Source organism: Dendronephthya gigantea, unplaced genomic scaffold, assembly GCF_004324835.1.
Source record: "Dendronephthya gigantea isolate DGI-Jeju-01 unplaced genomic scaffold, DenGig_1.0 000003F, whole genome shotgun sequence".
In the NCBI taxonomy this organism is placed as follows: Eukaryota; Metazoa; Cnidaria; class Anthozoa; order Malacalcyonacea; family Nephtheidae; genus Dendronephthya; species Dendronephthya gigantea.
Genome location: NW_021163013.1, coordinates 2,520,214 through 2,592,302, shown reverse-complemented (window position 1 = coordinate 2,592,302; position 72,089 = coordinate 2,520,214). Strand labels below are relative to the sequence as shown.

The following is a 72,089-nucleotide window of genomic DNA, read 5'->3' as shown; positions in this document are numbered from 1 at the left end:
ATGCTTAAAGTCCCTATATTGACCTACAGTACAGCTGCGAGTAAAGCGGCTCATATAATAATTATATCCATACACGACTCTAAAATGAAATAATAGACAACTAATCACTAATATACAGTTTAAAAGTAGAGCTTCATAATCCTTGCAGTGAGCAGTCCCGTGGACTAAAAATAGTTATAAGACTTTGATCTGGCGCCATATATGCCGATATGTGCAAGAGACTCATTCTGCGCAGATGTTTCATTTCTCACAGGTGTACTGCATGTGAATGCGAAATTGCGCGTCATTTTGTTAATATGAGTGTAACGAAACAAAAATACAGCGATAAACGTTTAGCACTACAGAACTCTACGAAACCTGAAAACAATTGAGTTGATCCACAGATTATTGCTTTGCATGCAGTGGAGTACACTATACATGCATATTTATAAAAATTCAATTCGATCAAGTTCTACAAAATAAGACAAATAGGTAAAAATTAGCGTTGCATGCTCTTTCATGATTCCATCTGCCACGGGCTTCCGTCAAATTTTGTGTAAAATTAGTGTATCATAATTATTCTCTACTTCGAAATCCTCGCCGAGAATAATACTCGAGAATTGCACTCATTTTTATCAAAATGAGAGTAGATAATTGCACTCATTTTCATGGTTTGTTACAAACCCAATAGACGTAAAATGTAGTTCCTAGCGGCTTTCCTGAACTTTATATGTCTCATTCCGTAGATGAACGCATTCGTGATTGAATTAATCCCAAGCAACTCGTAGTGAAAAACAACAAACCAAAGTTGGCAACACAATTTGCTGCAAGACAACTTAACTGGCGGCCCAATCAAGGAAGGTATAAAGACAAAGAAAGCAAAAACTGCCGTCACAATGGAGAATGTATTTGCTGTTTTGAATTTAAGGCGAAGATAATTTATTGCGTTGCGTCGTTTTATCGATATTTCAATAGTATTGTTTTGAAATGCAACTTTTTCATTCAATACTCGTTTTCTTTGCTTCTTGGAAACATGTAGGATTAGAAAATTGAGGACGCATATTGATGCAAAAGGGACATAGACAAACGCGACAAGAACCCACACAATGGTGTCAGGTATGTCGCAGAAACTCCTTAATCTTGTGTTTGACCCCTTAAAAAAGACCAGCAATGCTATGAGACTGCAACAGACGGTAAACCAAATCCCAGATATGACAAGAAACACTCGTTGACGTGTCACAATTAGGGGATATTTCAGAGGTTTCACGATGTATAAATAACGATCAACTGTGATAGCAAGAAGTGTTGCCACTGAAGCAAACAGAAATGAACAGCTGGTAGAACGACTTAACGTGCAAAACAAGTCTTGATCGCTGTCGATGTTCAATATTGTCTTAATAAATTTGATGATCCATATCGGATAAAATGTTAGGCACACGAGAAGGTCCGCCAATGCCAAGTTTCCAATTAAGTACGACGCAACTGTCTTTTCCCATGTCGAAAAAATTGTAAACATTATAACTGTGCCATTACCTAATACCCCAACAATCATCGCAAAGAATTTGAAAACAACAGAAAAGATGAGAATGTCTCTTGGAACAGTTGTCATGTTGAAATTGCTTGTGGATATGTTTTGTTCTCCCGCCATTTTTCTGTCTGAATTTACAGGAATAAGATAAGGAATTGAAGTAGTATTTTTAAAAATTCTTATTTAGTTTTGAATTTGCATATAACCTCTTCTAAATGTAGGACCCGGCGAAGGGGCAGAATAAATTACTACACTCATCGTACAACAGAAGAAATTTAAAAGGAAACACTGCGCATGCAGGTGTTTTAATAAATAATTCGAAAGATCGTTGCTATGGTTTCGAGGATGTAGTTTTCTCTTTCGTAATCGACTGATCGGTCTTGGCCATGCACTCCCTGTTTGAGTTGCATCTCAGGAGCTCCCGTGTTCTTTCCATGCCGCAGAGTTTGCATTTCGCGAGGCCGAGAAAGTTTAGAGTATTTGTCCTCAAAGTTTGCTTTTAAATGTGTTATGTTAATCAAGTATCGAAATTAACATACACGTAATTGTTTAGCGATTATACAACATTTAACATCGCTTTTTCGGCATGATAAGTTTATTACGAAATATAGTCATACTGCATGTGAATAGAATCTTTATATAGTATTAAACTGTGTTGTATGTAAACTAATATAATTTATTGAGTTGTTTCATTTTCGAAACATGAGCAGATAGTGCTTAACTGTCATCATGTCATCGCTCATAAACAATACTCTTCGCTTTCACTTTGCTTTACATTGGCAGACGGCTTCGATAATTATAAAAGATAACATTACTTAAAAAAAAACCTTTAAAAAGTTGCAAAACGGGAAGCTGCGTAAAGAGTCAAACTGCATGCAATTTGAATAACCTACGAGCCGTACGTAGTGTAGTCGAGAGTGACAGGTTTGATTAGTATTGACATTAGCGTTTTTTTTGGTGTCAATGAAAGAATACAAGAAGAATCATTTGGCCGATTATCACAGCAACAACGGAATAACCTGCATAGATTCTTTCGTACGCATGGAGATGGAGTAGATTTTAGGCTAGAATTTAACTTTCGCGTATTTAATTTAGAGCAGTTAATTATTTCAAAGATAAGCAAGAAAGCCATCGAATTCATAATGAAAATATTCCTTATAACGCGTCCTAGAAAAATAAACTGAGCATCAATACTTTTTAATTGGGTTGATCATTTAAAAAATATATAGCGAACGCTCAATTGTAAAGGCCCTCATGCAGGGGATCGAGGGATGCTCGAGGCCGAAGGCGGTGTATCGCATCCAGAGTATAAGGGAATTGTTTTAAGCACGGACCTTCTCAAACGGTGACCATCTTTTGAACCCTGAATCCTTGATTAAGTTAGCCTTCAGGGAAACCTTCACTAGTTTTCACTAGTGTAAAAAATGCAGGTCCCGGTGAATGGAATATAGTTTGTAACTTTCGTTAGTGTAGTAAATAGCAGACTAGGAGTGAGCTACATGTCTGCACCTTTGATTAGTGTGGCGGACATATTCATACAGTAATGTTCATATGACATCCGTAACTAGGGGAGTAACTAGAACGATAATTGGAGGGGGGGGGGGTATTGTTTGTATTCAGTTCTGCCCGACAGATTTCTACTGTAAGCTATTGCATTTACAAAAGAAATCCGTAGAACAGAACTGGATATCTGAATATTCATTCCCCTTCCCGGCTAATTATCGTTCTTGTTACGCCACTGATCCGGAAAGTTTTTACAAGAAGTTAATATTTGGCCGCTAATAATTTGTTTTAACTTTTAAGAGAAAACAGATTGTTTAAATTGTAAGATTTTCTAAAACATGCACAATATTCATCTTTCGCACTTTTTTCACACCTGCGACGTCTAGCTCAGTGCATGGCCTGACTAAACAAACAATTCCACATTACGAAAATTATAGATCAAATATGTAATTGTTTAATGGTTATAATAGAAAATTAACGTCACAGTAACATCGCCTTTCATACATGCACAGTTATTAGAATATACATGGTTTGGAGACTAGATGGAAGTACAATACTACTTATTATCTATGTTATTGTCCAGGTTTATGCAAAAAATGGTTCCTTATCCGTCACATGTCTATTGTATTTTTGCCCAACTGACCAATAGGAATGGCTTGGCTTAGCTTTTCAACCGTGTCGTGACTTGAACAAAATGTTGATTCAGACCTTACTATTAGTTTATTTGTTCAAAATACAATAGACACGTGACGAATAAAGAACAATTTTTTGCATAAATGTTTCCCGACATAGTTAATGAGTTCTATTTTACTTTTATGTAGTCTCCAAACCATGTATATTCTATTAACTGTGCTGCATGATTGGTCAGATTATTATAATTACTAAGAAACTATGTTTTACCTATAATATCATATTATATCATATCCTACGTGTTATTACTTATAGAAAAGAAGATTTAACAAATTAATTGAGTTGTTTTATTTCCGGTGTAGAAAATATTTCTTGAAACTGCCATCACTTATTACTCTTCGCCATCTCTTGCTTTACATTGATATATGATTTCTATAAAAAAGATAACATGAATTCTTTAAAAGAAACAGGTAAACATAAAAAAATGGAAAACGATGAAGGAGCATGAAAGGTCAGATTGCAATTCGAATTACTTACGAGCTGGCGTTGACAAGTTTGCGGATTTTGTGGATTTTAGGAACAATACATAACCTTAGAACTTTCTTTCGGCCACGCTTACTTAGGTGCGAATAGATTTTTGGTGTCATTTTAGACTAGAGTTTATTAACTTTCGTGTTTCGAACAGGGAATCATTGACCAAGATAAGCAAAAAAGTCATCGAGGTCATAGTGGAAATATTTCTTACAATGAGTAATGGCAAAAAAATCCGATCTTAATATTTCACTTTTTATTGATCGTTTATGAAATATTGCAAACGCTCAATTTAAAAGCGCCAACTACCACCCCCCCCCCCCTATAACTATGAATATCAACAGATATTCCCGCCTTCTTAAAGTGACAATCTGAATAAGAACGTGACTTTGTATTTCGTCTTCTCTCTATACGTAGTAAAAAAAACTGGCATAGGCAGGTGCATATATATGTACCTGTTCATCAGTCATCATATCTCGTAAATTTTGCCACATCTCTGAGAATTTTGGTCCCTCTTTTGCATCATGCTTCCAACATTTTGCCATTATCTCATACCTGCGTTGAATAGAATTTTGCTTAGAAAAAGGTGGGTAGAATTTTAATTATACCAATAATTATACATCAATTTTTTATTAATAAGATTTAGCTATTTCTATATAATTGTTATCAAGTAGATATATTTAAACAAATCCTATAACATATTCATAAATATTTGCCAAAGACCCATATTATAATTTTTAGCTTTTTGTCTTTTTCCTCAGGTTTTCGATGAAGATTGACCCAAAAAACAGAAGAGGAAAAACGGTAATTCAAATTCCATTCACATTGATGCATTATATTGCATTCATTCACGGCCATAGCTGGCACGCAGGTCCAACTTAGCTAAGTTTCTCCCACTCGTGCAGGCTCATATTGTCAGCGGACAACTTACACAAAATTGAGAGCAAGGCGTAAAACGAAAAGCTTCTAATTTTTCATGCGAAGACCGCTGGAAAACTGAGCCCTCTTTACCGGGAGAAAATTTGCCGAATATGACCAACGTGTGGAGGCTTAATTGGGGGGAGGGGGTGTTTTTTCATATATCCGTCCTATCCGCGACAAATTTATTTTATACGTTATTGTTCCAATATGATATGTAAACATTAATATTAGGGGGGGGGGAAAGCACATATTCATATATTCATGTTGTGCAAGACTAATTTCTTTTCAAATCCATTGTCTTCACAGGTTTGTTAACATGAGTATATGAATATGTGCGCCCCCAATTATCGTCACCCGTACGCCACTGTTCGTAATTCGTTTACTTACAATTGATTAGAACAGTGAGATGGTTTCTCCAATCGATTCCCTTGACCAATAAAAAGTACAGTTTCCAACGCTGATTTGCCTTTGTACGGTTCCTTACCTAAATAATTAAAGTAAATTTATAGAGAATGTTCATGTTTAGAGAATAGGAAAACTCTAAATCTAAGGATGTTCCCTCTAGACGCCAGGCACTGGGAAAATATTTTCTCTCGCTGAGATTTTTACATTTCACTGATTAGCTAAGAAACATGTTTATATACAAGAAACACAAAAATATTTGGCCGTTTTTAAAGCTTTATACTTCCTATCTCTTTTCTCTTGTATTATGAACACGTTTGGAAAAACGCATTGCATGAGAGGATAATTTCGACTCAATTAATTTATGTTTTGGCAAAATCATTTATCTCGTTAATTATAAAATCACCACTCTTCCCAAATAATTATTTTGAAATTCCGTTGTATTGCCTTTAAGTTTTATGCCTAGATAGCTCCTTACCCAAGGTCACAATTTCATAGAGAAGAATGCCAAAACTCCATCTGATAAAACAAAAATTTTATTATTCTTATTCATACATGAGTACATCGAGGCGGCTATTCATAGCAAAAAGTGTATTCATAGCAAAAAGTGTATTTTCTAATTAGGTTCTTTTTAACATAATCCCATCCCCTTAAAAATTTTCCAAAACATTCATCTCCCTCATGCGGGCTCCGACGTTGACTTTTTCTCAGGAATACTCATTTACAGAACTTTGCTACTTCGCGTTAACTGTTAGCGTTAACCGGCTTTTGAACAACCGGCCCCTGTAATATATTCTGTCTTATAGTATTTATCCTGTCATACACACTGGATCTGCATCGTACAACAGAAGAAATTTAAAAGGAAACACTGCAGGTGTTTTTATAAATAAATCGAAAGACCGTTGCTATCGTTTCGAGGATGCAGTTTTCTCTTTCGTAATCGACTAATCGGTCTCGGCAATCCCTGTTGGAGTTTCATTTCAGGAGCTCGCGTGTTCTTTCCATGCGGGAGAGTGACAGGTTTGCGGATTTTGTGGTTTTTAGGAACAACCTACGTACTTTCTTTCGGCCACGCTTACTTAGGTGCGAATAGATTTTTAGCTTCATTTTAGACTAGAGTTTATTAACTTTCGTATTTCGAATAGGGAATCATTGCCCAAGATAAGCAAAAAAGCCATCGAGGTCATAGTAAAAATATTCCTTACAATGCGTAATAGAAAAAAACCCGGATCTTAATATTATTATTGATCATTGATGAAATATTGCATGCGCTCAATTTAAAAGCGCCAACTCCCCCCGCCCACTATGAATATTAACAGAGATTCCCACCTTCTGAAAGGGCACGTGAAAATCTGAATAAGAACGTGACTTTGTATTTTTTCCTCACTCTATAGTAATTACGCTATCATAAAAAAACTAGTATAGGCAGGTAAAGGTATAATGTACCTGTTCATCAGTCATCATATCTCGTAAATTTTGCCACATCTCTGAGAATGTTGGCCGCTCTTTTGCATCATTCTTCCAACACTTTGCCATTATCTCATACCTGCGTTGAATAGAATTTTGTTTAGAAAAAGGTGAGTAGAATTTTAATAATACCAATAATTATATATTAATTTTATATTAATAAGATTTAGCTATTTCTACATAATTATTATCAAGTAGATATATTAAAACAAATCCTATAACATATTCATAAATATTTGCCAAAGGCACATATTATAATTTTTAGCTTTTTGTCTTTTTCCTCTGGCGTCGATGAAGATTGACCCAAAAAACAGAAGAGGAAAAACTGTAATTCAAATTCCAGTCACATTGATGCATTATATCACATTCATTCACGGCCGTAGCTGGAGGCCTAATTGGGGGGGGGGGGTGTTTTTTCATATATCTGTCCTATCCGCGAAAGATTAATTTTATACGTTTTTGTTCCTATATGATATGTAAACATTAATATTGGGGCGGAAAGCACATATTCATATATTCATGTTGTGCAAGACTAATTTCTTTTCAAATCCATTGTCTTTACAGGTTTGTTAACACGAATATATGAATATGTGCGCCCCCGATTATCGTCACCCGTACGCCACTGCTCGTAATTCGTTTACTTACAATTGACTAGAACAGTGAGATGGTTTCTCCAATCGATTCCCTTGACCAATAAAAAGTACAGTTTCCAACGCTGATTTGCCTTTGTACGGTTCCTTACCTAAAAATTAAAGTAAATTTATAGAGAATGTTCATATTTAGAGAGTAGGAAAACTCTAAATCTAAGGATGTTCCCCCTAGACGCCAGGCACAGGGAAAATATTTTCTCTCGCTGAGATTTTTACATTTCACGAAATACAAAAATATTTGTTTGTTTTTAAGGCTTTATACTTTGTATCTCTTTTCTCTTGCATTATGAGGGCGTTTGAAAAAACGCATTGCCTGAGAGGATAATTTCGACTGAATTAATTTAGGTTTTGGAAAAATCATTTATCTTATAAAATCACCACTCTTCCCAAATAATTATTTTGAAATTCGGTTGTATTGCCTTTACGTTTTATGCCTAGATAGCTCCTTACCCAAAGTCACAATTTCATAGAGAAGAATGCCAAAACTCCATCTGATAAAACAAAAATTTTATTATTGTTATTCATCGAGGCGGCTATTCATAGCGAAAAGTGTATTTTCTAAAAAAAATTAGGGTTTTTTTAACATAATCCCATCCCTTTAAAAATTTTCCAAAACATTTATCTGCCTCATGCAGGCTCCGATGACGACTTTTTCTCAGCAGTACTTATTTACAGAACTTCGCTACTTCGCCTTCGGCAAATAATTCTTTTAAACATAACACATTAGCTGATGGCGAGGAGAAAACACAGGTCAACAGAAAAACGGGATATATTAATTAAAATAGGCTTGTTTTCTAACGGTAAAACTGAGTCGCAGCGTTGAATGTCAACTTACACATCGCTGGCAGTTGTGAAGAGACCTTTTTCTAAACTTTCAAGAGCCATCCACTTTATTGGAAGAAAGTCCTAAAAATAGTTTCCAATGTTATACAAACCATGCAAATACAATTTTGGCTTCAGCAAAGCATGAAAAAATTCTAAGCATCAATGGTACGAGCAACAGTGATTTTTTTTATAATTCAAACTGAAAGCTTGTTCTGAAAAAAGGAAATTAATTTGTTAAGAAGCACAAAATCTACGACTGGGATATATTTCACAGGTCGAGGAAGTAATCTCGAAATAATCTCGAGTAATATCAATAAGTAATCAATTTAGCTTCGAAATAGCGGCCGAGTAATCGTCATCGTTCTTTTAGTTATGTAGTTATTGCATGAAATTAATTTCGGTTTAAAGAGCTATATCTGCATGTAGGCAAAAAGATCGAAATTCTGCTTTGAAATTAATTATTTTTTAATTAATTTTGGAGCAAGACATGCGCGAGCAGAATGGAACGAGGCAGCGTTTACGTTATAATATTTATAATAATTTTTATATACTTTTTATATAGAATATACAATAGAAGGATTTTTATATAGAATATACAATAGAAGGTTTTTAATATACCTCAGGATTATTTCGTATATATTCTTGAGCATTTCCGACATCTTTCGCCAAACCAAAGTCACCAATTTTTACAATGTTACCTTCACCAGCAAGAAGAACGTTCCTGGCAGCCAAATCACGATGAACAAGCTTAAAATGTTTTGAGTGTATACTCAATACTTATCAAATGTTTTCAAATTTTTCATTTTTAATTATATGCATGCATGTATGCATGCATGATATGTATTATTTCCTTAATTATTCTGTACTACAATAAATTATATACCTTCTGTTTTGCAAGATGCGCCATCCCACTTGACACTTCAACGGCAAATTTAAGCAATTGGCGTTCGTTTAAAGTCGAATGTATCTTGAGATTCTGCGTCTGAGAGGTATCAGATTTATCAGCGACTTTGCTTTTCCTTAGAAACTCTAGCAAATTTCCAACTGAGCAGTATTCTGTTACCAACATTTGTTTTCCTTAATAGAAAAATACTCTGTTAACATTCGAATCAGCGTAGTGTCCATGGGTACTAGCGGTGCTCGAGTACTTGTTGCTTCACAAAACGCGAATTTAAAGTTCCAGTCAACAAGGAGGAATTTCGTTTTGAACTAATCACCATAATTGTTTACATTTTGTAGGAAAAGCCAATCGGAATGCCTAAATTTTAAATTGCCTATATTGTACTTTTTATCAAAATTTATGCATTTATTATTACTATTATTATAAATCTTTATTCAGAAATCGTTAGGCACAACAGACGTGTGTCTTTACATGATTGAGTTATTTCAAATACAATATACATGATTTAATTACTATATTTACAAAAATAATTTAAGGCAATATATACAGTATAGTATTTACGATTTTAATAAAGTAATTTAAAATAGTACATATTAAAAATAGTCAAATAGACATCTATTTATAAAAGAACGCTTAAATCTTTCAGTTCTGACCTTTGGTAAAATGAATGGATGATCGCGTTTTCTTAAAATTCTATGTCTTTCTTCAGGCAATAGTTCATATAAAATATGTTCAGGGTCATCTAAAATCCTATTAAATAAAATTTTGTCTTTCACTTCGATTAGCTCAGACATTTTATACTCTTTCAGTACATAACCATACCGATACGCTCGCTTGAAGAACTTATCAATGCGTTCTAAATATTTCTTTTGGAGGGCTGATCCCCAAATTTCAATGCCGTATAGAAATAACGACAATATAATTGACTCAAAGAGATAGCTGAGATGTTCCTTTCGATATCCAAACCTTCTGCATACTCTTAGAATATACATTCGGCTTCCAGCCTTCGACAGCAAGCCATCAACGTGCAGGACCCAGTAGCACACATCGTCCTCGAAGGTAACACAAAGCAGCTTGAACCATTTTTTACGTTCATTTCCTTCTATTGGCCCTGGCGGCGTCTTAGAAGTTCCACCACTCAAGAGCATTCTGTTTCTCCTTGCCCAGTTCTCGATGTTTCTTACTTCCATTGTTGCAGAATCACTATTTGTTTTTACTGGTGCACTGACTGTCATATCATCAGCAAATTTAACCAACACGGTAGTTTCAGGTTTTTCGGATTTGATATCATCAACCATAAGAGAAAATAGAAAAGAGCCAATGACGGTTCCCTGCGGCACTCCTTTGTTGATATCTACATATTCTGTAGTTATTCCATCAACCACCACTCTTTGTTTTCGATTCGTCAAGAAACTTATAATATTAATCCAATTGATGATATAAGGATTTAAGTTTGTTCGTTTAAGTTTTTCAGTTACGATATCATGCGGGACCGAATCAAAGGCTTTGCTAAAATCGAACGATAACACTCGAACAAACTCAGCATCTTCGTCCAACCATTTCAACCAATGATGCTGGCATTTAATAAGGGCAAATGTAGTATTCGTCCCTTTTTTATAGGCAAACTGATCATGCATGGCCAATGATTGCCTTAGAGTGTCCCAAAATTTCTTTCCTGAAAACAATTTTCTCAAAGAGTCTCATAATGATGTTGGTCAGTGAAATGGGTCTTAACTGGCTACAGTCAGATAGCGTTAACTCTTTTTTGGTCTGATATTTGCGATTTTTCATAGCAAAGGGAACATGTTGTTCATTTAAAGAAAGATAGACCACTTTAGTAAGAACAGGTGCAAGATGATGAGCATAGTCTTTCCACAGCCAGTATGGAAGTCCATCTGGACCTGGTGACGTTCGCTTCTGCTTCATCATAAACGCTTCAACTGTTTGTGTGTCAATCTTTGGAATTCGAGTTTCTTGGGAAATTGTTAAGAGTTATGGAGGTGTATAATGAGTGTCCGTATTTACGTTTTGAAAATAGGTGTTGATAATATTTGGATCAATGGAGGAGCTAATATTATGAGATGTTGTACTTCTGCCCGTGATTTTGTTTACGTTATTCCACCAACCTTTTGTTCCTTGATTATATTTCTTATTTTCATTCGACACTGCACGAATTTGGTTTTCACGAATGAGTTTATTAATTCTTTCCTGAAGTTCAGTGTTAGCTCCTTTACTGATTTGTTTATTTCGTAGTTTGCAAAAATGTTTTACTAATGGGGACATATATGGTGGGTCACGCGAGGAAGTTTTAATCTTGATTACGGGAAAACTCTCATTAAACATTAAAACAATTTCTTGATTCAGGAGTAAGACTGCTTCCTCTGCATCCTTCGCACTATAAACTTTACGCCAGTCGAAAAGTTTTAAAGTTTATTCTCCATATCAATCTTTCGGTGGTGTCTAACGTCTCTGAAATAAACATGTTTGCGTTTGGGTCTAGCTTGGAGTCTTGGGGTAACCATAACCGCCAAATGGTCAGATCTAACTAGGCCTTTAAATACAGTGGGTTGTTTCCACAAGTGTGGGCAATTTGTCAAAAACACGTCTAATATTCTTGGACCCCTAGTAGACTTTTTAACCAGTTGTTCTAGGTTATGCTGGTTGCAGAGGTCTTGTATCTTCAGTTGATTTATATCACCAGCAATGATTAACCTATAGCATTAGGTTCAGAACACAGAATCTGCTCGCAACTGTCTGTCAAATAATCTTGAAATTCAGATTCAGAGTACTCTGGGTCAGGTGGGTAATAAACTGCGCCAACGTAATCCCCGAGCCGGCGCGAAGCGCCGTGCGAGGGTACTAATTCCGCTGGGAGATTTATTACACCCGGGTATTCTGACAGAACATAGCGGAATCCAAAGTTGCTCAAATTCTATGTCGTGGACCGTGGACCGTGGACGTTCAATGGTCATGGTACTTGTGCGCATGCGTGAAATGCGAACGAGTGTAGACAGGTAATCAACGAACGTTCTGATTGGCTAAGACAGAAAGTTTGTAATTCAATGAGAACGTCAGCAATTTAACTGTCATTTCGTAAACATTTTTGTAAAAGCGTTTCATAAACTTTGTGCAAAGAAAGTAAAACGAGAAGAAACAAGATATATGAAGCATGACAGATAGCAAAGATGAACGTGGATACAGTCAAAACAAAGCCGTGTAAGAGGAATAATTCATAATCTGCAAGCTTATAAATGTTTTCAAAGACAAAGGGTACGTGTTTATTTTGTTTATCTCGTACTTGTTTCGCGGTAAGAATGAGCCGTATTTGTATACTTTTCAGCTTTGTATGCCGTTCATTTGTTAAATTTCAGTTTTTCTGCAAACGCATAAACCTGTGAAGGGCTATTACACCTTTGCTTTAACTTCAAAAATTGTTTTTGAAAGTGTAATTTGAATTTTGGTATCAAAAATACACACTATATTTATAAAGTATACTGAAACTTTTAGCCGCCGGCGTTGACTGCAATTACAGAATAAAATAACATTTGAAGTTTTTTCTTTGTCTGTGAAGATTTTGTACTGTTTTAATCGTTTGAAACTTCGATTTTAAACCGTTACTTAATTGCTGGCATGGTATAATGCAGCAAAATTGAACAGGCAATGTTTACACTAGCTTTGTGATTATTTTTGTATTGAATGATGGAAACTTTAAGACTGATTTGAGTTTTGTGTCATTTCATAATATAAGTTTAGATCAGGTTAACTCAGGAAATAGTGTACTTGGTTTGAAATAGCGAGGGGTTGCTGCATGCATGTATTTCTAGTATTTACTATTATTTTCTGGATTTCGCACCACAAGCATTCAAAGTTGTTTTGTAAGGCAAGTTTTTTAACTTTCCAATCACTTTGGCAAACGATTGCAACACCACCACCATGTCGTCTCGCACAGCGATCTTTCTTCACAAAGGTATAACCGCTAGGGCAAATTAGACTGGACTGTATTTTCTCTGTAAGCCACGTTTCGGATATTATACAAATATCGACATTACTTGTACTCAATTCCACATTAAGTGCTGAAGCAGCGTCTGGTTTGGCTAAGGATCTAGCGTTAATTACCAAACATTTAGGTATAATTTTGGAGACGGGTGGACCAGATTTTGAAATTTTTACTTGTATCAAGTTGGTCAAACTAAATTGTCGATTCCAGCGTTTATATGGCTTTGAACGCATGGCTTTATTACTCTCTCTAGTTGTTAGTCGCACTGGTATTGTTGTTATTCGCACTGGTATTGGATTAGCCATTATACATACTGTTAAAATTTTCCCGCTTTTTAAAAAATTTTGATTGGGTTACTGAAAATGTAAAAAAACTTGCTGATTGGTACAAAAAGATATTTCCGCTTGTTGTTCCAGTCACGTTTTTGAATGTTTTATACCGCGTCAAATAAATAATTATAGTAAGTGTATAATTGTCAGTCTCGTGTTTTTTATATAAAGTGCTTCTATACTAACTCTGATTATACTTAGTTGCAGCCACAACTCCCTGGCAACATTAGTACACGCTGGCATACGTTATACATGGATGCACTTACCTTCTTTCAAACAGCCACCAATAAATTTTAGGACGTTTTCGTGCGGTTCTTTGTTACTTTCTTTTAACATTTTCAATTCAGCCAAAAAATCTAATTTGTTTGATTCCGTCGCTATATCTGAATTTAGGTGGAAATTCAGAATTAAAGACAATTAAAACTTAAGATGACACAGGCAAACTGTCTAAATATAATAAAATCCAATTTATTGAGCTGTAACTGAAACAAGAAAGCTGACAGATATCTTAGACTGTTAAACAGTACACATGCATCAACGCGCACACATATCCGCTGATTCAAATAACGTAAAAATTGGGTTAGCAACAAAGTATATGTTCAGGAAGCGAATATAATAACAGCGTAAGGTTTGTAGTCTGAAATATATCAGGCAGCCTGGGTTCTAATAAAATTGTCTGCGCGCGAGTATCAAATTTGACAGAAGTGTAGAAGCTGCTTTTGTTAAAATCTTCTTCGATTTTCCATTTTCCCAAAAAAATAGCAAAATAAGTATCTAATTATATATACATAAAGCTAGGTCATGATGTGATCATGTGATATCTCTATTTCAACCAATTTCATACTTATTATTTTTGAAGATCAATAAAACTTTTACAGGCGAGACTTTCCATGTAAATTAAGCCATTCCTTTCGTGTACACTGTTATTTTCAGGGAGTTATTTTAACTCTCCCATTATCCTTTTTTAGCGGAGTTAAAAATTTAACTATAGTTTTGGAGTAAAAATAACTCTCTTTGAGGGGTTAATAATTTTTAGACCTTATTAACTATGCAGAATTAACTCCTTTTGGGGGAGTTAAGCAATCTAACCCTCTTTTATGAGTTATTTTGACTCACCTATTACCCTTTTTTGGGGGTGATAAAAATTCAACTCTCTTTTTGGAGTTAAATAAAATTCAAAATGGCGTGCACAAGAGGAGCGGGTTAATAGTTTATTATAAATTTTAGTCTTATAAACGTGAATTGATTTAACTCTGGAGTGAAAAAGGCGGAAAAGGCTTGTAAAAATTACGAATGTTTGTGCCACTAATATAATTTGACTTCTAAACCCTATATTTTAACTTATATCGCTTTCTTCATCCCGATGTATAAAGTTTCTTCCTACGGCATTTAACTTTTAAGTTCAAGTTTATAAGGCTGTTCTGTTCATCTGTATATCAAAGCCATTCCCCCCATAAAATAGGGAAAAATGGCAGGGCTGACGATGATCTATTGTTATATATGTTATTTCTGGCTGTGAGGTCGTTATTTCCGTTTTCGAGACCGTCGGCACAGTTTTTTGTATCCGGGCCGAAGCTGCCGGTAAAATATAATGTGTTTATTTTTTAACCTTTGCCGTAGGCCGAGGGAAGTTTTCGAGACCGAGAGCACAGATTTTTGCCTCCGGGCTGAAGCTGCGGTATATAACGTGTTTATTTTTTTACCTTTACATTATTGACTTCATGAAACACAAAAAAAGCAAAAAAATTAGCAAATAACTATATAAAAACTATAATTTCTGCAATCTACAAGGCTACAAGCCATTTCAGAATTTTAATACGTCAACAACTCCTTAAAAGGATATCCTAGTCGGGAAACAGCCAATGAAATGGCAGATATTGTTACCATAGCAACTAAATCACGGCAAATTCGGGCAAATCGACTAGAAAAACAACGTAAAATGCAGCGAAAAAAGGAGTAAAAAATCCAAACTAAGACGTTTTTCGGGTATGTTTTTTATTTCTAACATACTTTTAGCCTTTTCCGGAAAGGTTTTTACACATTTTAGCCTTACGTTGCTTTGTTTGGCCGTTTTATTCACATTTCACACCGGGCCGAATGCATTTCAAGCGGGCCGGATGCAAAAATCAATATTAAATAGGTCATTTTATCACTTTAAAATTTACAGTAATCAAAGTCTTTTAGAAGTAATTCATAATTTAGGGTATAGGAAGAGTATTATTGAGGTTAAAAGCAACAACTGATGTTAGAATTATTTAAAAGTGGGCTATGAAAAGGTGATCCTTTCAGACAATTAACATAGCAATTCAGAGTTTTGTATTGATCTGTCTTTTCAAATATACAACTCACAATATTATACAAATGCATGTGAATTGATAATAAGAAATTTTGTGAGATAAATTTACCAATATGACACTACGAGAACCTTTGGCTTTAATGTTTTTAGTTTAATAATCCAATACACAAACACAATTTGCATCAGAACTCTGAAAGTAGAAATAATATAACTCCGATAGTGGAGTTACCACTGCTTAACTCCTTTTTAAGAGTTACATTTTAACCCCTAAATGATAGTTATTCTGACTGCAAAAACGGAGTTAATATTTTACTCCAAATCTGGAGTTACTTTTAACTCCAAAAAGTGAGTTGTTCTGTACCTTTTTCCGTAACTCCTATTTTAGGAGTTAAAATAACTCCCTCAAAATAACAGTGTATACAGTGGCGGATTATAAATTACGGGGCCTGTAGGCTAAGAAGAAATTGCGGGCCTCGGAGTCAGATAATCTATTCTCACTGGTACTAAATTTAGTTACCAGTTGCGTGGCACGGCTAAGAAACAACGAATAATTCGTCGCTTCAAGGAGGATTCAAACTCGCATCTTTGGGTTTCTAGAAATAGAAAGCAACAAATACTACAATCACTAATTTCAGCTGGCGTATTTATTGAATCAAAAGTTTGCAAGTTCATATGTTCTGCAACTTCTTTTGCCGGAGATGATAATGATTGTGTATTTTGAGTACATACAGATGGTGCAGCTGGGGTGAAAAATTTCTGAATCTTTGAAATTCGACCAAGTTCAGCCTCTTGTCGACGTTTGCGTTCCTCGCGCTCCTTTGCTTTAACATTACCTGGCTTGTGGTGGTAATTCATACTAGTGATAGTGATAGTGATAGTGATTTATTATTAACACATCCCAAAAGGGCTTTTCAGTGATAATTTACAAGTACAAGTACTAAGATGTCTAATACAAGTGAGATACTAATAAAATACGTCTCTATATAAATCTATAAAATTAGCGTGATAAAACAACATAACTAAGCTAAAATGAATTTTTGAACTAACACGTTCTTAAGTTTATTTTTAAAAGTACTACGGAAAAACTACGGAAAAATACTGTATAAAGAATTACAAACTTAATTTGAATTTTAAAGTACGAAATTTAAATTTCGAAAATTATTGAGATGGTCGGCGGACTTGATAAAACGCATTACTTCATGAGTTCTGAGTATCGCGCAAAGAAATTAAACAATGTGTTGTGCGATAACGGTTAAATAGTCAAAATTCACCGCTCGTAGTTCCTACGGTTTTCAAGAGCATTAATGGTCTGGATTAAGAAAATTGTCATCTCATAAAACAAAAGTAGTAAACACTGAAAACTAATAAGCTCTAGAAATCACGGGCCTCTCGAAAGCCCGGGCCTGTAGGCTCCAGCCTACGTAGCCTATTGGGTAATCCGCCACTGCGTGTATAATACAAGAAAATGAACCATTACTTTACTTTTACCTTTCAACATTTTCACAGCAACATATTCGGGAGCACTGCCGGCAGAAGGCGTATATAGACCTTGTTTCACAATGCCGAATTGTCCACTTCCAAGCGGTTTGGACAGTATATTCAGGCAGCTTGGTGAGATCTGCCAGTCTTTCAATATAGAAACGTACGATATTTCTAGCGGCAGTGCTTCTAAAAACAAATATGAAATTTTGGTCATTTCTTTTTTGACATGCGGATAACGGATTTGCATGGTTATGTTGACGAGTGTTGTTTTATAACAATTTTATGTTATGTTATGTATGGTACCAAAATATTCAATATCGATCAAGAGCTCGTTCAAAAAGTGCCGAGATTTTAGGGTGGGAGCGATTTAGGTTTGAAGCAGTTAATTGAAGACCGTATTGTGCATGTAGGTGACAAGATAGCTATATAATATAATTTATACAAGCATCGGCAGTCTTTGGTGTGCATGTCACTATTTTCTGGTAATGGGTGAGCAGTCATCTAGTATATCGTCTCGTAGTAGATACTTTGGCGCTTGAGATGTATGCACTATCAGTAATGAGGGCACTATACATTACCTTTACCGTTAGAGAGAATGCGGTGTATACGCACAATTTTTGTTCGCCAGCACTAAAACATTTGCTCCTTTTGACTTTAAATAACTCCATACAAGCAGTTAAATTTTATTCTGATCCCTGCATGTCTGCTTATGCATAACAACGAACATATGTCATGACAACGAATACTCACCGTTTGTTTCTTGCGATATCGGGTTTGTTTCTTGCAATAGCGGTTTGTTTCCGGCAACCGAAGTGTTCGCCATTTTATCCACACTTGACGGGTGCCATTGTGCGAATATCTACAGGAAGAAAAAAAATTCGATGCAAATTTTTCTTCCCTTTGGTAATTTGATTTAGCCAATAGGCATCCTATCAACAACATAAAATATTAAAAAATGGCGCGTGGACTCACAGTACATATATTATAAAATGGTGCTGGCTAATTTTCAATTAAAGTTTATAGAAGAAATATTTTACTAAAATTAATAACTGAGTGGTTTTCCCCCGTTTTCAGATCACGGCAATTGCATGTTGCCGTTTCTTAAATTAATTGATTATTTGTTTATCATCAAATTGTTTTATGAATTGCGCGAGTATACAATATTTGAATAGTGGTAATGATTGTGATATATATCCAATCATTGTTGATAATGTAGTAACATTGATTGCATTATAATTAGGTATTATGTGTTTCAGCAGTAAATAGGTTAAAAAATCCAGCTAGGTATAGTGTCCATTTTTTATTTACTACATTTTATTTACATTATTTTAGTAAAGTCTTTGTCATGAAATATTCTACAACTCTATACTAAAAAGTGATAAAATGAGATTACTTAAATCATAATTATGTGAACTGCTAAACTACATGAGAAGAAGACAGGCGTACTTCTCTTGATTGCATTCGCCGTTTCTTCCTTATTATTCGTATCAAGAAAACACAGATAAACACAGCAGAGCAAAGGAATATAACAGCTCCAAATACTCCTGCAGCAATTACACCAGGTAGGATATCTTTAGTGGAAGTAACTCTTACTGTTGGATTACTAGGTTTTGTCACTTTGTAAGTATTAACAGTCACATAAGAAGAGAATACAAGAAGGTTAAGTGAATCTATTGTAAACAATTGCAATCATAAGGGTTATATACAGCGTTTCGATTTCAAATTGAAATCATACACATCCCAAATTGAATCCAGGAAGAGTAATCTTCGAATCTTCGTCTTTAGGATGCCGGTGGAACTCCCCTGCATGCACTAAGCTGAAGAGACATCTCACATCTGCATGACTGTGTATTTATATAGGTCGTAATGCCCGCAAGGGCATTTCTATGAGGTGTGAATGTTCCCAATTTCATGCTAAAATATTATTCTTTGTTTTGAAAAAGAATGAGCCGTAACTCACCTTGAATTTTGTCAAAATGTAAACCAAATCCACCTGGATAGGCGAATGAAGCTTTATCATTCCATCCAAATACAAGAAGACCAAACTTAACAACAGATGAAGTATGATACACTTTAACATTACTTGGATCGGGTAAACTGATTACCGACCAAACGTATCTTGTACCAGTGATAGTTTTCCATTGTAGTCCATTCAATTTCAAACCATCTCTATACAACCCATCGACATTTTCTTTCTCTATAACTATTGTTATTGAATAGGAATATTCCGCACCACGAGCGAGTGCTACGTAATAAAACGATAGAAACTGGCTTACTGATGGAAGAACTGTCATTGAAGATCCCCTGAATGTCAAATATTTTGATTCGCCCCTGATATATTGCACAACTTGACATGGCTTATTACAGTTAACATATGACGCCAAATCCCTCCCTAGTGTCAAGTTTTCATACATCCCAGAAGACAAAACTTTTGTCCAGTATGCACTTTCAACAACGGTATTGTTATAGAATACAAAGACTCGAAAGATATCTCCCTGTGTCCTTTCCATTATTCTTACTGCGGTGAAGATGTATCTATATCCCCAAAACGAAACTGGAAGCAAGTTCGCTTCCAGGAAACTATTGAATCCCAGTGTTTTATCAGTACGATCTACGCCAGATATTACAGTAACTGGTTTGTCCGCCGTAACGAGAGTTCCAGATAAATCTGATCTACCCCAGACATATAGCGCGTCACGTTTTGCAAGGACTTAGATTATTCGAGTTTGAGATATTTTAACACCATACCAGATACCGCGGTAGTTTATTTTCGCATTGTTGTTAGGAACAACAGTAATCCTATTGTTGTTTTCTGCTGATATTATACCAATGCTTGCTCTAAAATTCGAGTTATACGGCTGATATGATGCTACAATATAAACTAAACCCGGTCCGAGAGAGCTAGACGGTAATGCCAGGTTTCCATCCACTTGGAAAATGTTACCAGCAAAATTAAAACTAACAACTGAAATATTTCCTGTTGATAAAATCTCAATACCCTTTTGAAGAAATTTATCCTTTTGCATTCGCAGAGCAGTTGGCAGTTGTAACTCAAAAACTGTTCCATTTTTAAGATTTACGGTATAACTCCATGCCTGTCCACTCTGTTCACTATTCATCTTTACATTTATTTCGTCAAGAGCAACAATAGACACTCCTATGCTGTCGTTTTGTCGATTAGAAGATGGAGGTGTAAATCCAATGATGAAATGCTTCCCAAAATTGGTACCTAACGGAATATAAATGAAATACCAGGAGTTACTTCGTGTAGTTTATTATGTTGCGAATGTACTGTGTATGCATGTGCATCGTCATCGTGTTAGACAGAATTCAGTACATCTCAAAGGATTCCGTAGAAAATTCAAAGCTCGGTCGCATATGTTCCGATATTTCCATTTACAAAATCTTCCAGAAATATTCAGAAATTATTTCTTTACTAATAGGGAAATTCATAATCACAACACACGAAACTCGAGATTACTACATAAAAGCTAGTTCAGTAGAACCAACTACGCAAAACATACTCTTGCTAGTAGAGGCATAGAAATTTGGAATAATCTCACTGAGCAATGTAAAAAACCAAGGTCTTATGACTCCTTTAAAAAGATAATCAAAAAACACTTTCAGGCTTAGATAAATATTAACATACTCCTTATTACCTATATCACCATACTCCTTACTATTTTTATTCTTTTTTTCCTTTATATATATATATATATATATATATATATATATATATATATATATATATATATATATATATATATATATATATACATATTAATATACCTTTGACTTTGTATCTTTTTATTATAAAAAAATAACATTCGAACTGACATTATATTAAGAGGAGATTTTTCAGAAAGTCGCGTATTTTTGCACAAAATCGCTCAAAACCTAGCAACCAGGCCTTCGCCACAGAATACCTAACAGAAGTAGAACTCTATACTATTTTTTCGCAAGTGTGATTCGTCATGATTCGTCACTTAGCAAGTGCATTTTTTGAGGTAGTCACCCCCCTGCCAATACTAAAAATTAGTTGATTTTAGACATTAGCAGGGGGGTGACTACCTCAAAAAAATGCACTTGCTAAGTGACGAATCATGACGAATCACACTTACGAAAAAAGTACAGGAGTTCCACTTCTGTTAGGTATTCTGTGCCTTCGCTAAAATATGCTTTGCAGCCATTTTGAATTTACAAGTTTGGTCAAGTTTTCGTGTTGAGTGACAGCTGTTTTACTAACTTTTGGGGAATTTCAAAAGACGAAAAGCTCCTTGAAACAAAGAAGAACAACAGGTGAGTGTTCGTTCAATTTTTTTTGTATTTTGAATGATATAATTTTCATGCGTACATTTTTATTAGTGCGAGTGACACACAGTCACAGTCACACAGTGACACACTAATGTGTAAACATATTGAAATATACTGATTTTAGTGGTCTAGAATTAATCTTGTGATAAAATAAAAATCTCAAATGTCAACGTTTTTATTTCTAGGTATCCAACACATCTTGGAAAATATGAACAATAGTTTCAGATACGGACATGCCAGTAAACTCGCATTTGCGTTGGAGATGGTGGATAGTTATGTGTAGTAGCTTGAAGATCAGTTTATCTTTATCACAACAATAATAAAAAAGACCGTAAATAATTTATTCAAGAAACAACACAAAGAAAGGGAAGGTCAAACTATTTTGACTTATTTCAAAAACAACTGCCCTCTCTACTTTATTAACAATGAATTCCTTGTGTGGTGGGTACATAATATGGGACATGTAGGTGGGACAATCATGGGACAATTCATTCCAAAATTATACAGCTGTAAGTATAGGTAATATAAAATTGTAATGTCACTTTGTTGTTAAAATATTATATCATTAATTGCAATAAATAGTGTTTTTGCAATCTTGTGTTGTTTTCACTGTTTTTTAAAGAAAGCCTGCAATAAAAAGTAATAGATATGTCAAATATGTGGCAATGGCAAATTCCTCTATAAGAGATTTATCAAGACAAGTCTGGAGTTAACAAGAAAGGGCTTAAGGGCATGTAGGATGTAGCATCCAGGGCCTGATTTGCACAAACTTCCAGATCTGCAACATGTGTTCAACCAGGATAAATAAAACCCTATACAATCACCATAGAAATATAAAATGGGCTGAAAGCCAATTGTTTGCACAGCTTACAGTATACATTTCATTTTATATCCAAAAATCAGATAGCAACACTGGGCTATTCAAGTAAATACACGTTGTGTATACAGCAAATCTGTTTCGTGTTGAAACAAATTGTAATTTTGTCAGACAAACTCATGATACAAACCAATTTTTGCAATATTTTGCCTCCTCATTGAATATAGGCTAGTAATCACCTTGCCTTTAGTCAGTAATTTTTAGGATTTTACCATTTGTAATAGTATTTAAGTGAATAATATTTGTCAAAATATTGGGCAATTGGAGAAAGATAAATTGTAAAGATACATGCTGGATTGTACAATAAATATAGGTAGAGAATACACAAATCTGGTTGATTTTAAAAAGTCGTAAAATGCTCCACGGCGTACCACTCCAATTTTAATTAAATGATGGTTTTGGTAAACTAGCATACCTAGGGCAAATCATGAAATACGCCTTAGGTTGATCGGAAATGGTTCTCAGTTGATATTTAATCATTTAACTTAAGGTGAAGGTTCCCTCCATATTGGCCAAATCATAGCTTATAGAAAACCTGTGGATTTTGGGAACAAAACATGTTCAAACCATCTAAATCATCATAGAAGTGTAAAATAGGTCGAGAGCCGTGTTTGCACAGCTTGTAATATGGCGCTTCGCGTTATATTCAATAAACAGATAGTAATGCTGGACTGTACAAAAAATACAGGTTGAGAATACAAAAATCTGGTTCATTTTAGAAAGTCGAAAAATGCTCCACGGCGTACCACTCCAATTTTAATTAAATGATGCTTTTTGTAAACTAGCATACCCAGGGCAAATCATGAAATATGCCTTAGGTTGATTGGAAACAGTTCTATAGTAATTTACAAGCGGTGAACAACAGTTTTACAACAGACTTATGTATTCATTTTATACTTAATTACACAAAAATATTAATAACTTTTTAGATAAATTTCATGCCTAGATTTTGGGACCAGGGCAATTGTTGTAACAAAATACATCTTAGTTAAACATTAGACGTTATAAATTATAATATGAACACTTAGCTTGAAAGATAAGAGCAAAATACGGATTATAGTGACTGCATTTTGTGAAAATTTAAAATTTGAATCACTTCTAAATTTAAGCAAGCTTTACTCCGAAATAACCAAGCTAAGTTTATATAAGATGCCTTAAATTAAAACTAGAATGTCAAAGGAATGTTGCAAGGTATGATTTATTGTTATCGATGGCAGTAAAATATGAAAAATCCGCAACAATGCACGCCTACCTTCCATGCTTCTGTGAGAGTCGAATCCTTCCAACCCCTCTGTGTAACATTGCGTTGCTTTTGACTCTTCAATTACTGTTGAATTAATCTTGTTTATCATTTTACACATCATTCGAATAGTATATTGACGATATTTAACAAAATTAAACGAAAGTCAACAGTTGACTATTCACAATGCTCCCGGTAGATGCGAAGAAGGAAATAAGGTTATTAAATGCAACAGGAAGTAGAATTAGCATGAAGGAAGTGATGTAACAGTGAGTAGGTATAAAAAGAGTGGTTTAGCGGCTGTTGATAGAGCTAAAAGTCAAGTTCCTCGAGAAAGAAGAGTTGAGGTTTAAGAAGAAACAGGGAAACCACACGAATTTACTCGTTTTATGGATCAAGTCCAATATCCTGCTGAAGACGATGTCGTTCAACCACCACCAGTTGATGTACAACCCGCACCTTTGCCGCCGCCGCCAGCTCAAGCAGATCCCGTGGTTGTGCCTCCAGTCCAAGCGCCGCCACCACATAACTATGATCTAGAGGTAATTTTACTTTCTGCTTGTCAACGTTGTGATTATTCTTCGCCTTATACTATGTTCTGCATAAATCATATCTTAACTTATACTTGGTTTCTTCAATTCTTGGTGAACGTATTACTGACCCGCTTGGTGTTTCTTGTGAGATTTTCGCTTACAGTTCCTTATTAACATGTTCATTCATGTTGATCCCAATATTAATGTATCGTTCACAATTAGAAGATTGTTTATTCGGTAATTCGGTTTCTCTTGTCCTTCGACTATTTGCTTGCCATGTTCAAATATTGAGCATGAATCCTACTTAGAAGATGGTTTGTTCGCTTTATCTTGTACTAATTTTTCGCCTGCCGTGTTGTTTGGGTATTTTGGGCATTTATTCGGCTTCTCTTGAATTGAAAATATTATTTCGCTTACCATGGTATTTTGTTCGTCAAGTATTGTTCGCAATGACGAGATTGTTTATTCGGTTAATTCCCTTGCATGATTATTATTCGTTTACTGTGTTTGTCCTTATATAGTGTTTATAATTAGAATATTGTTTATTCGGTTTAATTGTCTTAAATTGATTATTCCCTAGCCGTGCTTGATTTTCCCGTATTGTTTACAATTGCAAGATTGCTTATTCGGTTATTATGTTTCTCTGTGGAATGATTGCTCGGCGTGTTGTTCGAGTATTGACCACGGACGATTATTTAACGTGTTTCCCTGTGAAGTGATTGCTCGGCGGGTTGTTCAAGTATTGACCACGGAAGATTATTTAACGTATTTCTCTGTGACGTGATTGCTTGGCGTGTGGTTCAAGTTTTGATCACAGGAGATTGTGTTTCTCTGTGAGATGATTGCTTGGCGGGTTGTTCAAGTATTGACCACGGAAGATTATGTAACGGGTTTCCCTGTGTAGTGATTGCTTGGCGTGTGGTTCAAGTTTTGATCACGTACAGGAGATTGTGTTTCTCTGTGGAATGATTGCTTGGCAGGTTGTTCAAGTATTGACCACAGAAGATTATTTAACGGGTTTCCCTGTGAAGTGATTGCTTGGCGTGTGGTTCAAGTTTGATCACAGGAGATTGTGTTTCTCTGTGAAGTGATTGCTTGATCTGTTGTTCAAGTATTGTCCACCGAAGATTACTTGATGTGTTTCTCGGAAGTGACTGCATGCTGGGTGTGGGGTTCAGGTATTGATCACAGAAGATGATTGCCTTGTCGATGTGTTTCTTCCTATCCTCAATGTTTGCATGGTTGTGCCAATACCGATCACGAAAAAGAAAAAAAAAACAAAACAAAAAACGAGAGGGCTATTATTGTATGTTGTTGCACTGCTTGGGGCGCATGTTGATATTCATTTTTCGCCCACTTGTAGAGCCTCCGCAAGAAATACGATGAATTAAAGCACACCATGGATGGACTAACAGAGACATCTGTTCAGGCAACTTTTACACGTCTCATTCGTTTAGCTTCTCGCCCGCTCACACAATTCAACAAACACGAGGCTCTCGAATTAGTCGAATCAATAAAACATGCTGCTCATGATACGAAACACGAAAAAGCACATTACTTCGCTTTGGTCTACGAAACTCTGCGTGGTAAGCTGGATCAGTCCGACCAGCAATTTCGTGACTTACTCCTCCCATTACTTGGCGATAAGGATCAGGAGAAGGTTCTTGATGTTGTTGCTAAAGTTGAGAAACGGAACGCACGCCTTCTCCTCCAAGAAAGCCAGAAAACTCCTGGACGTCGATTTGTTGCCTCTCCTAGACCTTCCTACCGACCTCCCATCCGGTGTTTCTATTGCGGCATTCCGGGCCATCTTCAAGCTCATTGCCGCAAACGCAAACGGGAACTGGACGACTCTGGGCCATCACCGCCGTCTACATCTAAGCAGCCTCGTTCCCCTCGGGATACGGCCATCTTCTCCTCACTGTGGAGAGCCGCAGGTATTTTGGCATCCAATGGGGCGGTTGGTTGTTCAGTTACAACACATTGCCTTTTGGGTGGAAGACGTCCCCATATGTCTATCACACAACCGGATTGGTTGCTTCTCATTTTTTCCGCTCCAAGGGCATCCCGTGCTCACTTTATATTGACGACCGCCATACTAGCCAACTACAAGTCGTTATCCCAAGGGGTCTTTTCGGCCTTACCAGACACTGCTTCTCGTTCTTTCGCTGCTGCACAGTCTGCCATCTTTATTGTCGCCTATTATCTGGTTACTTTGGGATATTTCTTGGCTCTAACGATATCCATCGTTGTTCCTCAGCAAATAGTCCCCTACCTCGGCTTCCTTGTAGATTCTACTCGGGAGGTCTTCCGTTTGTTACCTCACAAGAAAGAAAAATTACTCCTTTGGGTTAGAGACATCCTATCATCCTCAACTGTATCCGTGAAAACCCTTCAACGCCTCGTTGGAAAATGCGCCTCATTTTCACTAGCTGTGCCAGCAGCCCTACTTTTTACCAGAGAAATGAACGCTGCCATTCGTCTCGGCCTCTGCGGTAACCGCCCAGTTTATCTTAACCAAATGCTGAATTAAGAGATTGCTCATTGGCTGTTCCTGGAGGACTGGGATTCCCCGCTCCCGTGGCGTGACGAACGACACGTACAAATTAAACTTGCCTCAGATGCTTCTGGTTCTGGGTGGGGTGGATCCATGATTTCCATGGATGCCCCAACAGTTTCCGATTATTGGACGCCGGGGGAACTGACATGGGACATTTGTGTTCGAGAAGCTGCCGCGTTAGATAAGGTTTTGCTTTCTTATCAGTCGCACCTCCTCAATGCACGTGTCGACGTTTTGGTTGACAATCAAGCCGTGGTACATGCTTGGAATAACCAAGGAGGAAGAAGTGTGGCATTGTCTCGCGCTATTAAACGCCTCTTCTTTACAACTGCTAAGTTGAACATTGCCTTACACGTCTCGTATGTTCCGAGTGAAAGCAATATGGCAGACATGCCCTCACGGCGGCTATCCGCCATCGATAGCCACCCCCACCCAGAGGTTTGGGCTATTGTCCAGCGTGAATTTGGTGGTCCAGCGGGACACACGTGCGACCTTATGTCACTGGACTCTAATGTGATGACTGACATCCACGGACATCGCCTACCACACTTCACACCGGCCTCCTCTCCGCATTTCATGAGGGTGAACCTCTTTGCTCAAGACCTATCTAGCAGCTCATCGTCTTTGGCGAGACCTTACGTTTTTTCCCCCTCAAAGTTTAGTGGGCGCAGTGCTTCGTTTTCTACGCAGCCATTCGATTTCGTGCACATTGGTTATGATGGATACATACCCGCGCCAATATTGGTGGCCCCTCTTGCTCCGACACTCCGTTAAACGTCTACGCTTGGACTGCGAAGGTAGCCGTTCTGCATTGCTCGTCCCAACCAAAAGTGGGTGGCAACCTCATCCAGGTCTTCCAGGTGATCTCTGGGCCTTCGCTCTCAAGTTCAACTGAAACCTTCACAACCGATTTCTGTTATTTTTCGTGACAATACTTTGTGTGCTTTTAGGATCTTCCTCCCGTTGCCAAACTTTTCACTCTGTCTGTACGCTGTCGGACTTGTAGTCACGCCAATGATCATGATTTTCGTTTTTGCCAAATGTGTGGCTACCAGCGCAAGTGTTCTGGTACACCTCGTATCCCACGCGGTGAACCTATTGATTTTTCGAAAATTGATGCCCGTCTCCAGCAGCTTAAAGTTTTTGATCTTACTACACGTTACTCTCGCCAAAAGGACGCCTTACGGAACGAACTCGAAAACTTCTTAGCATCTCTCCCAGGCCATCCTACATTGACAACGGTAACACCACGCGATTTATGTCGCTTCCTGGTATTAAAAGATCGTCATGGTATAACACAGGTACATAAAGCGGCTTGTGAATTTTTGGGACAGCGTGGCGTTCACCCATGTGATTGCCCCTTTCACCTTTCGCATAAAACAGTCGATTCGTACGTTGGGAAACTTCGCTCCATTTTTCGTTCTATAGGCCGTGATGGTGAATGGGACCCACGTTTGTGTTTGGGAAATCCTGCTGCAGACCAGTCTCTCAAAGCTTACATTCGGCTGATGGCCACGGAACAACTCCAAGCTAGAGTCACGGCCAAACAAGCTACTCCATTCTTTTTGGATAAGTTGATGCAGCTGGCCCAGCACATTGATATTTCTTTAACTCATCCCGGTATCTCTTCTATTCAAAAATTCATCCTCGCCCGGGATCAAGCGTACTTCAAGGCCGTTTTCTTTAGCGGTGACCGACCTGCAGATATGGGCCAGGTTCAGGTGCCTGGTCTTCTTCGTTTTCCCAACGACGATGGGTTTTTGTTCAACCATGTGTGGGGCAAAACACTGAGGGATGAGGATTCTAATGTTTTTGGTATAAGGCGTAGTCCTAATACTACCATTTGCCCAATTGTTGCAATCGAACGGTACGTGGAAATCGCGAGGCAGCTAAACATAGATTTAACGCATGGTTATTTATTTCGCCCGACAACATCGAAGGGTGGAGTGGCTAATTCCCCGTTTAACTCCTCTACGGCTGAGGCTCGTTTAAAGGTCTATCTTAGTGAAATGCAGGCGGATGATGGAGAAAACCTACACGGATTCAGGTCAGGTTGTGCTATAACGTTGGCGTTATCTGGTGCTGACCTATCTGACATTATGGATCATGTGGGATGGACTCGCCGACACACTGCCTTGTACTATATTAAACTCGCTAAGGTCTTACGCCCAGGTGTACTTGCATCGCAAGACCTCTCCGAAGGAACTGCTGCGTGGAAAGAACTGAACGAAATTAAACGCTTCTGCTGTGCATTCCCTACGTCCGAATCAACGAAACGTTTCGAAAACGAAGAAGTCAACGAAACCCGAGACATAGTTTTCATATTGTTATTTAAAAAAAAAAAGGAATGGGGATGAGGTTTGGGAATAATGAGTATAATAAGGAGGATCTACTCGACACGTTATTGATTTATAAAGAGTGCGACGCAGTGACGTAGACAGCGGTCTTTTCGTAGAATATATCCATATACGTATGCACATATTTGCCGGCACCACCGCGGAATTAATTAGTTGCGTTATTGTGGTACATACTATGTGGGGCTGGCTACGTCACTGCAATAGCGTCTACGCCAGAGAAGGGGGACGGATCAATAATTTCACCCACACCTTATTCTGCTGAGCTTACAAGGGGAGTATTGGGAAATAGAATACTATTCACAATGCTCCCAGTAGATGCGAAGCAGGAAATAAGGTTATTAAATGCAACAGGAAGTAGAATTAGCATGAAGGAAGTGATGTAACAGTGAGTAGGTATAAAAAGAGTACTTTAGCGGCTGTTGATAGAGCTAAAAGTCAAGTTCCTCGAGAATGAAGAGTTGAGGTTTGCCCTCCCACCCTCCCGGTAAATTCGTGTGGTTTCCCTGGCCGGACCAACACGCTCTCTCCTTGTTTGTTCGGCGGATCAATAATTTCACCCACACCTTATTCTGCTGAGCTTACAAGGGGAGTATTGGGAAATAGAATACTATGTGAAAACACGCAGTAAAGTACTCACACGATATAAGAACCAGCCGCCATGTTACCACCCGATTCATTCGATTAAATCTTAATTTAGTTTTGAGCGCCCAATACGCGATTTTCTAATAAAACTCCTCTTAATCAGAAACTATTTTAGTTCAGTAAACTAGGGGCCTAAAATAAAAGCCATAATTATGGTTTCTGGTAGGCTCCTAGCCCACATTTGTAAATAAGAAAATTTTATATCATCTTTATATCATGTAAATATTGGGCGCACTTATTATTTCACAAACTTCTTTTCTTAAAACGACCTTTTTTTTATCAATATTTTGCTATTGTATTTTTATCTAATATTTCTAATATCGTTCTTTTCAAGTAAAAGAAGAAATATATATGATGTTGCTACTCTGAGTCACCAACCGGGCAAGCTGGAGAGTTAGCTTGACCACGGTGGGAATCGAACCCGCGACCTTTGGTTTGCTGGTCGAATGCTCTTCCAACTGAGCTACAAGGTCAAGACGGTTCGAATGTTTGATATTTCGGACCTGATTCTAGTCCCTTCCATATCTGTGTGTCTTAAATTGATCATAACATCATATATATAACATCATATATACATTTAATATACACACCTGAGTCTTTGCATTATAACTATCAATAGGAGAAATATAATTTGAAGCAATTAAGTTGACTTTAGTTGAGTATTTAGCTATAACTCACCTACGATCCTGGACTTGTACGATGGAACTGCAGACAACAATGAACTAATATCTGAACAAAATATTGAAAACATGGCGAATAAATAATTGTTCCCTTTGCCAATTCGAATAAAAATTGAGAAAATATTGAATGTCTATTATACTGTAACGGGGGAGAAATTGATATGGAGGGCTGGATTTTCTGGACAAATACAGAAAGTTGCATGAATGGCATGCGCGTCTCCGCGTCAATTACAGTACCCACTGTCTTGAAAGTAGAACGATCAGCAAATCAACAATTAATTTTTTTATATCAATTGAGATTTTTCTAATATAAACAATTTGACGCAATCATATAAAGTTGCTGAGTAGCAGAACATGTTCAAATTTCACGCATGCGTAAACGATTAATGACCGTTGAACATCTAACGTGCATCGTATATATGCATGGACGATGAATTAACTTTCATAATTTACGTAATTAATGCATTGATGGTAAACCTTGCAGCTTTTTTCAGAAAGGCAAAAACATTTAACTTACCATTTGATTTATTATGTAAGCTAAAGCCACCAGGATAACTGTATGAAGCCCTATCTTTCCACCCATATATAAGGAGACCAAACTTTACAGAGGAAGAAGCATGATACACTGTTATGATGTTTGGATCTAGTAGATCTATCACCGTCCAAACATAATTTGTTCCAGTGATAGTCTTCCATCTTAAGCTTTTTAATTTCAGTCCATCCCAATATAAACCATCGACGTTTCTTTTCTCTATAACTATTGTGATTGAATCATGATGATATTCTTCACCTTTTGGTACTGGCACGTGATAATAAGAAAGAAACTGACTTACTGATGGAAGAACTAACATCGAAGGTACTGCACGTTTTCTGTTAATTGTTCCGCCTCGGATATACTGCACAACTTGGCAAGGCTTATTACACTTAACATACGACGCCAAATCTTTATTTAATGATACGTTTTCATATGTCCCAGATGATAAAACTTTTGTCCAGTATGCACTTTGAACAACAGTATTATTTTCGTAGGCAAAGACTCGAAAAACATCTCCCTGCGATTTTTCCATGGTTGCAAGTGTTGTTAAGATATATTCATATCCCCAGATTGAAACAGGCAACAAGGTTGCTTCCATGAAATTACACCATTTCCCAATTTTAGCCTGTTCTACACCAGATATCACAGTGACTGGTTTGCTTGCAATGACGAGTGTTCCAGATAAATCTGATATACCTGAGACATATAGCGTGTCAAGTTTCTGGAGTATTTGGGTTATTTGTATTTGTGATGATTTGCTATCATACCAGTTACCTCGATAATTTATAATCGCGTTTCGGCTGGGAAGAATGATAACCTTGTTGTTATTATGTGCTGATATTACGGCTATATTTGCTCTCAAATTCTTAAAATGCGGCCAGTATGATGCTATAACATAAACTAAACCCTGAGTGTTTGTGGGCAAGGCCAAGTTTCCATCCGTTTTGTAAGAACTGCCACCGACATTTAAGCACAACACTGAAATATCTGCCGATGAAAGGATTTCGATACCTTTCTGAAGCCATCCTCGTTTCCATCGAAAAGAATTAGGCAGTATCACCCGAAAAATTCCTGCATTTCTAATATTTTCAGTCAAACTCAATAGCCTGTCTGTTTGATTACTATAAATTCTCACATTCGTTTTATTTTGTGCAAGAATAGATACTTCAATGTAATTTTTTTGACCAGTTGCATATTGGGAGGTAAATCCAACGACGAAATGTCTTCCATAATTTCCCTGAGTACCTTGACAAAGAGAAAATACATATTTTTACATTGCTGTAAGAAAAATCGATTATTAACGAAGCCTATAGTGATCATGGTTTTAACGTAAATACACTGAAAAACAATTGATTTAAAAAGAAATTGATCATTCCATTTTAATGCTTCCTCCTTCCTATCATGATTAAAATGATCATAATTAAAATTAAGAGTAATGACACGTCCATAAAATGGTCATATGACTCATATCGTCTTTTATACGTCCCACACCTCAAGCTAAGTATGTTTAAAGCAAGTTGGAAGAAAGTTGAAAGACCACGAAAAGTGCTTCTAAACTTGAGCATTGCTGAGCCAACATTCATTCCAGTGCACCATTAATACGCCATAAGGGGAAAAAAAATTTTTTTCTTCTTTTACGGAATACAGAATAAATTCAACCTTTAAATGGACGACTAGCGCTTTAGACTAATAATTATTTTTATAATTATTTTTGATCGAAGTAACTAGAAGAAAATAAATCATCACAGCTAGAAAGATCTTACTTAAATTAGTGAAAAACTTCATTTACTTTGAATAAACTTCAGTTATGGACTAAATTGAAGAAAGAATAATCATTTTTATATTTACCTATCATCCTAGATTTGTACGACGGAATTTGTAACAAAGCCTTTGATGACTTTCCATCTAGAGAAAGGTATTGGAAATATAATAATTTGTCTGCCGGAAATCAGGCGTTTGCAAATAATAAGGTTTCACTTTTTTCTTCGCACACTGCGCGTTGTTAATATTAATTTTCCAAATGGGTATAAAGACTTGGACAATTTTACACAGGTTGTATAAAAAAATGTCCTAAATGTAAAATTTTCGTTTTTCAGGATATTTCCCTACTTTTAGACAGCTATATAATATCTCAATTTCAGCTTCACATTTTCGCGCGCAAGCCCTCTCAATATCAGTGGAAAGGAACCACCCCCCCCCGGTAACATAATTTTGTTTATGAAAAACCAAACGTGGCCTAGGTATACCAGGTAAGTCTTAACTATCTCTAGGAACACAAAAATTTGCCAAAATCTGCAAAATATCCTGAAAAAACGAAAATTTTACATTTGGGACATTTTTTTGATACACCCTGTATAATAACTGTATAATAATATGGAGAGCTCACTCTTGCTGAAATAGTGAATCGAAAATTAAAATGCCTTCCACGCCCACGCAATCATCCATGAATTTGCAATTCTGCAAGTGAAAGTTTTTACTCTTATTCCATTTTTTCTTTAAAAACACACCCATGTAACCTCACCATTGTATTAGTCGACAGTGACGTAGCCGGCTTCGATAATTGGGGGTACACATTCATATATTCATATTAACAGACTGTAGATAATCGATTTGAAAATATATTAATTATGCAACATGAAATATATGAATATGGACCCTCCCAATTACCGTGCTTGCTACGACAAACTTGACGGCCATTTTACTCGCAGTAAATAATATTTAACAATGATTGAAAAGGTAGGTTCTGCAGGTTCTGCAGTTTTGAGTTCATTAATTTATATCAGTGTCTAAAAGAATATAATGGCTATAGAAATCACTCTACTAAATTGATGTATTCCATCGTGTTGGCGAACTTTTTAAAGAGTTTCGTGCAAATCTGCATTGACATCATTTCCTTTTTGTCACCTTAATTGACGAAAGCTCTGAGCTACACTAGCATAACTTCTAAGTAATATGTAATAACTTCTTTAAAAAGCTTTCGATACACTGCTGATAAGCTATAGGGTAGTATTTCTACTGATATCAATCGTAACAGAAAGTCAATTTACGCTTTGAAGGAAGCTCCATACAGTTTCCCGGTATAAACACCTAATTATTACTATCAATTTTAAGTATTTATTTACCAAGTGTTTCACAGAAAATTTTGTGATATTCTTTAATTTTACATTATATTGTTTTCATGGTCTTCAGATTTTTTAAGTTTTAATACTCTATTGGTTTAAAGGAATATTGTTATTTTGCAAATTTTCATAGAATGCTCGCCAATAGCACGGCCAAGAGTTTTCAACCCTTGCAAAATATAATCAATTAATTGCCATGCGTGTGCATTCGTAAGCAGCGCCGGCGCATGTTACCAAAGGCGCGCTTTTAGGCGTTCGAGCTTCTTAGCTCGTAAATGAATAGCGCGCGATGTTTAATCCTCGGACCTAGTCCTCTATGCTTGTAAAGGGTATGGAACCTCCTTAAAAACCACTGGAAACCAAAATTCCTAAAAGAATTCCATGCAATTGCTTAGAAAAAGATTTTGTGAAAATTTAATTTAGCAATATATTTTTATTTCCCTCTTTAAATTCCACTCTTTGACACCGGTACCACTTTTCAGCGATTCGACCAATTTTTAGGACGTGTGCAAGATACATGCCATAAAATTCACATTTTTATCGTATAAAGAAATAACTTGTGACTTACCATTTGAGCTATTATTTAAATCAAAACCACCAGGGTACGCATAGGAAGCTCCATTATTCCATCCATATACAAGAAGACCAAATTTTACTAAGGAAGATGTATGATATACGGTGACAGCACTGACATTAAATAAATCTATAATCGTCCAAACATATTTTGTCCCACTGATGCTTTTCCATCGTAAGCCATCCAATTTCAATCCATCCCTATATAAACCATCCATCTTTTCCTTCTCAATAATTATTGTCAATGAATCATTAAAACCCGCTCTTCGAGGAAGTGCCACGTGGTAATACGAGAGAAATTGTGTCACTGAAGGAAGAATTAACATCGAAGGCCCTGCATGTTTCCCATTAATCACCCCGCCTCTGATATATTGCACAACTTGACAAGGCTTATTGCATTTGATATAAGATGCTAGGTCGCTGTTTAATTTCAGCTCTACGTACGCCCCTGATGACAAAACTCTTGTCCAGTAAGCACTTTTAACCTCAGTGTTACTTTCAAAGCTAGAGATACGGAAAATATCCCCCTGTAATTTGTTCAACGTTCCCACTGCTGCCAAGATGTATTCAAACCCCGCAACGAAACAGGCAACAACGTCACTTCAAAGAAAGCAGTATATGCGGATCCCAATGTTTTTTCAGTACGATCTACGCTAGAAATCACAGTAACCGGTTTCTTGCAAAAACGAGTGTTCCGGTTAAATCTGATTTCGCCGAGAAGTAAAGCGCTTCGTTTTTTTCAAGGACTTCGGTTAAGTGTATCTGTGATGTTTTTCTTTCGTACGAGTTACCGCGATAGTATATAATCGCATTTTTATTTGGAAGAATTATGATCTTGTTGTTGTTATGCGCTGATAATACAGCAATATTCGCTCGACCAAATGCGTTATATGGCTGAAATGATGCCACAACGTAAACTAAGCCGAAAGTGATCGATGGTAGAGCCATGTTGCTACCCACTTCGGACGAGAAACCACCAAAATTTAAGCACAACACTGAAATATTTCCCGTTGACAAAATCTCAATACTTTTCTGACGAAGTTCGTCTTTCTTCAATCGCAAAGAAATCGGTAGTTTAAGCTCAAAGATGCCTCCATTTTTTATACCAACAGTGAAACTCCAACGCTGTCTAGTCTGTTCGCTATACATCGTCACATTTGTTTCGTCAAGGGCAGCAATATACATTCGAATGTAATCATTTCGATTATTTGTATATTGGGCTGTAAATCCAATGATGAAGTGTGTTCCATAATTATTCCGGGCACCTTAGTTGACGAAGCATGAATAAAAGTAGTAAATTAGAATGAGTATTATATTGTGTTCAATACATGCAGTGAAGTGTTTTCTTAACTCTAGGTCAACTGTAGTTTCACGGGACTTTATTTTGGTATGGTATAAGAGTGAAGGCTTTAAATGTTTTTTACAATTGTGAAGAGAGTCGTATGAAAATTGCCTAAAAGGATATAATTTATATTCTTTAAACACCAATCTGAAACAATTGCTCTTAAAAGAATTAGCTACTGTACGAACCTGTGAACCTGGCTCTGTACGACGGAACTTGTGATATTAAAGACCTTTCAACTGCAGGGAATAATTGAAAACATTCCAAAGTTAATTGTTTGCTATATTCTTGTAATTTTGCTTCGTAGTATCACGGTATAAAATTATCATAAATTAGCTTGTAGGTACAAGTATTTAATATCAAATGCAGTATAATATAAATACTAATATGCTGTATGTGCAGGCTGATTCACTTAGCTATGTTTTAATTTATAACTGCACTGATAAGCCTAATTTCTTTAATAAAGGAAGCGGGATATGGAGGACAGAAATTATTCTGTGGGGGAAGCTCTTATTATAAGTAAAGAAAATCCTTAATAAAGACTATAAATTGCTCATATAAAGTGAAAACGAGGCCAAAGTTGGAAACTGGGGGCAGAGCATAAATTTGGGGCGGGAGAAGAAGAAATGCCCATACGAACCCCCTATCGCGGCCAGTGTGCTCGGCGAAAACGAAGTGATGAAATGATTATAGTATTAGTACAAACACGAAGGATCGTGAGTTGTCACAATTAGTCTCAAAGCAGTAAAGAGCTTTTTTATCTTATGTAAAAACTTTCCCATATATTAAAGACATTCACTGATAGCTGGCAGCGCACCTCACTTATCATTGGTAATAAACGCCTATAGTTTTTCCACAATTAGCCCTTGTTCACTAATTCACCAACCTTTGCACATTTAGGCCTGGTTTAAACTTGTTTTTAGATAATGCTCGAGCGGGCGCACCTAAGGTATGCACAATATGTGGTATATTTCCAAAGTTCCCAAATTCCATGTCATGGACTGTGGACGTTTTAATGATCAAAAGAACTTGTGCGCAACAGGGCCCGTAGCTAGAGGCATAATTGGGGGGAGGGGTGTATATTCATAAATTTATCTTATGCCCGACTGATTTCTTTTGTACGCTATTGTTCCTGCGGTAGATTAACATAAATACATATAAATACATATATATATATACACCTCCTAATTAAGCGGTCTAGCTACGGCCCTGTGTGCGCATGCGAATCATTTGAACGAGTTAAGAATGGTAATTATCAACTCCTTGTTGGCTAACACAAAATGGTAAGAAAAACTGTCATTTCCGGAAACTTTTTTGTGAATACGCTTTATAAATTCTATACACAACAAGACGCCTGTTCTGGCGTTAACTCAGGCGCACGTGCCAGTCTTCAATATAGAGCTTCTGAACATAAACAATACAGTTCATATTCCATTTAGATGCCTTGCGATTTGCGAACCTAAATGTTCGATCGCGAAATTCAAAAGGACATTGTACTTTAAAAAGTATGGAAGTTCAATTGTTCAAAAATGTAAATAAACCGCATGATATATTCGCTTTGTTTTACACTTTGCTTTTGGAATTCGCGCTTATATAGTTATATTAAATCTTCAATCCTGTGCAAACTACGACGTGTCAACGCGCCCATACACGATCACATCATCTTGTTAAACGGCGAAATGGCAGCGATATTATTAAAATAGGACCAGAATCTACATGTATTAAATATATTCTTACCCCAATTCAATCTAAACTTAATCGAACAGCATGAAAAAACGGTTTATTTGTTTCTCTTGGAGGAATTGCCGTATCATCAGGGTTGGTAGATTTTATGAATAAATAAGCCAAATATATTAACATAACATTTGTTTTCTTTGTTTAAAACAAAGGAATCAAAGGGCCGCCAATAACAATGTTTGGCTTATTTATTCAGTAACTTACCAACCCTGCGTATCATGCGAGCGAATCGAATCGCGCATCGGAAAATTAGCAAAAGCTGTGCACCACAACTCTTCGGAGACAAGACTGGGACGTATATAAATATGGTCACATACACACTTTAAACACTAGTATATTTCGCGCCATTACAGAATTGCAACAACGAAAAATAAAATTAAAAAATTAAAAAAAAAAAACAAAAGAAAACAAAACTGAGGTGAATTTTCAACTCCGTCGCTGACGTCGGAGTAATAAAAGCGTTTTGGCCCATGGCGTGATGGCCCATGCTTCAACTTGGAGCTAGGGGCTTAACTAACAAGAGCAAACATCTCCACAGAAAAATTTTATAGTCGATTGCAACTGCTGATTGAAATTCTGAGAAATTACATTTTGACGTTTATAGTCCTTGAAGATTTTGTACACTTTTTCCATCTACCTACTCATCGATTAAAGTGGAAGTCAATTTTGTTCTGCGCATAGGTTCTGCTCATAATAAGTGAGGGCCTTCTGAAAATTGCCTAAATTTCGCATGTTTCTTATTTTTTCTTAACATAAACTCTAGTTCTGATTAATTTAGAAGCGTATTGAACCTAAATAGTTTTAAATATTCAGACAGCACATCGTATTTTAAAAAATAGTGAAGTTAAAAATGTAAACAAACCGTTTGTTTACATACGGAATTGAGCAGGTTACATTTTAATTTCATAATAAATTATAAGCTTCTGTCTGACTAGCTCAGGAAGGTATTAATTGCTTGGTCTGAAATGGCGAGGGTTACTGCATGATATATGCATGTATTTCCTAGTACAATAGATCCCCGATTCTTAGGATTTATAGTATAAATCTGGCCTACCCAATTCCCTTTTGAACGGAAGTACATAGGGTAGTATTTCAAATAGTGCCGATTCTAAACGATACATTACAACACATAATATTTCTAGAAGTATTGACAATATTGGCGTAACTAGAACGATGACTGGGGGGAATATTCATATATTCAGTTCCGCCCGACGGATTTCTTTTGTAAGTGCAATACCTAGTCACCGCCATAAAGTCATAAAAATCTACCCAGATTACCAATCACTATGGGTAATTTGGCAATTAACTTTTTGACGTTTCGCCCTGTTAATCTTCTTAGACACTTAATTAAAACTTTTGCAAGAAATGTTTCAGCTGATCTATTGAAGTCCTTGGAATCCTTGGTGTACAAGACGAAAAAGCCAGTAGAAATTTTCGTTTTAGCATGATTATTGCCGCATAACTTTCATTGCATATAGAAATTAGAGACTTTAATGCCTGATAAAACATTTCACAAACTTGAGTCATATGAATAAATTTGTCTTTTGTATTTCCCCGCATTTCACCGTGTGAAACAATTCTAGGTGAACTTGTAAACATGTTAAGTATCTATGTGTACCAAAATTCTTTAAAATATTGACGATATTTCTAAATTATGGGGCTATTCATATTGATCCACTCAACATATTTGTAAGCGGAATAAGGTGTGAAGTGCTTGCTTGATACTAATGTCTTAATATGCTCGTGAATGGTTAAATAGCTCTCTTCCGCTTTGGCAAGAACATCAATATTTCAATGGCCTGATAACAAACTGCGTATAACATATACTAGACATACTTACCAGCAGCAGACGATAAGAACCGAAGAGAAAATATGACAGCAGTTCTTAATACAATGTCAATCATCTTGAAAGATCGATTAACCCTATTTAGGGAAGAACTAATTAATTAATTTTTCATATTGAAGCAGCATGATCACATGGTAGTAAAATTTTCCCGCAAATATTACCTCGTTTTAGTCGTTTTAGTCGTTATTCCAACTGAATCTTTTCGATTTCGATTGTCGGGTGTCATACAAGTCGACCGATCGGTGTTTAACTTTGTTTGTTCTACACTCCTGAAAGAAAACTTGGCCAAAATTTTATGGTATTGCCCAAACTATCGTCGAACACCTTTCCCCGTGATATTGAATAACTTTTCCGGTTTGCACGGTTCTAATTAAAATGATAATAATGATAAGAAAGTTCCAAATGATTTGATATTGACTTCAAGACAGAATTACACCATCAAGTTATTGTCAATTGATAGGAAAATTGAAAAATTAAAATGGAAACAGAATCTGGAAAGACGCCTCAAATTAATATAATACCGGCTAGATTATAGTTCCGGCAGCTACTTGAAACTCACCCTTAATATAACATTGTTCGAGCTTTATATGCATGTATGTCTATTTGTATAATGTATATGATAAATAGCTATAGATCTGCTTTTGCAAATAACCTTTGTTGCCGTGTTTGAGTGAATTTATATGCAATGTCCATGAGATTCAACAACAAACTCCATTATTTTCACGATAATAACAATCATTGAAACGAGCCATTTGGATTACTGCGGCGTGAGCAATGGAGTTGCCTTGGTTTTTTTTGTTTTTTTTTTAATTTTGTTTCGTTGTCGCAAGTTTTTTTCTGGGGCGAAATATACTAGTATTTGAAATGTGTATGTGACCGTATTTATCTACGTCACAGTCTTGTCTCACAAGAGTTGTGTTGCACAGCTTTGGCCAATTTTCCGATATATTTCGAATATAATTTTCACAGCATATTTTAATACTATACCAAGAACATGGAAGAAATAGTTTTGAAAACACCACTTGCGTCGACCTAAAAAGCTATTTTTGTGAATTATGTTTTGTTATATTTTTGTCCCCTATGAATGAGACTTTGGAAATGCACACTTGTGTCACCCAAGAAAAAATAATACCAAAATTGGTGCAATTATCGCGGAATTCAATGCATGCAAAAGTCGAAAAACATCGCTGGAAATGTAGGCCAACATTGGGCTATAATTGGACAAAACATGCGCTATAATTTAGGAATCCAATATGGCGTCGCCTCTGTAAGTAAAGAGTCGGGAATCATTCAAATTGCTTTCTATTTAAAGTGCCTATATCACTCGTGGGATTTTTATGCATTTGAAAAGAACGTAAAAAGTTAGTTAATATATTAAAAAAGTTTTTTGATTTAGTGCAATAATTTCGAAGATACAAGCCTCTAAACTACCTGCGGTCCCTGAGTCCCAACCTCCTGGGTTTAAACACGGCTATTCAATTTGAAACTGCCCATTGTTTACAGGAGCCTGGGACTCAGGAACTGCAGTTAGTTTAAAGGCTAGTATCTTCAAAATTGTTATATTAAATCAAAAAACTTTTTTAATATATTAACTAACTTTTTACATTCTTTTCAAATGCATAAAGATTCCACGAGTGGTATAGGCACTTTAAAACCCACAATTGAAAAGACATTTTTGTCGACGTCCAAAACGTTATTAATGTTGTCAACCTTTAACCACTGAAAACTTGAGAGCAATTAACTCGAAACGTATGTTCCAGAGAAAGAATATTTTTATGATGGCCTTCGTATGAGAAAATGTTTATATTCCAAGCAAATTTCTGATATTGGCTTTCCAGTGCCATATCCGCAAGAGTGGGGGGGGGCAATACTTGGTAATCGTTTAGGTGATGCAACATTGTGTAAATCTCACTCCGAATGAAATTGCATCTGCTGTAAAGAATATCCCGAATCTTCGGACGCCGGTAATAAACTTCCCTAAGAATTAATTAGAAAGAAACAACTGGCGGCTTTCTTACCTAGACATCAAAGCTGATTTATTAAAGCTTTCAGCTCAGTATTATTATGATCACTCATTCAATCAATATCGAACGAGCTCCAGCGTTCAGTATAATTATGATGATTAGTGTGAATTTTCAGACCAATCGTGAGACCTGTTCTCCACTTCAACCGCGTGTTGTAGCGTAACGTAGTGAATTTTTTTATAATTATATAATAAGCGTTTCGAGAACGTAAAGCTACTCCGTAGTAAGCATACGTCTATTTAATCTGTATAACATTAACACAACTATCATAGGCTTTCCTGTTTTTCAGCCTAAATCACAAAGCAAAATTAATACAAGCAGTAACCATGATACAAATGTGCGTCACCAAGATTATGAGTATTTAAAAGGTTTAGCCGAAAAATGTTTTGAGACAGTGAGTTTCGTGCATGGAATCATTCGAACGTATAGTTTGTAATTCATGCAGGCTAGTCGTATTAAATTACTGTAGCTGACAAACATTAGGGACCCGCTTAAACATGTAGGAAGGCAACGCGACGACGACGTGGTGGGTGTACTCCTCTAAATTAAAGTTATAGTAAAGCGTTCTTCTATATCATCAACTGTACCAATTTAATGAGATATAAGACGTTAAAAACATTGTTTTTACGTTTAGGGACAATTCTGTTGAGCCTAATTCATGGTAGCACTCACTACGTCCTGAATACAGACGTTCTACATAGGACGTAATAAACGACGTTTTGCCGTTGTAAACAGAAGATAATTATAGATCTCGTCTAAACGTCCCAATGGTGTTTAATAATTCATTTCTTTTCAATGAACCATTGTATTGATAGCTGCCGTTGTCGTGTTCCCGTCCTGCATGCATGCTTAAGGTCCCTATATTGACCTACGGTACGGCTGCGAGTAACGCTACTCACATAATAATTATATCAACACACGACTCTAAAATGAAATAATAACAACTAATCATTAGAAAACAGTTAAAAAGTAGAGCTTCATAACCTTTGGAGTGAGCAGTCCCGTGGACTAAAAATAGTTATAACGCTTTGATCTGGCGCCATACATGCCGATATGTGCGAGAGACTCATTCTGCGCAGATGTTTCATTTCTCACAGGTGTACTGTAAATGCGAAATTGCGTGTCATTTTGTTAATATGAGTTTAACAAAACAAAAATAATACAGCTATAAAAGTTCAGCAACACAGGACTCTACGAAACCTGAAAACGATCGAAATGATCCACAGATTATTACTTTGCATGCAGTAGCTAGAGTGCACTATACATGCATATTTATAAAAATTCAATTCGATCAAGTACTATATATAATAGACAAAAAGCTCAAAATTAGCTTTGCATGCCCTCTCATGATTCCGTCTGCCACGGGCTTCCGTCAAATTTGGTATAGAATTATTGTATCATAATTATTCTCTATTAAAATTATTTTCGAAATCCTCGCCGAAAATAAGACTCAATAATTGCACTCATTATTTTGCACGAAAATAAGAGTAGATAATTGCACTATTTTCGTTGTCTTTTACAAACTCAATAGGCGTAAAATATAGTTGCCAGCGGCTTTCCTGAACTTTATATGTCTCATTCCATAGATGAACGCATTCGTGATTGAATTAATCCCAAACAACTCGTAGTGAAAAACAACATACCAAAGTTGGCGACACGATTTGCTGCAAGACAACTCAACTGGCAACCCAATAAAGGCAGGGATAAAGACAAAGAAAGCAAAAACTGCCGTCACAATGCAGAATGTATTCGCTGTTTTGAATTTAAGGCGAAGATAATGTATTGTGTTCAGTCGTTTTATCGACATCTCAATGGAATTGTTTGGAAATGCAACTTTTTCATTCAATACTCGTTTTCTTTGTTTCTTTGACACATCTAGGATTAGAAAATTAAGGAAGCATATTGATGCAAAAGGGACATAGACAAAAAACGCACTAAGAACCCCCAGAATGCTGTCAGATATGTCGCAGAAACTCCTTAATCCAATGTTCGACTTCTTAAAGTAGACTAGAAATATTATGAAATTGCAACAGACGGTGAACCAAATCCCAGATATTACAAGAAACACTCGTTGACGTGTCACAATTAGGGGATATTTCAGAGGTTTTACGATGTATAAATACCGATCAACCGTGATAGCAAGAAGTGTTGCCACTGAAGCAAACAGAAATGACCAGCTGGTAGAACGACTTAACTTGCAAAACAAGTCCTGATCACTGTCAATGTTCAATATTGTCTGAATAAATTCGATGATCCATATTGGATAAAATGTTAGGCACACGAGAAGGTCCGCCAATGCCAAGTTTCCAATGAAATATGACGCGACTGTCTTTTCCCTCTTTGAAAAAATTGTAAATATTATAACTGTGCCATTACCTAATACCCCAACAATCATCGCAAAAAATTTAAAAACAACAGAAAAGATAAGAACATCGCTTCGAACAGTTGTCATGTTGAAATTTCTTGTTGATATGTTTTGCTCTCCTGCCATTTTCTGTCTGAGTTTACAGGAATAAGATAAGGAATTGAAGAAGTATTCTTAAAAATTCTTATTTAGTTTTGCATTTGCATATAACCTCTTCTAGAAATGTAGGCCCGGAGAAAAGCAGAATATATTGTACAACACTCATAATTTGCCATCGGATTGGTTGATTTTTATTGAAATATATTATACTTTGAAAATCCACAACCAATAGCAATTGAAGTCTTTAATTTATTCTGTCTTAGTATTCATCCTGTCAATAATCATATACACTGGATCTACATCGTACAACAGAAGAAATTTAAAAGGAAACACTGCAGGTGTTTTTATAAATAAGTCGAAAGACCGTTGCTATGGTTTCGAGGATGCAGTTTTCTCTTTCGTAATCCACTGATCGGTCTTGGCAATCCCTGTTTGAGTTGCATCTGAGGAGCTCGCGTGTTCTTTCCATGCGGCAGAGTTCGCATTTCGCGAGGCCGAGAAAGAATATTTGTCGTCAAATGCGTTTGTAAATGCGTTAGGCTAATCAATTTTCGAAATTAACAAACACGTAATTGTTTAGCCATTATGCAACATTAATTTAATATCGCTTTTTCGGCATGATAAGTTTATTACGAAATATAGTAATACTGCATGTGAAGAGAATCTTTACTATTAAACTGTGTTGTATGTAAAATAATATATGTAATTGAGTTGTTTCATTTTCGGTCGAGAAGATAGTGCTTAACTGTCGTCATGTCATCACTCATGAACTTTACTCTTCGCTTTCACTTTGCTTTACATTGGCAAAAGTTTCAATAATTATAAAAGATAACATTACTTATAAAGTAAACGGGAAGCTGCGTGAACTTACAAAACGGGAAGCTGCGTGAAGAGTCAAACTGGATGCAATTTTAATAACGTACGAGCTGTACGTAGTGTAGTCGAGAGTGACAGGTTTGATTAGTATTGACATTAGCGTGTAGTGTAGTCGAGAGGGACAGGCTTGATTAGTATTGACATTAGCGTTTTTTTTTGGGTGTCAATGAAAGTATACAAGAAGAATCAAGGGCTATCTGTAAAACAAGGAATGGGGAATCGGGGAAAGGAATGGGGAAAGGAACGGGGAACGGTAAGACCAGGAATGAGAAAAGCCGGAATCTGTAAAACCCGGAATGAGAAAAGCCGGAATCTGTAAAACCAGGAATGAGAAAAGCCGGAATCTGTAAAACCAGGAATGAGAAAAGCCGGAATCTGTAAAACCCGGAATGAGAAAAGCCGGAATCTGTAAAACCAGGAATGAGAAAAGCCGGAATCTGTAAAACCAGGAATGAGAAAAGCCGGAATCTGTAAAACCAGGAATGAGAAAAGCCGGAATCTGTAAAACCAGGAATGAGAAAAGCCGGAATCTGTAAAACCAGAAATGAGAAAAGCCGGAATCTGTAAAACCAGGAATGAGAAAAGCCGGAATCTGTAAAACCAGGAATGGACTGAGCTACTAGCCCCTTCTATATTATTACCATAGTCTCTTATCATTATTAAAATTATTCGTTTATACTTTATATTTTACGCGCAATATCTTATATATAAAGATAAAACGAACAATTCAATACGTAAATAAAGCAATCTTGTGAGTCAAAATTTCGACTTCATTTTAAAGAAATCTTCAGACAGAATGAAATACGATACTTTACAACGTATACAACACAGAGAATTAAAGCGCACGTCTGTCAAACGTCTGTTGCGAATAAAATTATAAAACTGAATATGTATATAGTAAAAAACATAATAATGTTTGATATGATAATAATGCACTTTTCAAACGGAATTTATTATTCTCGAGGAAAGAATAATGAGGTAAGGTATTTTCGAATCCTAAAAAAAGTGTTAACAAATCTCTTAGATCAGGGACATAAAAACTTTGGACTGATACTCCAACTTACCCGCTGTCCCATTTCCTTTATCGTCTTGTACATCCTGAATTTACTGCATGGTGTTGCGAAAAGAATCTTAAACTATTTTTTTATAGCATATAGAAGATCATTATAAGCATTTTGAATAGCATTGAAACATTTTATCGGAACCCTCATATAGCTATAACGTAAAGCTAAGCATAAAAAAAATGCTTATAGTCAATGTCACAATGTGTTTTACCACTTCGTGAGATGAAATATAACGTGCCCTTCAAACAAAATTTAATATTCTGTAAGAAAGATTATTTTCCAATTTTTTCAGGATATGGACCAACTGATGCAAGGTATTTTCAAATCTTAAAAAAAATGTCAGCAATTTTTAGATCAGGAACATAAAAACTTTGGACTGACACTCCTACCTACCCGCTGTCCCATTTCACTTATCGTGTCGTACATCCTGAATTTTCTGGTGTTGCAAAAAGAATCTTAAACTATTTTTTTAAAGCATATAGAAGATGATTATGCCATGCTTTAATCAATACTACGATGCGTTTTACGACTTCGGAAGAACAAAGAGTCGGGCGTTTCAAGCGGAATTTATTATATTTATTATATTATGAAAGAATATTTTTCAATTTTTTTACGACATGGACTAAGCGTTGCAACAATTTTCAAATCCAAAAAAAAGTGTTTGCGAATCTCTTAGATGGAGAACAAAAAGAGTTTCGACTGAAACTCCATTTCATCCTGGCAATAATAGTTGTTCGCTGTCCCATTTTATTTATGGTGTTGTATCATCCTGAATTTTCTAGTGTTGCGAAAAATTAATAATGTTTAACTATTTTTTCATTATATGGAAGATGATTATAAGCATTTTAAAACGCATCAAAATAATTTGCCGGAAACGTAATAGTAATAGGATAGGATGAAATAAATGAATTGGCTGAAATTTTGATTCAAATCTTTGATTTTTTAAAACGTAGGAATAAAATAGTGGCTGATACATCCCAATTAAACTGTATCCTAATTTCAGCAAATACGGAATAATTTTTTACCTTTGTAGTATTTTTCTATATTTTATTTCCTATAAAGTCCAATGCTTTTTCAAAACAATTCCCGAAATGACAGTTACGTTTTTCACGTTCTCTTTGAAATACTGACGTTTTGTCTTTATTCCTTCCTATTTTGCGCATGCGCATAACGCAAAAAGTAGTCAACGAGACCTCGGATTATTGCGCCATATTTGATAAAGTCGGTTTTTCAAAATGTGCGCGAGTTGTTTTTTTTTTTAAACGTTACAGATAAAGAAAAAGTTGTTTTAACGAAAATACTGCACCTAAAAACCATAAAAATAATAGACATAGAATGCGTACTGAAAAAAATTTGTCTCCAAAGATGGCTGATTTATAAGGCCATTTTTCCTCGTTTCAGACTCCTGTGAGGAGTTTTTTGTGCGCGGTCGCGACGAGCGAGATATGAATATGAGTGAGTTTGAGAGAAAAGCTTGTTTTTTTTTGTCACGCACTGGAGCATTGATTGGTTTTGGTTTTGACTACATTGTTTCATGAATTGACTGATGGAGTCTGATAGCTGTTTCTAGCTTTCGATCAATCTTGTTTCAAGCGTACATATAAGTCGTAATACGGAAAAAGTGGAATCTTGCTGGGCTGTAGACGCATTATAACGCAGTATTTATTGTGTGAAAAGTGAAAATGACCTACACAAAGACAAGACATAACTTTTAGAGTGTGGAGTACATAATTAATACTTGATCACCTCTGCAGTACGGTACTGAGGTACGCTAAATGATGTTTTTGATTATATTAAACGCGTTTTATGTGTTCTTATTTATTCACAAAATGCACGAGTGGCGAAATAAAATATAGTCATAGTCATTTCTCTTCCCACGGCTTCAACTATTTATGCAGAAATGGCTCAATTTTACGTAGAAACCTGTTAAAGATCTATACAGAGTGATATGTTTTTAAAAAGGTTTTTAACTATTTATCGTTGCATTAAAGCAAGGTCATGCGACAAATAATCAAGTTCAAGCGAAATAACAATTTATGTAAACAAACGGTTGCATGTAAAAAAAGCGAAAAATGCCAAAAATCCTTAAAAAACAAAGTACAGTTAAAGAATTCGCTAGACAATAATAATTGACAACCTATTACAATAAACATTATTCTCTACTAAATATATTTTCTACATAACAATGAATATATACGGCGATAGGCCGGTGGTTTGTTTTTGTGTGCACAACAGTGAAAATCGCCTCTTTCTCGATTATCCATTATCGCTTGTTGCTTTTTCTGTTTTTCCGTTTTTTTTTTCTGTTCTGCAACTTAATGCGGAACTGGGTTTTGCATTTTTGCCTCTGTGTGCTAATAATTGACTGTAAAATATGCTTTACCTAAAATTTAAGTTTTGAATTAAAAGTTTTTTTGAAAAATTTCTCATTCCTCGCAAGATTCAAAATGGCGCATTTTTAAGAGCACAGCAAGAAAAAAATTTTGGGACACGTACGTATTCGTGATAAGTAAGCATTCTATGTCTATTATTTCTATGCTAAAAACACAAAAGAAGTGAAATAATTGGGACGATATAAAATTACTTCAGTTAAGAAACTACGTTGTGAAACGTTTCTTAACTCTTTTCTCTACAACAGATTAGGGTTTTTTAATATAACCCCCATAAAAATTATCCAAAACAATTACCTGGCTTATGCAGACTCCGACGTCGACTTGGGTTTTTTTTCCAGCAATACTCACTTACACAACTTCGCTACTTCACCTACTTATAGAAGATGATTGTAAGCATTTTGAAACTCATTAAAATGTTTTACCCGAACGGTCATATATCACGAAAAGCTAAGTATGAAAGAAGACATACTTTAATCAATGTAAAGAAGTGTTTTACCACTTCCTGAGATCAAATATAACCCGCCCTTCAAACAGAATTTATTATTCTGGTTTATTATCAATTTTTTTAAGCAAATGAACTAACTGATGGAAGGTATATTTAAATCCAAAAAAAGTGTTAGCAAATCTCTTAGATTAGGGACATAAAAAATTTGGACTGAAACTCCATGGCAATAAGGCTGATCGCTGTCTCATTTTCTTTATGGTGTTGTATCGCCCTGAATTTTCTGGTGTTGCGAAAAGAATCTTTAACAATTTTTTCGGCATACAGAAGACGATTATAAGCATTTTGAAAGGCATGAAAATATCTTACCGGAACCCTGATGTATCGTGAAAAGCCAAGCATGAAGAAAGCCAGGCTTTAATCAAAAGCACGATGTGTTTTACGACTTCGGAAGATCACAGTGTTGGGCCTTTCAAGCGGAATTTATTATTTTTTAAGACAGAATACTTTCCATTTTTTTTACGATATGGAATAACTGATGCAAGGTATTTTCAAATCTGAAAAAAGTATTCGCGAATCTTTTAGATTGGGAACATAAAAAGTTTGGACTGAAACTCCATTATTTTCCCTGCGCAATACAGTGCTTTGTAGCACATGCTATCCTGTTTAGTGGCTATATACGTAATACTAGTTACTGTATAATTACTAGAAATACATTGCATGCAAAGTCCCCTCGCCTGACGCAATAAACTTTAAACAATAAACAATATTTAAAGCTATATAAAAAATATTTCCATCACTGAAATTCTATGATACTCGTTTCTGCTGAATGATCGAAGTCGTAAAGTAAAATCCTATATCTTGGTAGAATTATAAAGTCGACTCTCGAGCTATCAAATTCGACTATAATATAATCATAATTGTGCTACGAATAGTTTTAAATACTACAATTCTTAGCGAAATTTCAATTACTTTTTAAACAAATTCAACTTTAAAAATAAATACTTTTCAAATCCAAATCATTTCAACGATATATTGACGAATAAATTCAAAGAGGGGTCATACATTTGTTGATAAATCCACATATTAAACTTACAAAACACTAGTATACTTTAAAATACCGAAATCTACCCATTTACCAGTTCAAAAAAACTTTAAAAATGCTTCAAAATCGTAGATATTTCACCATCCATTAGAATGAAAATTTTTCTACCAAAGGTATCTTTTACATTATATTTTAATCAATTTTACGAGTCAATTTTTCGTATATTTTTAAGACCATCCAAATGAAAAATATTATTTAAAAAAAGGTTTATAATTCAAAATATCAGTTATGCTGACGTGACCCAAATTTTAATTTAGCCAATCGCACGTTTGTAAACGTTTTCTAGTTACCAGTTTTAACTCGTCTTATACTCACGCATGCGCATAACTTACAAAAACGCCCAACGTCCATGACATAATGGCGGACAACTTTCATTTCGCATTTGCATTCCCGGGCGTAATTAAAATCTCCGGGCGGAATTAGTACCCTCGCCCGGTGCTTCGCACCGGCTCGGGGATAATACTGTTTTCCCAATTTGTTATGTTGATTTATTTGCAACTTTCGCCATTTCAATTTGGACACTATTCTTCCCCATTACTCGCCCCACATTGATATGCGATTTCTAAAAAAAGATAACTTGGCGTTGAAACATTATCCAAAGTTCTAGCCAATAGTTAAACGTTAATAAAGCTAATCTATACACCAGAAAAGGATTTTCTCTTTTCATATTTTCATATGTGAAGACATGTTTTCATATTAATTTCGCTTTTGTTAAAAAAATAAATACACTTTGAAAGGATATGGCAATAAAATTATTTTCGCTTTATTGAAAAGAAAATTTAGACTTCATATTGTTACATAAGGCTTAGTTGTGTTAGTTATATGCATGATAAAACTATTGTAAAAGTAGTAAATATCAACAGGCATGACGCGGATGATTTTTTTATTTTTGATACGAAAAGCAAATGGGTAAATATAATTTTCGGCCATTTGAAACCATTAGTCTCATTCCTTTGTGTATATCAAAGTGCGTAAAGTGTGTAAGTTTTGGATTAAAATGCGTCTTAGGGGCCTGTTTACATGGAGAGAGTTATACCGGCTCGGCAACAAGAGGGATTTCGTCTTAGACGAATCAGCAAATTTGTTTTCATTTTCAATAACCCAATCAGAATGCATAAATTTTGATAAAAAGTACAATATATACCATTTTACATAAAGTATTTAAGATTTAGCATTCTGAAAGGATTTACCTAAAATATGTAAACAAACATGGCGATTAGTTTAAAACGATATTCCTCCTTGTGCGGCTTGGCGAAGTAAAAGGCGCGTCAGATCAATCAGATCTTTCATTTTATGCACTTTTCACCATGCCTAGCTGGGATAACTCGCTCCATATAAACACGCCTTAGATTGATATTTTAAGGATTTTCGTATTAAGCAAAATATTTTATGTCATCATTTGTGTAAGATAGTAAGAATGCGACGTAAACGATAGTAGCCAAGGGCTAAAATTCGTAATCGGTATCGTAATTCGATGCGATTTGTCAGTTAGTGGTTACACATGATATTTCGGGCAAAACAATTAGCACTTATTTACTGCAAACGAAGGAAACATTATGATTTGTGCACCCGAGGCATGTCCATATTATCATATTATATTATATTATATACCAGTGGTTATTATATACCACCAGTGGTTACTACTTTCCACTTTTCAAAGAAAAACCAAAAAGCAAGAAACATCTATTCATAAAACACAAATGCATAAATTAAGGTTTGAGACCTTTGTGTGTGTATCCAGCCGTCTAGCGACAGTTCTTGCAATTGAGAACAGATAATATATAGATGAGAAAGTATAAAATGCTTAAAACTGTTTTGTTTTGAATTGGTAAATATTATGAACATTATAGATTAATTTAATTCTAAACCCGTTTTTCACACTCTATCCCATTGCAACTTGCATAAACTTCATTTTTTATTCAATTGTAGAATAATAATCTAATTTACTGAGAGTTACCTGGGATTCATTCATCATACCATAAATACTTTTCGATATTTCTGAGAAATTCGGTCGTTCGTTTGCTTCAGCTTTCCAACAGTCTAACATTATTCCATAGCTGTCAAGAAAGAGAAAGGATTGATTTGTTCGTGACTGGTGGGAAATAAAAGCGGCGTTTAGTCTTAGTCAGACTCAGCAACGCCGAAAAAAACATAAACAATCGAAACCTCATTTGTTTAATTTACTAAAACTCACTTCAATTTATCACGATAATCATTTGGTCCATATATTTTGAAATTAAAAAGTCAAAAGTTTGCGAATAAATATTTAGAAAAGAAAACAAATTCCGGACCGTGGTCAGATATCGTAAAATTCTGCCGGCTGCTACAGCTAATCAGATTGTAGGAAAGGCTATAGGAATCCACCCGCAGCGGATTAATTTGTAAAAAAATAGAAACATATCTCACTGCTATAGTAAAACATTTTTTGCACAGCTAGCCTTTTGCAATTTTTTACATACCACAATTCGAGTGAATTCTAGGGTGTTCTAATGCCTGTCGGCTAATTAGGCAACATTATTAATTTTGATATTTTACGCGTATTTTGACTGTAGCTTAAAGCTTTAATATATAAACTTAATGATGGAAAACGTGGTCATCCTTCACTTCTCCGATATATTCACTCTCATTTGAAGTTCATGTTCATCAATAAATGTATTAGCTTATAGTTACACCAAAACTGTTGAGTGCTAAAGAAAACCAGAGGTTGGTATAAAGACTTATTTATTTACGAACGAAACCTTAATTTAATTATCTTACATTTCACTCGAGCAGTGGGACGGTTTCTCCATGCGCCCCCCGGAAACGACGTGCACTTTGATGTCATACGGCGATACACCTTTGTATGGTTCTTGACCTGAAAATTGTAGTAATTTGAAAAGCCTAACTATAATTATGTTGTCATGTTATTGGTGCTATATTTGGTGTAATTCGGAGTCTACGCGGTCTCGAATCCAGTGTAGTGCAATATATATATATACATACCTAAAGTCACAATTTCATAGAGAAGAATGCCAAAGCTCCATCTGATTAAAAACAAAAACATTGAAATTAGTTTCTGCATTTAATGCATGCCATGCGCATAATATGCAAAATTAGAGTACAATAAGGCATTGACGAAATAAAACTTTGCCTTAATTTAATTGTTCCAATTTATATAAAATATTGATTAAAATCCAAGTCATATTTTAGCAATTTTTCTGCTTATGCATATGGAGATTTGTTTTTCAGACCTGTAATTTGTACCATTGTTTTTTGAGGAACCTCGGAGATCAAAGAAAGGCTTCCGGCCTACAATTACTACAGTTTGATTCAATATTTATATCGATCAGGCGAGCATGGAAGATATCTATAGATGTGGATAATACCAAATCTACGATACAGACGTGAAGTAAAACTGTCTTCATTTCTGCAGTTTCAAAACTAAACTGGAAAAAAATTGTGAATCTTAAGGCCCCTTATATTCGCGATTGACAACAAATAGCTTTCGCAGTTTTTGGCTGACTAATATCGGAAGAAAAAACGCATTTTTCTACCATTGTGGTATATCTTTCTTTCAGTTTGTTTTGACTTTTAAACACTCAGTGCTTTATCTATAATGTTCATAATCTTTGACAATTGACACGATGTTTTCAAAAAAATATAATTTTCATGTGTATTTGTTTAAAAAGGTACACAGAACGACAAAACCAAAGCAACGTACGGCTAAATGTGTGAAAACCTTTCTGGAAAAGGCTAAAAGACTGTTAAAAATAAAAAACATATCCGAAAAACAATTTGCCATTTCATTGGCATCGCGCATGTGTACAAACACCATGACCATTGAACGTTCATGACATTTGGGCAACTTTGGATTCCGCTACATATTCTCCTGGGTTCCGCGGGTGTAGTTCCTAATCTCCGGGCGGAATTAGTACCATCCCACAGTACTCTGCATGCACGGGCCCGGGGAATACAAGTAAATATCTTGCTATAGTTGGTACATATAACATTATAAGTTAACGAAACATATCAACTCACACATCGCTGGCGGTTGTAAAACGGTCTTCGGTTAAACTTTCCAAAGCCATCCATTTTACTGGAAGTAAGTCCTATAAAAATACACGTTTCTAACAATTCATGCATGCAGGTTTATAACGCTGTAAATATTATTAATTTTACTACCAAAGACAAAATATTTTTGCGTTAATTAAAGTTTAAGGACACAATAGATGACCCTTTGACATGGCAATAATATAAACCTTTTCTGTAGTCAGAGCAATGAAAACCGGATCCACAGACTACAGTGACCACGAACACTAAAATTTGTTTACAGGTACGTCATCTTTAACTCATGGGGAGTTGCGCTTCATGGTTATTTAATAAGCATTCTAATCTTAATTCGTCGAACCAAAGACGTTTGGTTTAAGACAAATAAAAGGAAGAGAAAAAGTTTCAATACATCATTTAAACTTTTTATATACGCGAACTTAGTACTTTTTACTCAATCTTTCAAAATTACGTAATTCTCAGAGTAATAATTTCTTTTTCTTCGCCTAATAAAATAGAGTTGTCATACCGTATACATACGTTAATATGAATGTAGCAACTTTTACAGTTCATTTAGGATGTTTTACCTGGTTAGTTCTTATATATGCTTGAGTATTTCTGATGTCCCTCGCCAACCCAAAATCTGAAATTTTCGCCACGTTACCTTCCCCGCCAAGCAAAATATTTCTGGCTGCCAAATCACGATGGACAAGCTTAAAATTTATAGTGATTGTTAATTAATTGCTATTTAGTTGATTATGAAATAGGAGAAACTGACTGATGAAACTATATTAATAATAATGGGTGAATATACCTTCTGTTTTGAAAGATATAACATTCCACTGGACACCTCGACGGCAATCTTCAGAAGTTGGCAAGAGCTTAATGTTGAATTTAGCTTGTCGCTTTCCGAATGAGATGCGTTAGATTCAGTATCAATAACTTTACTTCTTCTTAGAAACTTTAACAGGTTTCCGGAAGAGCAATACTCCGTTACAACCATGAGTTGGTCTAAAGTAAGGAAACATTTTAATTGAATGCTGTTTAAGAATATTAATTCCGCAAGGATTTTTTCCTAAAACCTGGCATACTGTGCAGGACAAAAAAATCCAAGGAAAACGCGAAAGGAAAGCAGGATAGTTATTGCAAAATACATGTTGCATACCTTCCGTAAAAAGACCACCGATGAATCTTATGACGTTTGGGTGTGGCTCTTTATTTATTTTTTTTAGAATTTTTAACTCGGCTAACAGGTTGGATAGAGCAGATTGTGTCGCATTATCTAAATACATGAAATAATATTTTGAAAATAATATCCAAATTAAAATGGACAAATAAAAAGATATATTTGCTGTTCCAAATAAAAATTATATACCTGTGTGCGCAATGCACGAGGAGTCGCTTCGTCTGGAGTATTAAGACTTTGGACTACTTTCAAATGGGCAATACCTAAGTTACTATGGCTTCTTAGTTGTTCAGAATTTTAATTTATTAATGTTAACTATTAACCTTTTAACATTTTCACAGCAACATCTTTAGGATCGCCGCCAGATTGAGGTGAGTATAAACCTTTCTTAACAATACCAAACTGTCCAACTCCCAGTGGCTTGTTCAGTACCTTCAGCCTGTTTGGCGAGATTTGCCAGCGCTTCAATAGTGCAACGTATGATATTTTCTTTTGGCGTGATTCTGAAGAAAAAATATTTTTCTCACTTCAGAGTGAGACAAATAACTTTACACACAATAAGAGTTTGAGATTAGTATTGCCAAACTACAGTCGATATAGTGACTTATGCAAGACGAATGATATCACTACATTGACATAATAAACCTGGAGTCTGAGATAAAAAACTGCCGTCAGCAGAGGTCAATACTTTCACCCGGGCATCCACTGACCGCGATAAACAACGTATCGTGGGGGGAAATTAAACCAGAAAATTTTTTTTCCCTAAACCTGTAACGAAATTTCTTACTCTCTTGGGTTTTTTAAACACACTTATCGGAATTTTAGCACTTTTTGTCACCTACGAAAAGTATGAAAAAAGTTCAAAAATAGTTTCAATAGGGTAATGTTTTCCACAAATCATTTTTCCTTGAACAATATAAATACGAATACAAAGACGAAGCCCATCATGTTTTTTTAACGCTTTTAAATATAGCTATAATTATTATTATATATATTTCTTAAACTCATAGCTACAAAGGCAAAATTAATTTTGCTTTAATGAAGCCTTGACCTAGGTAAATAGAAAGTCTTCTGCATCTAACAACAAATAGATAAAATCTTTTACCAGTATCAAATCTCAGCGTATTTTGGGGCAATACTTCCCAGCATATTCCCACTTGAAACACAAATTAACTGGTGCAATTCCAAAATCACCTTAAACACTTTTGAAAGCATATTAAAATCGTTAGATATTACCAGTTTATTCAAAGAAAAATGCTTCGGGAACATATAGAACACTTCAATAACTCTTTTTCATTGAAACGGGCAAATAAAACAAACATATGGTATGTATCTTGGCAAGGAAACTCTGGCTTTTGATTGGTTAATAGCAGAACCTGAGCTATCGCACACGCGGACAGTGGCTGCCATACTATGAGAAAAATTACCTCTGCTGACGCCATCTTTTTACGAATACTTTTGCGAACGGTTTTCGAAAGGAGCAGGCCTCCAGGTTTATTCATCTCAGCTATAGTGTATGATTACCTGATCAGCGCGTATGTGATGCCAATTAAAGTCATATCACGCCACAATAGCATTCTAAAGGTTGTGCTTACCCTGATTCCAGCCATTTTCATAAAATTTACTATTGAATTTAACTGAGGAAATGTATATAGTTGCTAGCATAAGCCATACTTTTTATAGGCAACCGTAAATTACTAACCGCTACTTCTGTTTGGTCGTTCAATCGCAGCGTTTGTCTTTTGAAGATTAATTTCGAACCAACGGGATTCAAATTCCTGAAAAGGAAAAATACAACCAAATAAAAAAAAATCCACAGGTTTTGTTTGAATTTCATTTATATTTTTGCGATTAAATTTATAATAGAGACATCTCCTGGAAAATTTTAGAAATAATCAAACAGAATAATTTTTATATTGATCGCAGCCAATGTAAACTTCTCAGTTTAACGCATTACAATTGGTCCATTGCTTGGCGCTTGCCTCAGGTGTTTACCACTTTTAAAGAAAAAAAGCTAGATATTTAGGTTTGACAGAATACGAAAGCGTTTTTGTTCGTTACATTATATAAGGCCTTGATATTAATCTGTTTTTTTGTATCTTTTATCTTTTATCGTGTTTGTATCTTATAGCTACTTCCTTTAGCTTTTAGCCAATCAAAGTACTCAAAATTTGTGTTTGAGTTAGTCCAAAAAGTTGTTGAGAGGTTCTAACCGCGAACAATTAAGTCAACAAGACGGCATAATATTATGTCGGCCACTGGAACACAAAAAGCAGTCAGTGGACAAGGTTATTTTGATCACTGAATTTATAAAATAGTGTATACGGCTGAAACAAAAACAGTTTGGATTAGCGTAAACTCCGAAAATATATAATTGATTTTATGTGTGCTGTCTGGATATCTTTCACGAATATTTTATAAGCAATAGCCTAAGTTTAAATAAATATGAACCGTATTTTCATATTTTTCATATTTGATTCACCTGAAAATTCCGGCAATTTTAAAATAATATAATTATACGCTATATAATACGCTATAGCTTAAGTTTAAATGAATATGAACTGTATCTTCTGTCCAGAAAAATCTTTGTATCACCTTGAAAATTCCGGTATTTTAATTGGGGTGGGGCAGACATACAGATTACCAATTATAGATTACAATTCAGCACCTGAAATTCAAGACTTTGATCACCATAACGCCAGGATTTTGCAATCAAAAATTGTTGCCTTGTTATAATGGAATTATTGCCTACAAGGCAGCCATCTTTGATTGCGAAATCCTGGAGTGTTGGTAATTAATGTCTTGAATTTCTGGTGATGGATAGGTTTCAATAATATGCCTACCAAAACGGACAACATGGTGCATGATTGTTGAATACGGTTGTAGCAGTACGTAAATTATTAAGTATAAACGAAAGTCGAATTATTGCAATAACATCAGGGTTGAAAATGAAAGATAAACACAGTATAAGCTAATACATGAACTAAGATGCATAAGTTTTAATGAAAACGAATTTTTCCAACACATGCAGAGGGTGCAGACATTAAAATCGTGACTGTGAGTTTTAGTCAACCTCTAATAAACAAATTGTGCTGTAAGGTGATAAAAATATTTACCTGTATTGATCGATCTCGTCGCTTCTTTTGAATTTTTCTCAGCAGGAAAAGAAAGATAAACACAGCCAAACAGAGGAATACAAAGGCTCCTGTCGAACCTCCAGCAATTAAAGGCATGGACATTGCAGTTGGATTCGTTCGTTTCAACAATTCGTGAGTATGAGTGGTTGTATTTGAATGCTGAGCGGTTGTTAATTTAGTACTCTGTGTTGTGATGGTATAATTTCCACCTATTGAAACGTTGTAAAGATAAGCGAATTCACTGCGAATCCCAACGTTATTACCAGCCTGGACTCCTATTGTGTATAAACCAGTGGCATCTAAAGGAAAAATAGACACACTCATGAATGATTGATGTAGACACACTCATTAATGATTGACGCACTAATAAATTCTATTGTTTTATACCTATAGTGTCAAAATTCATATTTTCTGCTTTCCTATTAGACAAGAGGTCCACGCGTAAAGAGCTTCAAATCTGCATGATTAGGCGTGATCAACACAAGCGGGCATTAATTTTAATAATTTTCCCTAGGCCGGCAAATTATGGAATTTTTTGCCCGTTGCGATGCTTTTCCTAGCAACCGTGCGATACTGGAAATTACCTTTAAATTATATCATATGCTAACCATAAAGGTAATGTCTATGAATTTCATGTTCTTTGGCCTCACTAACACTAGATATAATAACAAATCACTAAGTTAGTGAAAAACGTTTTTGTGACACAAAACACACTGTTTCCTTCGGCGTCGGAAAAATAAGTAATACATAATAACTAGAGCGAAACACGTAATTTGATCGGTCAATAGCCGTACAGGATCAGGCAACTTAATTACAATTTGTTTTGTATCTAAGCACTCTGGTTAATCTTTTATAGCGGTCCATGGACTGCAGTGATATGTCTATACTGTATAACGTGCGAAAACATATATTATATGTATCCAAACATGCACATACATCATAACCGTCAGCAAATAATTCGTTAATCATTCGTTAAATCATAACTAAGTTTAGCAGCAACTTACTCTTGTACCCCAATATATACTTACTGCCAAAATCACGGACGAAGGAATTGTCATTATCAGCAATTGCGTAGTCCTCTGTTTCGTTTTTATTGGTTCTTTTCCAAGTTACAACGTAGTAATAGGCATCCCCTCGCGTAGGTACAGAAGGCTGCCATTTAATAAGTACCTTGCTCCCATTAACTGTTGCTCTAAGATTTCGAGGTTTTTCAATCTTTAGTCCTAGAAATATAAGAAAAAGTCCACAATGTGTGAAGAAATGAACTTGACTGCTATATAGTACAACAGCTATAAGATAACATGCATGAGTGTTTTACGTAGAGAGCTTTTTGCCAGTAAGATAAAAAAAATACTTGTACATGAAACAAGATAATAGATTTATTTACGTACGCATCGATGCATGCACGGTTATAATATCGTATTGAGGAGGTCCTCTATCCCTCGAGGGATCCCAAGCAAAGAGGAATAGGTACGAGGATGAAACATCTCGCGCGAATTTTACGAGAACAACTATATAGCGACTTCGTAAAGTTATTGTGAGATTTTAAAAGCACTACTTTCATAATAATAATTATGCATGCGCCCGAGCTGTTTATGCACATGTATTCATCAACTTTTATTTCAAGCGTAATTAAAAAATCGTTCGGTAATCCGTATAGGATCCCAAAAGTTCTAATGAAAACATGTCTTAAAACAATATAGAATATTTATAAATTTTACATAAATATCTCAAAATTGAAGGAGCTAATATGTAAAAAAATCAACATAAATTATTCGAAGCCAGACTTTCGACAAAACTGAATTATAATTTCCTTCTTTTCATATGACTTTGGAATGCTGAAACACGTACTTTTTCGGTAGGGCGCAGCTCCTCGCAAGAGAATGATTTTCATTGGCTGAACTTTACAATGCATTTCTGTTTCAACCAATAGCCTAGCTTTGTTCTTTAGAAAGCATAGAAAAGCATTATCCGATTGGACGAAAGCTTCCCAGCAAAGCGACATGTCCCAGTTTTTCACTCAACGGTTTATTAAAATTCTTGTTTTCGCTCTTTATGTCACTATTTGGAAGCACGGAGCCAAATAACACCGGGAGTGTGAAAATTTGTTTTGTTGACTGACGTCATGATTTGAAATCAGCTGGTAAAAGTTGAATCAGAAATCACGAAATCCGTAACATAAATATACAACCATGAAAATAAAGCTGTAAAAATTTGACTATATTTCAATTTATTAAGAACGTACGGTACTAAAAACGCGCACAAGCAAAATGCACATGTTCCATCTTCTCACTTAGCAAATCGCTCTCCTCAAAGATACAGATTGCAAAATTAGAAGCTATTAATTTGTTAAATCGGAAATTTTTCCCACCCTTCCACCGTTCAAAAATAAAAGGGACAATTGCCGCTTAACCTATGTATGCATGCATGGTGGTCATTATATAATTACCTATATTGCTTCAGCAAAGTTTACTATACGCTATATACTATACGCTATATATTTCATAACACCAGACGAACGCTATACTACGTTATTTCGTGTTCTATTGGCTGACATATCGCTCATAGATTAGACCATTAACAGTCTATAACAATTGTCTGTAATCTATATATATGCCCATAGACTCATTCAATCGTATACGGCATGTCCAATTAGCGTGTGCTGCTTGTCAGGTTGATGTCTTAGGGCTACTGTTTCATAGTATAATATTATGTAGCGTGTGGGCATTGTGGAGTAGAATATATATGACGGAAAGGATTTGATAACTTTGTTTTATTCGGTGGATTAGATCGATAGAAATAGTACAAACGTGAAACATTTAAACTAGAATTCTATAGTCGTTAGCTGAACACATGTTCTCGACTTTGCGCGCATGCACTAAGAGTACTGAACTATATATGTGTCACTGGAATGTTTACATATCGTCGACAGGCATATGTGAAATCATACGCTTGTGCGCAGTTTCAGAGTCTGGGGAGCATATACACCCAAGGAAAACAGTGATTTAAAGGCCATTTAAGATCGAGTATTTTGAATGGAGGATTAATTGCATTCTATAGGAGTGCTTCCCCTGAGCCCCTTCTTTCACAAAAAATGCGTGCGTGTATTGTTTTGCGCAAAAAACAGAATGCTTGCAATAATTAGAACAGATTTGACCCTTAAATGTTTCATTAAATTCTCGGAATCTTATCTTCTTTATATATTCGAAAATAAAAAATCCAGGATCAATTCCTTTGCGAATTATTAATTAAATCATCAGTTTTCTAAAAACACCACTAGCTTTTGAATTTTTGATTGCCATGTGTAGACCGATATAATTATATCGCGTGCTATTTGCTAGCTAATATAAAAAAATTCCTAAGGTTTGCCTCTTTATCATGCACGAATGATCAATAATATAGTAATTATAGACATTGCTAGAAATTACCTTAAATACGGCAAAACAACGCGCTGTAGATGTTAATATTTCCCAAATTTCTACGTAATTAGCTTAAAAAGTCTTAGCTCGAAAAGTATTGGAAAACATGTAATGTTATTTTCATTTAAAACTATTTTAAGAAACAATTATAAGAGAAACCAATGGCGAATTTAGAGTTAAGAAATATATGATTACAGATGAAAATTATAATCGCATTGGTGGATTTTATTTAAAAATATTTTTTAGAAACCCATGACAAATAGACCTTTCCGATAATTACGTCACAACTTTATCGTTTTGAATTCATAGGATCTCAGTTTTGCATCTTTCATACCTTTTGAGAGTAAAATTTATAATCCATCTCAGTTAAGGTGGTTCTAAATTTAAAACGGTAATGTTGTGAGGTACTAAGGTATACAGCATTTAAAATGAAAGCTTCTAATATATTCTGCGATTTCCAGTTGAGCGGGAATTGCGAAAGTTTCTTCGCTAAGTTTTGTAGTTTTAAAGAAATGTTTGTGACGTCTTCTAATTATATTATTAGGTAACGCGGACCAAGTTGTCAAGAAAAAATGTCAAGTTTTTGACTAAAAGCTATAAATAAACTACTTTAAAAATAGCGGCTATTAATCGCTATACATGCAGATCTTTTATTTATTTTGGAATATAACCAGAGAGCATATAACCGTGGCAGCGTCTTCAAACAACTTAGCATCAAATGTTGTATAACAGTTACCTAAAATGGACATATTCTTCTATTTATAGTCACAAAATTGACAGTTTTCCCTTGACAACTTGGCCAGGGGGTAAAAGAAAACGCCGAAGCGGAATGGTCTCTTTTCTGCGCTTTACCCCTTTTCCCACGTTTTACCCTTTTTCCACGTTCTACCATTTTTTCCGCGTTTTACCCTTTTTTCCGTGTTTTACCCTCTTTTCCGCGTTTTACCTTTTTAACGCTTCCGTGTTTACCTCTTTTTTCGCTTTTGCCAATCGGCTTTCGCCATTGCGCTTCCGTGTTTTACCCTTACCCATGGTCAGCGTCCCCTGGCAACATTATTAGATGACGTTAGAATCATTGCTCTGAAACTACAGAACTCAACCAACAAACTTTCGCAATTCCACGCTCAACTGGAAATCGCTGCAGTAACATATTAAGCGAATTGGATCAAGTGAGCAAGAATAAATTCTGTTTCAAAATAATCTCCGTTGTCAGGATAAGCCGATCATTAATATGCATATGAAAAATAGCGAATGTCAGATAATTTCATTCGAAAATATATTGATTATGAAAAGTAATTCGTTAACAAAAATGCGTAAAAAAATTTAGAAAAAATCATGAGACTTATTTAAAATAGAAAAAATATTGCCGTATCTCTTTCACAGACCGAGAAGCCACTTATACAAATTTATTTACCGTGTTAGAAAGCTATAAACATATAATATGATTCCTATAGCATTAATTCGTACTATTATATGGCAAGCGTAACTTCCTGTTCAAAAAGACTTCGGTCCGATATTTATTGGTAAGACCTCGCGCTCGGTTAATAAGAGGTTAATATATTTCCGTAATATGTATATTCGCACACGTTGGTAATAATCCCTATTATTTGATTATTATTTGATTTGCAATGAAAAGTAACTGTTGTTACCCATTTTCAATCCAAAATACAAGCACGGTATTGTAATCGCGGTGACGAATTCTTCGTACTAAGTAGGAAAACATGCAGTCTTCGGTTATTCTATAATAGGGACTATATGCCAACTATACATACAGTAGGAGGCAAAAGTTTGAGTCCAGTCGTTGTAGAATTCCAGTATTAAATCCTGGCAGCGTATTGGAGTTAAGACATGCGTGCTAGTGTTTCAGTACTGTAAACTATATTAATTGCACACTGTTTTGGTCCTAATGATCTAAATTATAACAAAATAAAGTTCTCATTCCTTTACACTGCCCAAGATGGGTAGGAAAAAGGGCAAAGTGATGGTGCACAAGGACAAATAGTTCCATTAAGTATTGAAGGATTCTTTCCTCGTAAGATCGCAGAAGAAGTGAGAATTTAAAAAGGTGGTATGCAACTAACCTTGGAGAGGTTCGAAGAAACTAAATCCTACTCAAGCAAACTTTTAGCTGCTTTGGTCATGCTCGGTTTGGCAATATTGAAAGATATAATAGGATCCTAATTAAAGAAAGTATCATCCAATTCTTCAAGGACATGGAATTTCATCTGGTACAAAGATGATCGCACGTCTAACTACATGATAATCACCCTAAGCACATGCACATCTTCTATGTGCCAGAAATCGTTTAGAAGCAAACTCATTCTGGTGATCTCGTTGTCATGGCTTTCCACCTCATATTCCAGATCTAAAACCTATGGAGCACTTGTAGAACCGTTTTAACCGGAAGAGGGCGAGGCACAGACCCGCCAGCCAGGCTGACTTGAGGCAAGTGGTCAACGAATGCTGGCAAGGTATTGAACGTGTGACATTAAAAAACCTATGGAATCTATGCGAGCAAGAATAAAGGTCATTTCAAGAGCAAAAAAGAGGGAACTAAGCAATGACATGTAAATGCATGTTTGCACATTAAAATACGTAAAAATGAATATCATAACATCTCATAGTTGTTGTACAGCAATTTTCTGTTTACTTGTTTACTTTTTTCTAGTTCACTTATCGGTAAGGTTTTCTGTAGAATATTAATATATGCTGCTGAAACAAAGAAATACAGTCACTGGACTCAAACTTTTGCCTCCTAGTGTAGCTGTATACCGAAATGAACAGCGCGGCATTTTTATAAAAATATTACAAAATATTACGTCCAAAATAATTTATTACGTTTTGTATGTAATACGCAGTAGCTAGTACCTACCACTGGCACAATGAAAGAATAAAAAACCAAATATGACTCCAGTTGTAATCATCTTCATTTGAAATATTTTAGTCTGTAACAAAGAAGTTAAAAGAATTTTGAATCAATTCAACGCATCAAAATCGAAATAAATATATAACATGGTTGCATAATTTCGCCGCTGATTTTAATAGCGCCTAACAGACCTCATGATTTGCCTCCATGCTATTTGATCCCTATAGACTACACCTTTTCAATTGATCTGAAATATAAACCAACTTTGATCGAAATCTACTAAATTAAAGGAACGGGTTTTTCCTGGTTTTTGTCAAATTAGCCAGCATTTTACTGCTTTAGTGATCAAAATTTCCTGTTTGGAAAGCTATCGAATTGTAATTATAATGGCCATTGTGGGGATTTCTTGCCACCCGCCGATAGAGTGGATTTCTGAATAATATAATATTCGATCGAAACTAAATGTATACATGTAATTTCGATCTCGCGATCGAAAATTAATGTATACTTGTAATTCATATATATATATAACCCTTATGATAAATAAACGTATATGCAGTACCGCATAAATAGATGGATTAGCGTATTTAAAATAAGTTCACCGTTTTATTTTAAGCTCTCTGTATCATACCATAGTTTCCGTATTTAATATCATTCATGCTTTGAAATTGGAGTACAACTTTAATTTTGATATATGTCATAATTCTCCTGTACTCGTTAGTCCTTTTATATAGCAGTAAGTCCTGATTCCATTGGTCGTTTTCCCTCAGCAATGACAGGATATATAAAATGCATGTCCGTTCCCACGATCCAATTTTGTCGGATCCAATTCACTTTCGACGTATGGAATGTCTACTTATAAGGCGTATACTGCGTTGGCGTCAACTTGACATCTAAACCTCTTTTGTAGTATAATAGAAACTCGGCTCTTCATTATAACCCTTATGATAAATAAACGTAAAATTTCTCAATTATTTACCGCATTCCATTCTACACATGCAATAGCGCATATGACTAGACTTTTTGGCTATACCGAATATAACAAAACTGCAATATTCATTTTCACTAACGTCAAAACTTTGTGGTTAAGACTTTGGATAATTTTAATCACTTAAATTTATGCTCAATGAAAGAAGTATAAGCATTCACTTCCTATAGTTCAAATAAACTAGAGTACGATGCGGGAGATTGACGTCTGTCGTCTCTCATGCATACATATAACGAAAAAACTATAGTTGCTGTTTATATCTGGACTTGGATTCTTAATATTAGTAGCAACTGTAGGCAAGTAAACAGACAAACCGTTAGTAGGCTACTAATCTTCACCACATAAGACGGAAGTGCTTCTTACATTAAATAAAAACGAGATCTATACTGATTTGTTGCTAAATTTCTAAGAATATTCTTAACCTTAGTGTCGTTATTGTCAACATAAGATTTAAGTTTGTTACTCAATGTGAGGACATTTGTCAATTGCTATATAACCAACCATATAATTTAGGCTTAATTTTCACTTCGCGCGATTTCATGTGCCGAGTCTGTTATATCTCCAATCGCAAATAAACAAATATAGGAAAAAAGAAATGAAAAAAATGTTTCTTGGGAATAAAAGATGGTGTGGTAACAAGTCTAATTTATAAAATTGTTATATATAAGTAGGTGCCAGCAAATATATGCTTCATAACGATATGTGCACGTGATTAATGCGTATGTGCATTCACCACTATGAGGAAGTTTATGCAATGTTTACATAACATCCCGTCCTTTGTAAACATTTTAATAAACTTTTTATAAATATTAGACCGAGGTCTTTTTGACAGACCGAGCTCCAATAGGTCCGTATTTCCCGGTAGGTCGAGCAAGCGGGGTTAATAAAAAGTTTATATATGGCACAAGGCATATATTTATGCACTCGAAACTAACAATCAAGAAATGCAATTCGTTTACTAGCCTGGTACGCATTTGATAAAAACCAAAATAAAATATTCTATAATTTAGTTTACTGTCTGAAGACGCCTTATTAATTTCTAAAAGGAATTAAATTTTCTCTTGAGCATTTATTGGTTTCTTTTTCATCCAGAATTACTCTGTTTTTCATCTCGCAATTGATCAGCAGTAACGCCGGTCTATTACGGCAGTTTTCAAGAAATGTAGTGAAAATAAGCGGGTCACTATATCAAGGAAGCAAACAATTTTTTTTACAATTTTTCAAAACAAAATTGACCTAGTATATTGTTTGAGAATGACTCAGTTTGAGTTTAATCAATCTGTAGAATGTAAAAGCTTATAGAATAACGGAAAATATGTCAAATTTTTCTCCCGCCTATATCAGGGATAACTCGCTCCATGTAAACTTGCTCTTAGATTAACTTAAAGATTCGTCGTGATGGCCTTGGAAATGAATCCTAAAACAAATCATATCATGAAAAATATAGGCTAACCACTTCTGCACAACATTTTTACTGATTTATTTCCAAAACACGGCCAGATTTACAAAAATAACAAAAATCTTGCACCCATTTTAAAAGTTCTAAAATTGGCGCACAGCATCACGGTAATTTTGAGCGCTAGTTTCTCGATAACCTAAAAAATCTCAAGCCTAAATTCAGAGTGGCTAAAGTATACAGACAACGTAAAAGACGACAAGTGAATAAGCCGCGAAAGACAATTATAAGAGCGAATGTTTTTAAATTATACATACGTAGAATAGATTTTATTTATGTAAACATGTATACGATGATAATATCGTTTCATATACCAACCAACTTTTCAACCAACTTCACAACAACAGCAATAAAAATGGCGGGAGAGTGTCCCAAACTCGTTATGTCACTCCTAACGTGACATACGGAAAATACGCGCACTGTACCCCGTGCATGGATATAGAGATTACTTCATGGTTGGCGAGTGCGTACGATTTTTATGCACGAGTTGCGAAGGATCGCAATACGAACGAGTGAGCGCAGCAACGAGTAAGCTTGCGATCCTTCGCAACGAGTGCATAATAAAAATCGTACAAACGAGCCAACCATGAAGTAATTTGTTTATTAAATGTGTATAGAGATCAATTTGACAACGACACGCTTTTAATATACAAAAACACAGTGAACAACAAAATCGAAACTTTATGCATGAAAACATATTTATTACCGTTCCGTTTCTTTGTAATTTTGTTCAATAGAAGTTAAACATTCTTTCCGAAATATTTGAGATGTGCTGAATGTAAAAATATCGAGAATATGAGAATTATGTTTTGAATCTCACTCCTATATTTCGACGCCATCTTGAAAGAAAATATAAACAAATTGCCGCCAAAATGACATACGACAATTTTTCACGTGTGAAGAATATCGTACGTCCAATCAAAAGCCGTGTATGGCATTTTTTCACACGTGAAAAACATCGTACGTCCAATCAAATTGCATGAAATTAATTTACACAGTGAAATGCGATTTTTATTTCATCATTCTGCTGTGCATAAATCACTATACACATAAAATCCCCGAACCGGTGCGAAGCACCGGGCGAGGGTACTAATTCCGCCCGGAAATTTTGATTACACCCGGGAATGCAAATGCAAAATGAAAGTTGTCCGCCATTATGTCATCGACGTTGGGCGTTTTTGTAAGTTATGCGCATGCGTGAGTTTAAGACGAGATAAAACTGGTAACCAGCAAACGTTTGCAAGCGTGCGATTGGCTAAATTAAAATTTTGGTTCGCGTCAGCATAACTGATATTTTGAATTATACTTTTTAAAAAATATTTTTCATTTGGATGGTTTTGAAAATATACAGAAAAATTCCCTCGTAAAAATGATTAAAATGTAAAGTAGATGATGCTTTCGGATAGAAAAACTTTGATTCAAATAGATGGTGAAAAATCTACGATTTTAAAGCATTTTTGGAGTGTTCTTGAACAGGTAAATAGGTAGATTTTGTATTTTAGAGCATGCAAGTATTTCGTAAGTTTAACTTATAAATTTATGAACAAACGTACGACACCTCGAATTTATTCGTCAATTTCGTTAAAATGATTTTGATTGGGAAAACATTTATTTTTAAAGGTCAATCTGTTTAAAAAGGAATTGAAATTTCGCTAAAAATTGTACTATTTAAAACTATTCGTACCACAATTAATGAATTACGATTATAGTTGAATGTGATAGCTCGAGAGTCGACCTTATAATTGTACCAAGATATAGGATTTTACTTACACGGCTTCGATCATTCAGCAGAAACCGCGAGTATCACAGAATTTCAGTGATGGAAATATAAGTTTATTGCTTCAGGCGAGGGGACTCTGCATGCAATGTATTTCTAGTAAATACTATAATTTTTATATGGTGTATGAGTTCTACGAGTGTTTTCGTCCTCGGTAAAATACCGCCATCCAAATAATAAATAAATAAGCGACATTATTGGCTAAGGCAATCTATGCAATCACTCGAGTGTTTAAGCACTTTATTCACACTTTCATTCATTATATATATATGTCAACAAAGATCTATAAAATTAAATGACTAATTGAGAATTTTGAGATTAATGGCTGAGAGAGAGAGAGAGGAAAAGAGAGAGAGGGAGAAAGAAAATGCATGCATGCATGAAGACGAGTCCTCTGAAGTTTGCTGGTTTCAAAAAGTTGTAGTTTTTTTCCCTTTTCAATTATTAGATATTTCAGTGAAGTGTCGTGGTCAACATGCAATGAGACTTCAAATTCGCACATGCATTTTGCAAGCATAGCGTGACATTTTTCATGAATGTAGAACAAGGTTTTATTATAACGAAACCAAACATTTAATACGTATTAAATTTTCAATGAAGGATATTTGAGTAGCGTAGCGAGCCTGACAATTTGTCCCCTTATGCTAATATTTTTGTGTTCATTGATTGTGAAAACAATGAATTTCTAAAGACATGAAAAATTATTCTCGAAATTTACATAGCGGGACAAAATGGTAAGGCTGGCTATGCAATCTCATGTCAAAAACTAGTCCCTCTAAGAAGTCGACCGCGATTCGCGAATCGTATGACTATTTAGCAGGTCAAGGTCTCGTTCGCTAGCGAGACTCAAATTTATAGGGGTGATCTATTTGTATATCTCAGATTGTGTTGATTATGTTAATAGATTGTTATAACAATGGATTTGGAAAAAAATTGATCAAAGGCAAAATGAATTTAAAAATATCTGCCGCTGCCTCCAATTATCGTGCTTCCTATTCGTCAGCGTTACAAACTTATATGTAACACTATAGTCATAGTGTCGTACTAGAAATTATTCTAAAGTCATGCTCTTAAACTTTAGCACTTCCAAACTGTATGGATATTACTAGCGAATTTACTCTCGTGCAAAAAATACTGAATTTAATACTAAACTCTAATTATGTTTTTCAAAAAGATATTTAGTTCGATTAAAAGAAGATCTTTCTCAAACGTAAGCACTTTCATTTCTCACAGTTACATGATCTTAGATATTAATCTCTCTTCGAAAGTCTTCGCCCTTTACTTGATGCAAACTGATATACGATTTCTGAAAATAAATTTATTGTTATCTTAATGTAATATTAGTTGTATAATCGTTACATAGATAGCTGTAACAGTTGGGCATGCCCATATCCTCAGCAAAATCGCAAGTTACATTGTAAAGAAATCAAACTGGCTTCCACTTGCGACATGTATAAGCGTAGGGATAAGAAAAGGCAAAAAGAAAAACAATGAAACGCAATGAAACATGCAGCACTCGAATCGACATTTGCCCTGAATTTATAAAACATAAGCCAGTGAAAGACAAAATAAATTTCAAATGAATAATTCTCCTGATTTTTCTTTTACATATACTTTATTTAAGTCGGAATGTTTTTTCTTTTAAGCTTATGTTATGCATTAGTGAAAACCATGCAGGCTTTATAGTTCTATGTATATGAGCTTACTTGGTTATCAGTTAACATGTCATGAAGATATTGCCGTATTTCCGAGAAATTTGGTCGCTTTTTTTCATCATCGCTCCAACAGTTCATCATTATTTCATATCTGAATAGAAATGAAAGAAAATTTTGGTCCTAAAGGGATATAGCAACAAAAAGTATTTCTAATTTGTTGAAAAGAAAATTGACACTTTTTATAAAACTTCTTAAAAATTACGTGACGTAAAAAGCAGGATTGCTGTTAAAAAAATAAAAACTATAATATGTTCACGCTTTAGTATGGAGCAAATATAATTTTTATTCCTGTAACCCTCAAAGGGAATTTTGAAATAAATAAGCGGTCTTAGCGAAATAAATAAACGAGGGTATTTCTGCAGATTGCTAAAAAAACTCATCTTAGCTACTTACATTTCATTTGAGCAATTAAATGGTTTCGACAGTCGGCAACCAGAATTGATGTGATTTCGCATTTCAATCGGAGATATCTCGCTGTATGGTTCCCCACCTGTAAAAACGTTATCATTGTTAAAAAGGTTTAAAAAAATATACGCAGCATGCATGCGTATTATATATATTCACTTGATTATATCACCATTATGGTTTGAAGGAGACTATATTTAAAAATTAAATAATAATTCGTGTCATGCATCTCAACGGGTTTATGTATTCTATATAAATAGCGGATACGCTCTTTTTTGACAGCCTTAGAAAGAGAAACAGTAAATGGGGAGGAAATTGGACAGGCAAAAAATCGCAAGGGTATAGAAGGGTAACAGGTAATTCCCAGCTGTTTAGAAAGAATTCATTGTTTGTATCCATTGTGCAGGGCAAAACTCCTTCCGTTTTATACTGCAACTATTTTCGGCACTGCGTGATACTCGATGAATACCTTTATTTTTGTGTTACTGTCAATATAGCAATAACTCGAGAAAATATTCGAGAGACGTGCTAAACCAAAAATGGCTAAAAATGTCTTATGTGGAATATTACAAATTCTTATCACAGCTTTTAATGCATCATCCATGCATTTTACGTCCCGAAAGATTCATAAACATATTGCAAGTTCGTATTTTCTCCACTAAAAAATTTAGTATATAGATACACTTACCTAAGGTTACCAATTCATGGAGAAAAACGCCAAAACTCCATCTAAAAATTGTATTAAAAATTCTTGTCAAATTTAAAAAGACCTTATACCGACAGTTATATTTGAACTTACACATCACTAGCTGTTGTGAAGCGACCATAAAGTAAACTTTCCAAAGCCATCCATTTAATAGGTAATAAATCCTACAAGAATCATTGCAACAAATTAATTTTAAAGACTTATTTGTAGTTTCATGAAAGGAAGCTACCTACCCGAAAACTTT

At 35.4% G+C, this 72,089-nt stretch overlaps 2 protein-coding genes and 1 non-coding gene across 3 annotated transcripts in view; all 3 read right to left on the bottom strand.

The window, feature by feature from the left end:
• Window positions 1–30,364: 30,364 nt before the first annotated feature.
• On the bottom strand, window positions 30,365–30,437 carry Trnaa-agc. Its single transcript has one exon. It is a non-coding gene; the product is annotated as a tRNA-Ala (tRNA).
• A 23,740-nt stretch (window positions 30,438–54,177) lies between these two features.
• LOC114539803 (fibroblast growth factor receptor 1-like) lies at window positions 54,178–59,631 on the bottom strand. Its single transcript, XM_028560382.1, has 8 exons — window positions 59,542–59,631; window positions 58,493–58,812; window positions 57,079–57,154; window positions 55,700–55,879; window positions 55,356–55,472; window positions 55,005–55,201; window positions 54,778–54,903; window positions 54,178–54,252 (listed from the first exon to the last, which is right to left on the bottom strand). The coding sequence occupies exons 2-8, from the start codon at window positions 58,613–58,615 to the stop codon at window positions 54,178–54,180; spliced, it is 894 nt and encodes a 297-aa protein (XP_028416183.1). The 5' UTR covers window positions 58,616–58,812; window positions 59,542–59,631.
• A 10,631-nt stretch (window positions 59,632–70,262) lies between these two features.
• The window catches only part of LOC114539793 (proto-oncogene tyrosine-protein kinase receptor Ret-like), a 5,291-nt gene continuing 3,464 nt past the window's right edge, over window positions 70,263–72,089 (bottom strand). The window contains exons 8-12 of the mRNA XM_028560371.1: window positions 71,939–72,009; window positions 71,828–71,868; window positions 71,128–71,224; window positions 70,726–70,825; window positions 70,263–70,325 (exon numbers count right to left, since the gene is read on the bottom strand). Coding sequence (XP_028416172.1) covers window positions 70,263–70,325; window positions 70,726–70,825; window positions 71,128–71,224; window positions 71,828–71,868; window positions 71,939–72,009 — 372 coding nt within the window. The remainder of the gene's footprint in view (window positions 70,326–70,725; window positions 70,826–71,127; window positions 71,225–71,827; window positions 71,869–71,938; window positions 72,010–72,089) is intronic.

Coding starts and splice junctions, on each gene's coding strand:
- LOC114539803 (XM_028560382.1), bottom strand. CDS start 58,615: ATGTCCATGCCTTTAATTGCTGGAGGTTCGACAGGAGCCTTTGTATTC. Junction 57,155..58,492: donor GACGAGATCGATCAATACAG/GTAAATATTTTT, acceptor TTTCCTTTTCAG/GAATTTGAATCCCGTTGGTT. Junction 54,904..55,004: donor TATATCTTTCAAAACAGAAG/GTATATTCACCC, acceptor ATAAATTTTAAG/CTTGTCCATCGTGATTTGGC.